The sequence below is a fragment of the Anomaloglossus baeobatrachus genome, chromosome 5 (assembly GCF_048569485.1).
Source record: "Anomaloglossus baeobatrachus isolate aAnoBae1 chromosome 5, aAnoBae1.hap1, whole genome shotgun sequence".
In the NCBI taxonomy this organism is placed as follows: domain Eukaryota; kingdom Metazoa; phylum Chordata; class Amphibia; order Anura; family Aromobatidae; genus Anomaloglossus; species Anomaloglossus baeobatrachus.
This window is the reverse complement of record NC_134357.1, coordinates 105,738,950-105,811,038: the sequence shown is the minus strand read 5'-3', so window position 1 is coordinate 105,811,038 and position 72,089 is coordinate 105,738,950. Positions and strand designations below refer to the sequence as shown.

At 49.2% G+C, this 72,089-nt stretch overlaps 1 protein-coding gene across 1 annotated transcript; it reads right to left on the bottom strand.

Annotated features, from left to right (window-relative positions):
* Nucleotides 1-29,803: 29,803 nt before the first annotated feature.
* Nucleotides 29,804-63,894, bottom strand: LOC142313350 (interferon-induced protein with tetratricopeptide repeats 5-like). The gene is made up of 2 exons (XM_075352361.1): nt 63,803-63,894; nt 29,804-31,927 (listed from the first exon to the last, which is right to left on the bottom strand). Exons 1-2 carry the CDS (start codon nt 63,805-63,807, stop codon nt 30,481-30,483), a joined length of 1,452 nt encoding a protein of 483 aa, XP_075208476.1. The 5' UTR covers nt 63,808-63,894; the 3' UTR covers nt 29,804-30,480.
* Between the last annotated feature and the right edge of the window lie 8,195 nt (nt 63,895-72,089).

Genomic DNA, 72,089 nt, shown 5'->3' with positions numbered 1-72,089 from the left:
TGGCAAAGCCAGGTTGTCACAGAAAGAGTTAATCCTCCTTGGTAATCTGATCTCACACCGGTGCAGCAGGACAAACCACAGCCCCCAGTGTAAGAGAAAAGCAGAGCGTAGGGGAGGGGCTGGAGCAGAGTGTTTGGAGAGGCAGACAGAAGAGGAGCCTGGAGTTGTAGCTCCCAGGCTGATGGTGAAGCATGCTCCGAGAGGGCCAGGACAGGCTGTGAGTGAGGAAGGGGACAGAGGTAGCCGGGCAGGGTAGTGGCCCCCCGGTACCTGGGTGACCCGGATCACTGCAGGGGAGTGTATTCCCCGTTCCCGGCTGAGGAGAAGGAGGAAGAGAGTGGAGAGAAAGGCACCTGACTGCAGGGAAAGAACAGGAGCTGCTGCACCGTGTGTGGGACACTAACACCCCGTACCGAAGGCTGCGGACACCGGCAATTCCTAGTTACCAGTGACTCTGTGTGGAATACTTGTGAGTATGGCCGTGCCCTCGGGCACCACACCGCAGCACTGCGCCCTGCTCCCTGCTTACCCCATCACCGGGCCCCGGGACAACCAACCCCCTACCCACAGAGGGGCGAAATAACATCTAGCTGCTCCATATCATCACTCCCGGGATCCCCGTCCAGAGCAGCGGTGGTGTCCACAATCACCACAACCGTGGGTGGCGTCACGGACAATATAAATCTCCCTTACCAAATCCCCTTTTACTGTGGAGCCTGGGATCACAGACCGGGTCACGCTACCGTGATACCCACAGAAGTGACCTCGTGGCCCGGATCTGAGTACCCCCTGGCCCTTGTCAGATCTCAGTTTCTAAGCAGTTGGAGGCTGGGCAAGTGCTGTCATGGGAGACAGGTTGATAATCCTTCTTCACCACATAAGATAGTGGTGGTTTTGTTTCATTGATGGATAATCGTTTTTTCTAAATAATGCTATTAGTGACATTTTACAACTTGACATAATAATCCTGATCACAGGATAAAGATGAGGTAATGTCCCTTTTGTTAAGGTGGAGGTTGTCTGCTATATAGGTTTTTAATCAAGCCCTATGGTGATGTGTATTTGATTTGAAATTAAATATTGAAATATATTTTGGGTTCATGATGGTTGAGAAGTAGGTGGTGGAGTCAGTACCGCTATTGTGATGATACAATTAGGGCAGTAAAAACCAGAAAGGCCTGTGTTTATTAAACTGTCTATATGTATACAGGGATTATGTCCAGCTTCATATCGATGACCGGCTAATTATGGCTGCTTTAGGGAAACTAAGTTGCTGGCTGATTTGATGGATTGGCCAAGTGGAATGCTTGCTATGCTTTCCACAGACCCAGAAGTGAAGGGGCGGTCACATGAGTCACATGACCGGGCCCGGTAGGCCAGTGTCGAGAGGGGGGAGGACGCCGCCGCTGCTGCTGGTCGCTCGCTAACGCTCAGGTCCGGCGCTGCTGCGGCTCGAACGGTGGGCCAGATCCGGGGACTAGAGCGGCGCTCCTCGTCCGTGAGTGAAAGGGGTGGTTGGTTTGGGGGATTTAGTCCGTGACGCCACCCACGGGTTGTGGTGAAGATGGGCACCACCGCTGCTGGTGACGGGGATCCTGGGAGCGATGGCAGGGAGCAGCTGGGATGTTGTTTTCCCCCTCCGTGGGTAGTGGTCGGTGGTCCCGGGGCCCGGTGGTGTGACAGGGAGGCAGGGTTGGTGAGGTGCAGGGTTGCAGGGACAGCGCGGCGCGGTGCCAGATGGCACGGGTGTACTCACTCAGCAAGAGATGCACAAAGTCCTCGGTAAACCAAACGGCTGGATGGACGGGTCCCGCAGCTGGCTGCAGTGTCTCTCCCCGGACAGATGATGGCGGCTGTCTTTCCCTGCACCTTGATGTACTTGTTTGACTACGATGGATCCCCAACGGTAGTCCGCTCCCCGGTGTATGGATGCCAAAGGAGCCCGTTTGACCGCAGGTGCTGGCCCTTGGGTCTCTAGCCTTAGGCGGTAGCTGTATACCCTCACGGTGTGGGCGGTTGCCTTCTATCAGGTCTTTGGCTGTTAGGGAACCCCTGGGGTTTCGGTCACACTCGGATTTGACTATTGTCGGCGGCTCCAAGCCTGGTCGGGGTCCGATGGCCCTGCCTGTGTGTGCTGGCTTCACTTCACTCCCCGGTCGGTACCGGCGGGCCAACGCCCAACCCCGGTCCTGCGGTTCCGCGTTGCTTCACCACTCCTGCAGACGGCCACCACCATCTGCCAACCTTGTTGTCAGTGCCTGGGCCACAAACCCAGACACCCAAGTCTTTATTCCTCACACTTCAACCTCCAAAACTACTCTCCCACTTTTCCCGCCTCCAGGCCTGTGAACTCCTCGGTGGGTGGGGCCAACCTCTTGGTTCCGCCCCACCTGGTGTGGACATCAGACCCTGGAGGGAGGCAACATTGGTTTTATGTTTGGCTAATGTTACTGTCTAATGGGGGTGGGGGTGTTTGTGTGTTACCTGTGATGACCTGGCTAGCCCAGGGCGCCACACTGGCTATGTGATCTCCCTGTGAAACTGGGATGTACTGAGCATGCCCAGTGGGTATAAAATGGCGGCGCCCATGGCTACTTGTGCGGCGCATGTGAATTGAGAGAGGCTACTGACACAGTGGTGAGTGGTTCTTTGGAATTTTGGAAAGACCGGACAGTTCACTTGTGGACTTTGAGGTGATTTATAATGCAGACATTGTTGTGAATTCTTGCAGTCCGGAATGGGCATTTTATTCTTGTGAAGACGGTGACAATGATGATGATAAGGATGGCTATTTAAGCTGGCAGATTTCCATGAGCACGGGCTCCCCTGATGATTTCTATGTGGGGATGAAACACGTAGGAAGTGACCAGAGGCTGCTAACATTTTTTGAGAGATAAACATGAAGAAGGTTTATCAGTGAATATCCTGTCCATGAGAATTTTGAAGCCCGCAAGTCCTTGGTGAGACCGTTCCAACTATTATAACCATATTATTTAAAGAAATGATATATGTTTAATGGCGGTCGTTTACACCAGTTATCTACACACTAGAAGGTGGCCCGATTCTACGCATCGGGTATTCTAGAATTTACGTATTGTGTAGTTCATGTATGATTTTTGTTATATATATATATAGATTTTGTTGTGTGTAGTTACTAAGTGTTTGTGTAGGGCGCTGTACATGTTCTGAGTGTTGTCTGGGTGTGGCGGGGGGGTGAGAGCGATGTTGTATGTGTGTTGCGTGTGTTGCGTTGTTTGTGGAGCGCTGTGTGTCTGTAGCGTTGTGTGTGTGTGTGTGTGTTGCGCGGTTTGTGTGGGTGTGGAGTGCGTGTGTGTGTTTTGGGGGGAGGTATGTTTTGTGCAATGTGTTTGTTGTGCGGTATGTGCGTATATTTGTGTATGCCGCGGTGTTTGTGTGTTGGGTGTTGTGTGTGTGCAGCGTTGTCTGTGTGTGTGGGTGTCTGTGTAGGGCGGTGTTTGTGGTTCCCAGTGTGTGTGTGTGGTGTGTTGTGCAGTGCGCGCGTGTGTGTGTGTGTGTGTGTTGGGGGGAGGTGGGCACCTCCCATCGTGCTCCATCCCCCATGCTGCGCACCCCCCATCGTGCTCCATCCCCCATGCTGCGCACTCCCCATCGTGCTCCATCCCTTATGCTGCGCATTCCCCATCGTGCTCCATGTCCCATGCTGCGCACTCCCCATTGTGCTCCATCCCCCATGCTGCGCATTCCCCATCGTGCTCCATCCGCCATGCTGCGCACTCCCCATCGTGCTCCATCCCCCATGCTGCGCACTCCCCATCGTGCTCCATCCCCCATGCTGCGCACTCCCAAACGTGCTCCATCCCCCATGCTGCGCACTCCCCATCGTGCTCCATCCCCCATGCTGCGCACTCCCAAACGTGCTCCATCCCCCATTCTGCGCACTCCCAAACGTGCTCCATCCCCCATGCTGCGCACTCCCCATCGTGCTCCATCCCCCATGCTGCGCAATCCCAAACATACTCCATCCCCCATGCTGCACACTCCCCATCGTGCTCCATCCCCCATTCTGCGCACTCCCCATCGTGATCCATCCCCCATGCTGCGCACTCCCCATCGTGCTGTATCCCCCAAGCTGTGCATTCCCAAACGTGCTCCATCCCCTAAGCTGTGCACTCCCAAACATGCTCCATCCCCCATGCTGCGCAACCCCCATCGTGCTCCATCCCCCATGCTGCGCACCCCCCATCGTGCTTCATCCCCCATGCTGCGCACCCCCCATCGTGCTCCATCCCCCATGCTGCGCACCCCCCATCGTGCTCCATCCCCCATGCTGCGCACTTCCCATTGTGCTCCATCCCCCATGCTGCGCATTCCCCATCGTGCTCCATCCCCCATGCTGCGCACTCCCAAATGTGCTCCATCCCCCATGCTGCGCACTCCCCATCGTGCTCCCTCCCCCATGCTGCACACCCCCCCATCGTGCTCCATCCCCCATGCTGCACCAGCATCAGCCTCTCTGCCCCCAGCATCAGCCTCTCTGCCCCCAGCATCAGCCTCTCTACTCCCAGCATCAGCCTCTCTCCTCCCAGCATCAGCCTCTCCTCTCTGTCCCCAGCATCAGCCTCTCTGTCCCCATCATCAGCCTCTCTCCTCCCAGCCTACCCCAGCCTCAGCCTCCCCCAGCATCAGCCTCTCTTCTCTCAGCCTCCCTCCTCCCAGCCTCCCCCAGCATCAGCCTCCCCTCCCAGCCTCCCCCAGCATCAGCCTCCCCCTCCCAGCCTCCCCTAGCATCAGCCTCCGCCTCCCAGCCTCCCCCAGCATCAGCCTCCCTCTTCCCACCCTCCCCCAGCATTAGCCTCTCTCCTCCCAGCCTCCTCCAGCATCAGCCTCTTTCCTCCCAGTCTCCCTCAGCATCAGCCTCCCCCTCCCAGCCTTCCCCAGGATCAGCCTCCCCCAGCATCAGCCTCTCTCCTCCCAGCCTCCCCCAGCATCAGTCTCCCCCAGCATTAGCCTCTCTCCTCCCAGCCTCCTCCAGCATCAGCCTCTTTCCTCCCAGTCTCCCTCAGCATCAGCCTCCCCCTCCCAGCCTTCCCCAGGATCAGCCTCTCTCCTCCCAGCCTCCCTCCTAACAGCCTCCCCCAGCATCAGCCTCCCCCTCCCAGCCTCCCCCAGCCTCAGCCTCCCCCAGCATCAGCCTCTCTCCTCCCAGCCTCCCCCAGCATCAGTCTCCCCCAGCATCAGCCACTCTCCTCCCAGCCTCCCCCAGCATCAGCCTCCCCCAGCATCAGCCTACACCCTCCCAGCCTCCCCCAGCATCAGCCTCCCCCAGCATCAGCCTCACCCAGCATCAGCCTCTCTCCTCCCAGCCTCCCCCAGCATCAGCCTTCCCCAGGATCAGCCTCTCTCCTCCCAGCCTCCTCCAGCACGCCATGCTCCTCTGCCGACACTCACAGATCCGATCGCATACACATATACACACACACACACACACACCCGATCGCAGACACTCACACACACCCGATCGCATACACTCACACACACCCGATCGCATACACTCACACACACTCGATCGCATACACTCACACACACACACACACACTGACGATATTGCACATATGCGCTCACACTCACAACATCCGGAGATACCACATGCTTCTGGCCATGTGATCCTCCGGCAGGTCCTGGAAGCTCACTGCACAGTATTGCTGCCGAGAAGCAAGCGATATCCCAGGATGTTGTGAGTGTGTGGATGCGATGTGATGTGTGTGTGAGAGTGTGAGAGGGAGTGTGATCTGATGTGTGTGTGTGTGTGTGTGCGTGTGTGTATGTTCCGCCGCTGCAGGACCTTGATGCGCTGGTAACTATGCTACCATGGTTACCAGCGTATCCCGTCCCCCGGTCGCACAGGAGCCCACACCAGCATACGGCGGGAACCCCAGCAATGCGAGGGTATGTGTCGGCTGGGTTAGCGGCGTATGCTGATGTGGGCTCCCGGGGGTACAGTACTCACCTGGGAGTCGTGGCTCCGTGTCGCTTCGGGGAATGCGTGTGGGGGGGGCGGGGCGTGGCCGAGTTGCCAATACAAGCAGGGTGCCGGGGCGAGAGGCCAATCCGAGTGGGGGGCGGAGCCTGGGCGAGCGGCCGGCCAATCCGTGTGGGGGCAGAGCCTGGGCGAGCGGCCAATCGGTGCGGGGGGCGGGGCCATGGCGAGCCCAGCGGCCAATCCGTTTTGTGTCACCGTAAGGACACAATTTTGGAGCAAGACAGACAGACAGACAGACAGAATAAGGCAATTATATATATAGATTAGATAATATTGGAGGTACAGAGTGGAGGGCGGTTCCCTGTACATGTGACCTCTAATATAGTACTGAGGTGACATAATAGTGACCCAGTCTAGATAGTATTTTGTGCGCTGTACCCAAACCAGGGTCCATTTGAGCTTGGTGACCACTGCTTTGGGTATTCTCATTTTATACTCACGTTTTTATGAGGTTTACTCGTTTTAAATGAGCACCATTAAAAGTTATATTTTATGTTTAGTGTGGACTTGTATAGTGGCAAGCACCGTCCACGAAGCCAGTCTGGGGGTGGAGCTTAGTGTGTGAGGTGTCTGAGGTGAGAAGGCAGAGTTGAGGTGACAGTTGACAGTGACAAATTAGAAGTGGGGTGAAGAGGCGACCGGAGCGTAGAGACCCGGGGGTCCTGCTCGATACGGGTGACACAAAAGAAGGGATCCTAGAGACACGGGAGTGCGGGAAGCACCCGGAGGCTTGCTCCACAGAACACCGGGTAGAAGGATTTGGCTGCAAAATGGTGACCCGGTCCCTAGACTACAAGAAAACTAACGTACACTTTTTTAACACTGGGGGCCTGGATGGCTACAAGCATCCAGGGCCGAAAATCAGCACAAGAATCTGCTGTAAGGGGACCACAGGGGATCAGGGGACAAAGCAGGCAGAAAACCCGTTGAAGGTTTGCATACCCTGGCTCAGGGCACTGTGTGCGGAGGTGCGGGACAGGAGGGTGAGAGTCAGCGCAGTAGAGACAACCAGGAAAGGCACATCTGAGGGGTGCACCGGTGTTAACCTCTGAGCTGCCCTGGATCAGCGGGAGCCCATCAAGGTGGATCCCAGCATACCACAGGTGATTGCCAGCTTACTGTACACCCGTGGACCTGGTACTGTAAGTAAAGACTTTGACTTTGACTGCAACCCCCAGTGTCATCTATGTCCTTCTCGCACTCTCTGATGATCCCTGGACCTCAAGCTCCACATGTGGGGAGCAATATCACCTCAGCTGTGCCATCATCATCTGCCCCGGGGAATACACAGCGCAGCGGCGGCCCACATAGCCGCAGTACCACAGGTGGCGTCACAAACTTTTACTTTTAACTACAACTCTCATCGTCATAATCATCATCCCTTTATTATTGAAAGACACGCCAGTGTAACGGAACAGGGCCACACCGCCGCGACATCACCGGACTAGTCCGTCCCAGTAATGAGTACCCCCGGCCCTGGAGCTGGGCGTGTCATATACATACCACAGCAGGTATAGAACCCCCCCAAAAGGTAAGGCGTGAAACAAAACCATACCGCAACTGAACAAAAGAAAAATAACCATTTACCACCAGCAAAAAATAAAAAAAAAATAAAAAAATAAATAAAAATCCAATTGCCAAAGACAGAATATCTGAATGTGGGCCTGATCATAAGACACAGGATGCTAACAGCATATGCCAACACTGCATCTCATACAAAAGCCGGAAATAAAAATAAACAGGGCCAAGTCCAGTCCCACCGGGTATATTATAGGAGGTCAGTATTAATATAAATATAGGAGATCATTTTTTAAATTGAGCCCATTCGGAATCTGGGTATTAAACCTAAAAATTTAAAAGGCTTCTTTTTCAATGAACCGGACCAACCCCCTCCTCTCTGGAAACGTTTAACCCATTCTATATGTGGCGCCCTTGAAGCTTTAGTCACCTCAGAGGTACTGCACCTCAACCAGAGATTTAGTATCCCATTCCCAGGTAAGGAGGAGAGCACAAACCAGTATACACAAAACACAGACACTCTCATTGGCAACACTTCATCAGACCAGGGTTTTGGCGGCCTGCTGGGAGGTGGAGTCTAGTTAGTGGGAGCAGACTGTAGAACGTGAGCCGTCGAGAGGGAGCAGTGGAGGAGTCAAGACCTGTGGTCTGGAGCTGCAGCAGCACAGCAGAGGCACACGACTGAAAGGGTCCTAGAGCCCATGGGAAGCGACCATACTCCCATGGCCTTTTTCCACAAATGGCATACCGGAGTAGAGGGACTTGGCCGCATAAGGTGACCGGCCCCTCACCCAGTGGAGAACTTCATTACAGACTACTACTCCCAACAACCCTGGGGCCCAGCTCTACCTGTGGAGAGCGATTCCAACTCAGCTGCATCACCACCCATCCCAGGGGAACTGCACAGCAGCGGCGGCACCTATCTAGCTGCATACCACAGGTGGGTCACAACATCTTCCCTGTAAATATTCCCCCACCATCATCAGCCATTCATTAAAGCGACACCACCGGGGTCACGGAGCCGGGCCCAGCCTCCACGACGTCCCAAAACAGAACCGAGACCCGGTAACTAGTAGGCCCCAGTGCGGGCATGTCACATCCTCCTTCTACCCAGCCCCCAGTGTGGAGGAAAGGTTAAAGACAGTCCTCAAATGCACACTACAATCCTTTGATCTGCCCTGAGCAGGGCAGATCAAAGTGTGCCTGCGCAGGACCACAATGACAGCTAGTGTGCATGATGTAGGACATGCCATGTACACGAGCCTCAGGAGAAGCAGGACAGAGATCGCTGCAGAGAGGAGGCACCGGACCGCAGAGCAGCAACTCCCATTGGACTGGACCCTCCCCTAGGTGAATATCATGAGTGTTTTTTACATTCTACACAGTGACCTGGGCTCTTATATACAGTATTCTTGAACACTGTATATAAGAGCTCACTGGCGTTAGCCATAGCTTATAGTCGCCAAATCTGGTGACGGTTTCCCTTTAAGAGTTAATCTTAAAGGGGTGGTTCACCCCTTTTCATTATTGGCCACATTGATAGTACATTGAGAAACAAGGTTTCTCTCAAATACCTTGTGTTGGCAATGGTGCCTGTGAACAGCGCTATTGTGCGCCACTCACCCCCTACGTGTGACCCCCGGGGCTCTGTGACCTCTGATATCCGGTGATGTCACGTGAACTGAGGCGGGCCACAGTCTTGCTGAGTGACTGGGCTGTGGGCAGCATTTTACCACTCATCACAGCCCAGCATCTTCTGGCTCCCTCCTCCTTCACTGCAGAGCATGCAAGCAAGAGTGATACTGGGCGGTGATGAGCGGTGAAACTCTGCCCACAGCCCAGTCACTCATGGAGACCGGGGCCAGCTGCAGTGATATCAGATGAACAGGAAGTTGACGTGACATCACTGGACATCAGAGGTCACGAAGCCCGGGAGTCACACGTAGGGGGTGAGTGGAGCACAATAGCGACACTCACAGGTACTTTTGGCAGCACAAGGTATTTGAGAGAAACCTTGCTTCTCAACATAATATCGATGTGGCAAGTAATTAAAAGGGTGAACCACCCCTATAATCCTACCCAGTCCCGTAAGGGTTGAGCGTAGAATGTATGGGGTCCTTCCAGGTTAGTAGGTGTTACCGGCTTGGTTGGTTGGTGTGGTGATATTTCCTCCAATCCACTGCAATCATGCAAGGGGGGTTTCACTCCCCCCCCCTCTCTATCTCTATGGAGATCTTACCCCCAAACCCCAGTTTCTATTATAAGCAACTCCAGGACCACGTGGACTTAGAAAAATAATGTTTGCTCCGGCTAGAAATGTTGGGCTGCATTTAGTGCATTTAAAGGGAATCTGTGAGGTCCAATACGCACCCAGAACAACGAGCAGCTCTGGGTGCATATTGCTAATGTCTGCCTAACCGTCCCTGTATACACTAGTGTAGCACCCACGGGGCAAGGGTTAAATTACTCGTGGCCGGGCCTGGTGATGTCGAGTCTGGGGATGTCACGGGGTGGCCCTTTTGCCCGGTTTCGTGGCCCCGAGGTGTACAGTAAAGGAGGCGGTAGTGGGTAATGATGGTGGAGGATTCATTTTGTGACGCCACCTGCGGTACGCCCCTCTGGGGCTGATGGTAGTAGCAGCTGAGATGTTTCTGCTCCCCACAGGTGGAGCGGGGCCTGGGAAGGATGATGAGGGGAGTAGTAATGACGGGCGCCGAACTGCGGGGCGGCGGTGTCGGCAAGGATAGGCGGACACAGTCTCTGCGGGTTCAAGGTCTCTTTACTTACAGTCCTGGTTTTACTCGGACGTTGCCGGTCACCACAGTGATGGGCCCCAGCCAATCCCGAGTAATTCGAGGTCACCGCCGGTGTTCCTACTGTGAGTGATTTCTGGTCGGGGTTCCTCCAATCCCGGTGTATGTGGAATATGGAATGGGTCAAAGGTGCTTCCTGCACCCTCCACAGACCCTGGAATCCCATGTAGCTGTAGCGAACCCGGGCTGAGCTGGATGCTCCAAGCTACGGGTCTCGTAGTGCTCACAGAAGTGTGAGGTAAAAGAAGATTGGACCAAGGTCCCAGGTGTGTGTCTCCCCCCAAGCTGTGCCCGGGGCCAACTGACTATGTGTAAAGATGCTCCTTCCCTTTTCCCCAAGTGGTGCCCGCCCCCCAGGTGGTTCTCCCAGTGACTGGGAAAGTCCCATGCTTAGTGATGGCCACCCCTCTATCTACCCCAGGCCATCCCCCCAGTGGGAAGGCACCTCACTGTTTATGGTGTGTGAATGTTAAAAACATCAGAGATTAATCTCTCCTTACCCGGGATAAGTACTACATCTTAAGGGATGTGACGCCCCTGTGGCGACTGAAGCCTCAGGGGCGCCACACTAGCATAGATAAAGAGATCTTTAGAAAAAGTATTTCTAAAGATCTTTTATCGTATGCTAATGAGTCAGGGGACTAATCCCCTGGGCGTTAGTTCCCCAGGCTAGTCGGCTCCATTAGCATGTTAGTACTCCCCTGTGGGTTTGCTAACATGCTAATGAATGTGCAGCGTCAGAGGATGATCTCACTCACCTCTTTGCTGCCATCGCCGCTCGAAACTGGATTTCATTTCAGTGCGCATGACCCCGGAGTTTCGGTCATGACTGAATTAACCACATGTGCCCCCTTTTACTCAAATTAGTGAGGGGTTTAGTGATTTTGGAAAAGATTCTAATAACTTTGGTTTGATAATTTGCAAACCCAAAGAAACAATGAAAAGCTTTAAGGGACTTGAGTTGTACTGATCTCTTAATGGGTTGAAGCTTAGAGGGATCCATGCGGAAGCCTTTTGCAGACAAAATATAACCCAGGAAATTAACCTCTGCTTCAAAAAAGGCACATTTCTCAAGTTTAGCAAATAAGGAGTTATCTCCGAGTCTTTGTAGTACAGTGCGTACATGTAGGACATGTGACAGAACATCACTAGTGTAAATCAGGATGTCATCCAGATAGACCACCACATATTGACCACAGATACCCCCGATAGTGATTAGCAAACCCCCCGATGATCGGGAGCCTCGCCCAATCATTTTGTTAATATCAAGATTGGGATCGATATAACGCAAACTTGCATCCGATCACCAAACTCGGGTTTTACAGTTATGGGATGGGGGGCTGTAAAATAAAGAATATAGTTAATAATAAATATTGCCATTATACTTACCGGTGCCGTGACGCGTCCTACAGACTCTGACGGACGCGATCATTGCTGTGCCGCCTGGTAACCAGCACTGCCTAAAGGACTTTCCATGACGTCATAGCCATGTGACCAGTCTGGTGTGAATGTTGTATAGACATTTGCTTACAGACTGGTCACATGACTATGACGTTATCGGAGGTCCTGTTAACTGAACTTTGTCACTGTGCGAGTGTCACATCGGCATCACAAGGTACGGCCGCACACTCTCCTGATAGCTGCATGTATTTCCAGGCAGCTGAGGCACTCCTGTCCGGAGAGCGCAAGGCCGTACCGGCTGATACTGACGCCAGACGCAAGTGCAATCATACTCTCACCGTCAGTCTGCTTCTCGCTCTGTACAGAGCGATGTAGAAGAGCTTACATGGCACTCCCTGCTTCTCTCTCTGTCTTTAAAGAGTGATGAAGCAGAGTTGACAGAGCTCTCCCTGTGGACTACGTCGGACTAAGGATTTTTTTTAATAATAAAGATGGAGTCTCCAAATGTTTTTTTTTTTGTTATGTATGTATGTGTGTGTGTGTGTGTAAATTGCCCTTTTATTCTATAAACTACTGACAACATGTCTCTGAAATCCCAAGCAAGCAATTTTGTATTTATTTTCTGAACATAGTGGTTTATAGAATGAGACAATAATGTACAGTTTACTCAAAAATATACCTATTAAGAGAAAAATCAGAAAAACGGAAAAATTTGCAGTGGTCTCTTAATTTTTGCCAGGGATGTACATATATATATATATATATATATATATATATATATATATGGTACCACATAATCAGAATGATCAGTTACCAGTACCACCAAAAAATGAGTAAAGAACCAGTTGCACTGAACCCCTTGTGTGGACTACCTTCTTCAGACACCCGTCATTATACCTACCCTCTGGGGCCCGGCCCTGCTTGCAGAGGGTCTAACATCCAGGCTGCCATTAACACCAGCCCCAGTAGTGGACATTGTGCAGCGGCGGCTCCATCTACATAGCCACAAACCGCAAGTGGCATCACGTGTGAACACTATTCTAATCCCCTGTAAATATTCACCTTTACAAAAAGGGCCCAGGGCACGGAACCGGGCAGTGGCCACCAAAGTGACATTCCTCCGATATACTGTACACTGCCTGGGACCGAATACCCCATAACCCTGGGCGTCACATTTGCGCAGCCATGGCATGCCCATACCGTTGCTGACGTCAGGTTCTCAAGAACAAAAAATGACACACATTCTAAAAGCCCCAATAAACAGGGACATTTCCTCAGCAACAAATTTGGCTTGCAGCTGCATGGATTTAGGTGAGACAAAGAAACAGGGTGCAACAATTTTACAGGGTCAGCAGGGAATACCTGTGCGCCTGTATGAGTATAATTGGGCTCACTCAGGCACTGAGATTGCTTTGTGAGCGACGGTCTTGGGCAGGAAGTTTACCGATGTCCAGGCTCCCCTCGATAGGACACCAAAATATAACTTGCCCCCTTAAAGTCGATAGGGTCCTGGACAAAATGGGGAAGATGCTGCAGGGGCTTGAATCTGGCTTGATGCAAGTTATTGCACCTGCTCTGCAAGTCCTAGGACAAGGCACCTGATCCACCGTTGTCCATTTTTTTTTGTGTGTGTGTTTATTTAAACAGCCAGATATAATGTGACCACTGTCCGGGACCCCAGCCACAGGTATGCTGCTCGACTCTACCAGCAGATGGGGCCAAAGCAGCAGCCTTTATCTCTCTTGCAGTACTAACATTCACAAATCGTCCAGCAGATGGCGCTGAAACCTCACTCCTGCCAATGCCTACAGCTCGAGTCTGATCTTCGGGAGACTCAGCCTCTATGTGACATCTGTCCGGGACTGCAGGCACAGAGTGACTGTCACAGACAGACTAGAGGGAAGCCACCCACTCAACAGGACCCCAAGACCCCCAAAACCCTTTAACCCCTAAATTATTATTATGGCCATGTGGAGCCCATTATAATATTTGGAGGGCTATGTGGGGTCCTGAGTCTATTTCTGATTTTTTTGTGTACAAATTCTTTGGTTATGCAAACTGATCCTTACAAATGCTGTCTGGAAGGCTGGTCTCAGACGATCTTAGGCAGATGCTGGATGTGGAGGTTCTGGGCTGGTGTGGTTACACGTGATCTGCTGTTGTGAGGCCAGATGCATGTACTGTCAAGTTTTCTGAAACTCATATGGAGATGGCTTATGGTAAAGAAATGGAACATTAAACTCAATGGGTAACAGCTCTGGTGGACATTCCTGCAGTCATCTGCTTGTTCCTCAAACTTGCAACAGCTGTGGCATTGTGCTGTGTGATAAAACTGGCCTTGTAATGTGGCCAGCCTAAGGGTACCGTCTCACTAAACGACGTACCAGTGATTCCGACCATGATATGACCTGGTCAGGATCGCTGGTGCATCGTTACATGGTTGCTGGTGAGCTGTCAATCAGGCAGATCTCACCAGCGACCAGTGACCAGCCAACAGCCCCCAGCGACGCGTGGAAGCGATGCTGCGCTTGGTAACTAAGTTAAATATCGGGTAACCAAGCAAAATGCTTTGTTTCGTTACCCGATATTTACCTTGGTTACCAGCGCACACCGCTTAGCGCTGGCTCCCTGCACTCGTAGCCAGAGTACACATCGGGTTAATAAGCAAACCGCTTTGCTTATGTACCCGATGTGTACTCTGGCTACGTGTGCAGGGAGCAGGGAGCCGGCACTTGTAGCCTGAGAGCGGCGTACGCTAGTAACCAAGGTAAATATCGGGTAACCAAGCAAAGTGCTTCTCTTAGTTACCCGATGTTTACCATGGTTACTAGTGTCCGCAGCTTCCAGACGCCGGCTCCCTGCACATTCAGATCGTTGCTCTCTCGCTGTCAAACACAGTGATGTGTGCTTTACAGCGGGAGAGCAACGTCCAAAAAATGAACCAGCACTGTGTGTAACGAGCAGCGATTTCACAGCAGGGGCCAGATCGCTGCTCAGTGTCACACACAGCGAGATCGCTAATGAGGTCACTGGTGCGTCATAAAAACCATGACTCAGCAGCGATCTCGCTAGTGATCTCGCTATGTGAGAAGTACCCTCAGGCACACCTGTGCAATTATCATGCGGTCTAATCAGATTCTTGATATCCCCCACCTGTGAGATGGATGGATTATCTCAGCAAATTAAAAGTGCTCACTAACTGAATTAGACAAATTTGTGAACAATATTTGAGAGATAAAGACCTTTGTATGCGTAGAAATGGTCGTAGATCTTTAAGTTCAGATCATGAAAAATGGGAGCAATAACAGAAGTTTTGTGTTTATATTTTTGTTCAGTATATTTAGTGCCATAATCTAAACTATTTTCTAACATACCATATTTTTCAGATAATAAGATGCACTTTTCCTCCCAAAAATTTGGGAGGAAAGTGAGGGGTGCGTCTTATAATCTGAATATAGTTTATCAGGGTGGTGGAGAGGAGTCGCAAGAGGCCGGGGAATGCTGAGGCAGCTGTGCAGGGGCTGCGGCGGCTGTGCAGTGTCTGCAGCTGCTGTGCAGGGTCTCCGGTAACTGCTGCTGGGGTGGCTGTGCGGTGTCTGCAGTGGCTGTGTGGTGTCTGCGCGGGGTCTTCGGCAGCTGTAGCGGTTGTGCAGTGTCTGCAGGGGGTCCCCATTGGCTGGATTGGCGCTGCGGTTCTAGCGGTGACTTCAAATAATGCCGCACGGAGTCGACGCATGTGCAGATGGAGTTCTCGGCTCACGCTCTCATCTGTGCAAGTACCGCCTCCGGCCCATTGATCTCCATCCAGCGGACTTCGCGAAAATATCGCCCGGAGGTGGCGCTTGCGCAGATGAGATCTCGGCTTGCCATTGAGCCTAGAACTCTATCTGTGCTGACTCCGGGCGCCATTTCTTTGAAGCCCTCACCGCGCACAGCCGCAGCCGCAGAAGCTGCCCCGGCACGACAGCCCCAGCCTTCGCCGCGGCCCCAGCACAGCCTACAGTTCTGGGACACCCACCGTCCCTGTCTCCTGTGACTCCTCCACCACCGCTACTGCCCCCTCCGGTAAGACACCACTGGATTACAAGACGGACTCCATTTTTTTTTTCACCTCTTTTTGCTCTGAATTTGGGGTGCGTCTTATAATCCGGTGCGTCTTATAAAACGAAAAATACGGTACTTGCATGAAAAAGTTCCTATTCTTCCCTGACTACATTAACTGGTAATATATTTTTTTTCCCTACTACCTCTATGATAACACTAGAGAATACCAGTGCATTCTGGGATACTAAAACAAAGCAACATCAAGGCGGAGAGGCTGCAGTCACTGGGGTAGTCTCTGCCTTCTCCCTGAAATTAAGCATGATGATTGACCCTGGTTTTAGTAGCCGTGCTAGTCCATGCGCACTGTGCACAGTGACAGCGCTGTTTTGCCAAATTTTTAACACTAAGGTTCAGATAAGACTTTAAAAAAGGCAATTAATTTTATTAGAAAGGTTAGTATGAAATACAAACCTAAAAGAAAAGAATGATATTGCGTACACTTTTGTATATTCAACATACAAAGGTTAAGTACTTACATCAAAAAGGAGCTTTTGAACACCATCTGTCTGGAATATCAGTCAGAGACGCATGACAAAGACAGAGAAACTCCTGGAAATCCCAATACTGACTGGGTGTCCCACGGTGCAGGTACATGAGCTTCTGTCTTTGCTATATTTAATATGATCTTAAATAGAGACTTGCACAAATATTACACAAGTTTTAGAGTTAATGTTTTGTAGTCTTATTGACCTATGCCCTCCAATTGCCAGTTTTTGTGCATAGATGAATCAGAGATACACCTCACATCAGACAATGGGGCAATAAACCCAAACAATTAAAATCTCCCAAGAATACACATCAAATATTTGAGCTAAGTAAATCACAAAGTTTCTGGTAGGCTATGTTCACACAGGATGTTTTTTCTGACCAAAACCTGACCTTGTGGCAAGATGTCTCCTGGTACTCATCTGCGGTTTAGGTGGCATTTTTTGTGGCGTTTTTACAGCGCCTTTTTCTGTGATGTCAAGATCTGCAAGGGTTCAAGAGTACCCGAGTGCTGGGTCAGGCTGGTTATTGACCTGTATGTGGCACTCAGGTAGTAAAAAAAAAAAAAAAAAAGGTAGAAAGAGAAAAAATAGTAAAGCAGGCGCCCTATACTTACCAGTCCTCGGTAGATGCTAGAGTGTATGGGCTCCTTCCAGGTATAATGTCTTTAACAGGCCAATATCACACAGGGGCATGATTGTAGTGGAAGGGAGAAAACATGGCCAAGCTCTTAACCCAGCTGGTCACGCTCACTAACCCAGCTGGTCATGCCCACTAACCTGGAAGGAGCCCCTCCTACTTCCAGTGCCGCTCATTAGTCTCATGCATATTCACTGCTCCCTCCCCCCCACTGGAGTCTGCGGATCTATTGTACAGTAAAAAATAAATTTAAAAAAATGGCGTAGGGTCCCCCATATTTTGATACCCAGCACAGATAAAGCCTACAGCTACAGGATGCAGCCACCAGCTGTGGGCTTTATCTTGGCAGGGTATCAAAATAAGAGGGACCCCATGCGTTTTGTTTTTTTTATTATTTAAATAAATAATTACAAAAAACAGCATGCGGTCCCCCTCAATATTGATACCCTGCTAGGATAAAGCCCACAACTGAGAGCTGGTATTCTCAGGCTGTAGAGACCCAGCATAAAAATATCAGCCTGCAGCCACCCAGGATTGGCGCATGTATTAGATTAGATTACTTGTGCTTTACTCACTGGTTTGGAGTTGCTGCAACTCGGATGGTGCTGGTCTTTGCCAATGTGGTATTCCCTTTGTTCCAGTGCCGGTGTAGTGAACTGGTGAGCTTTGCTTCCATGCACCAGTCTGTAAGTGGTAGGTCCCCGTGGCTTGAAGAGTTTTGAGGTCCCCTCCTGTTGTCTCCATCCTGGCCCGTATGACAGGCAGCTTGAATCTCTCTTGGCTTGGACCTCTGTCCCCATTCCCAGGTTCTGTGCTGTGCACCGTACACTAACGTCGGTAAGGTCCTTGATGGTCCCCTCACTGGGCAGATTGTTATCAGGTAAGCCTGAAGCGTCTTCCTGAACTAGGGCTCTGTGTGACTTTTCACTAACTAAGGGCTCTTCTCCACTTGCGTTAAAAAAAATCACAGCAATACTCGGCTACAAATGTGAGTCGAGTGTCCTGCGTGTGGTCTGCGTACGGTGTTTTTTTTTTTTTTCCCCTCACATAGCATCCGTATGATATGCGAACGTCATGCGAGTGCTATGTGAGTGTTTATGCAAGCATCGTAGGACTGGCTACCGGAGGAATCTCCAGTAATACCAGGCTTGGCCGCGGTTACCTGCACTGAACTCCAGAGCTGTCACCTGAGCTCCAGAGATCAGCCCAGTTTATTTGCAGCTGTGCTGAACAACAATCGCTGGGGAATCAATCACTCGGAGCTCGCTATTCAGTCCAGGCTGCACTCCGGAGCTCAGGTGACAGCTCCGGAGTTCAGTGCATGTAACCCCGGCCAGGACTGGTCTTACTGGAGATTCCTCCGGTAGCCAGTCTGATGCTGTATGCAAGTGTCAAGGATCTGTATGACATGCACATGCCACCCGTATTCTGATTTTTTTTTTTTTTCTCGCTCCCATAGGTTTGCATAGGGGTGCGAGAGCTGAGACTCGATGCAAATCGCAGCATGCTGGGATTTCACCGAGAGCACGAGTCGTATCGTATAAAATTAAGCTAGTGGACAATATCTCATAGCTTAACATTGGTGCGAGTGCGATCCGATTTGTTTTTTATCACTCGCACATGGAAATCGCGAAGTCGCAAGTGGAGAAGAGCCCTAACAAGATGTCCGTCCACTCCACTGATCAGCCCCTCCCACTCCCAGGTTTCTGACTAGTGGATTGAATGCGTCCCAACCTATAGGTGACCACCGGTCAAGTCCATCTCTAGCCTGTTACCCAGTCTGGGAAAATGGGCGTGGTTTTGTGTGTGAGTGTGTGCTGTGGTATTTACCAGCACTGGTCTTCCAGGAATCCGGGATTAGCTGTAGTACCCTGTGGCACCTGACACTTACATCCTTACATCTATCTCAGGTAAGGTGGGGGTTAGTCACCGATGTTCCACATTCACACACTACATACAGCCTAGGAACCTTCACACAGAGTGGGTTGGCTCAAAGTAGGCAGGGGTTGGCTATATGAACATGGACTTCCATATCACTGAAGCCAGCCATCTGGGGAGCGGGTTCCACTTGGAGTATAAATAGGCATTACACACGCACATCATGGCCAGTTAGACCCGTCAGGACCATAGTTAAGGCAACACATCTCTGGAGAACTTGGATTTCACAGGGCACAGGAGCTTGGATCGGGAGCTCAGTCGGGGTACCTAACTGTGGAGGGGGACAACCTAGAAATAGGACTCTCACTCCTTCTCTTTCAAAACACCGGTGGTGACCCCTTTACTGGATCTGGGATTGACCGGAGCCCATGACGGCAGTGACCAGAATGACCGGGCTAGCAGCTGAAGTTGTGAGTAAACTACACCTTGAACCCGCAGAGACTGTGTTGGCTTGTCCTTACCGGTGCTGCCGCCCAGCGCTTAGACGCCAATGGCCATTACTACCCTCTTCAGCCACCCGGGACCTTGGGGAACGGAACTGGGCAAGGCCACCCCGTGACAATGCCTGACCTGACCTGAAACGGCCTGGCGATGAGTAGTTGTAACCGCCTGCCCCGTGGGGGGCTAAATTTGGTGTCACGAATAGGATATCTTGCCCATTAAACCGAGTACTGTGCGCCTACAGAATTGTGTTAAACTGGATAATTTGGTGCTGAAACTGTTCCTTTGCAAAATGAACAGTCACCATTAACAATTCCGCGCGGGAAAAGAAGAGGGAGCGCCATGGGGAGTGGGTCCCTGAAAATCACGTGAAGTAAGGATCTGATGCCGGGGGTGGAGTCTACCACCTCGAATGACCAGTTGAAAGAGGAAGGAAAGAACTTGACACCTGGTACTTTGGGAGTAGATGAAGCTCCGCAGGGAGCAGAAAAATCTCAACCACCGAGTACTGGCAGAGATAGACCCAGCAACCCGACCAGAGGTCACAGTCCAGCTGAGACTTACACACTGACCCGATAAGTCTACTCGAATTCCAGTGGGGTGCAAAGCTGGCATATTCATCGCCCGGAACCTCATGATGGAACTGTGGGTGAGGTAGTAATGATCCTACCTTTAAAGCCAGGGGTTCTGGGAGGTGGCTTGAGTACTGTTTCGGAAGGGGACCCTGTTGCTGATCCCGTCGGTCTACTCATTCCTGTTTACTGTCATTGCAAGCGTGCAGGACATTATGCAAGAGGATGTCCAGTGTTCGTGCCAAGCCATGGGGTCGGGACCGGCCCTCTGGAAACACCAGCAACCAAGCCAGAATAATTCTCGATGTTTTTCTATGTTGAATGTTTTTCTCATTGCTGATATTTTCTGATTTGAAATGTTCTGAAGACCTGTGACTGGTAATGTTGAACATATTTGAAATGTTTGAAGTATTGCTGCTTCCCAAAAGGGGAAAATATGTTTTTCTTGTTAATATGTTACATGCATATATAAAAATACGGTGTTAATTGTGTTTTGTTGCTGCCCGGGGAATTTGGCACCCCTGAGGCTCTGGTCGCCACAGGGTACTACACCCCAATCAGGGTGTGGTATCTATCTCAGGTAAGGAGGGGGTCAGTCACCGGTGTTCCACATTCACACACTACACACAGTCTAGGAACCTTCACACAGAGTGTGTTGGCTCAGGGTAGGCAGGGGGGTGGCCATACGAGCACGGACTTCCCGGTCACTGAAGCCAGCCACCTGGGGGGCAGGTTCCACTTGGAGTATAAATAGGCATTACACACGCACATCAGGGCCAGTCAGACCCGTCAGGACCATAGTTCTGGTGACATATCTCTGGAGAACTTGGACTTCATAGGGCGCAGGAGCTTGGAGCGGGAGCTCAGCTGTGGTACCTAACTGAGGAGGGGGACACCCTATAAATAGGACTCTCACATTCAAAATACCGGTGGTGACCCCTTTACCGGATCTGGGATTGACTGGAGCCCATCACGGCAGTGACCAGCAAGACCTTGCTGGCAGCTGAAGTTCTGAGGAAACTGCACCCTAAACCCACAGAGACTGTGTTGGCTTGTCCTTACCGGCGCCGCCGCCCAGCACTTAGGCGCCAATGGCCATTACTACCCTCTTCAGCCACCCGGGGCCTGCTCCCCCTGTGGAGAGCGACACCATACTGGCTGCCTTAACACCTGCCTCGGAGAGGAACCCGGCAGCTATTCCCTGGCCACATACAACAGGTGGCGTCACGACAAACTCTTTTCCAAATACCCCGCTTCCTTCCCCCACCATTTAACTGTACGCCTCGGGGTAACGGAACCGGGCAAGGTCACCCTGTGACAACGCCTGACCCGACCAGAAATGGCACGGCAACGAGTAGGTTTAACCACCTGCCCCGTAGGGCACTACACAACCAATCACAGATGAAAGCAGTGAATATGGAATTGTGATGCCCTGGCAAAACAAGGTAGTCATAGATAGGCCCTACACAACACCTTCCTTCACTTAGGAAACACACAGCGGACCTGAAAACCTAGTCACCTCCCCTTAGGGAAAGATAGACACACCAGTGGGCATGACCAGGTGGTTGGACACGCCCACCCAGGGGTCCAGACAGTCCGGGGCGGGAAAACAAGCAGATTAAGTTTGGAGTTCGAGTTAAGAGGTGTGTGGGCTGGAGCTAGGTGTAGCTCCAGCAGAGGAAGTTCAAGTTGAGCGGTACCTTGGCTAGGTGGCAGATGGTCTCCGTCAGCAGGAGACAGGAAGACGGCTCGGCAGAACCGAGGTGGACCGGGACAGGGTTGTAGCCCGCCAATACCGACACGGGGAACTGACCCGGAAACCGTAGCACAGAGGGGGTACTCGGACCCTGAAGCCAGGACTGAAACCAGCGGCCTAGCTAATTAACCGATTGAGGCCAGGATTATAGGTCCTGTCCCACCCAAAGTCCCTAATAGAAGACCACAGCCCACCGATAGGGATAGAAGGCCACCGCCAGGGCCCATAGATCCCGCAGGCCAGTATCTGCGGGCACGGCTCCTAAGGCCACATCCAGCCGGGAGCGGACTCCTGAGTTCCAGACCAGGCAGTCCACCATACACAAAACAAGTGCAGAGGAAAGGACAGTGACCACCACCCTGGGTGGGGGACCTGAGTGCAACCGGCCGCGGCCGCCGGCCACCAGCACCTTGGTTTACCAAAAGACTCGTGTGATTAATTTACTGTGAGTAACCAAACATCCCCCTGCTTGCCCAGGCGCGCCGGCCCTTGCCATCGCTATGCCCTGCACAAAGACACTGGGTCCCGGGGCAGCCATCCCTACCCACGGAGGGGTTAACATCCAGCTGCCACTATATCTCCCCCGGGTGCCCACAACAGCAGCGGTGGTGTCCCACTTCACCACACACCGTGGGTGGCGTCACAAACTTAATACGGCCTAGCCCGTACATCTACATTCCCCTTTTATTCGGCGTGTCCGCGAGACCCTCGGGTCCGGAGACCCTCGAGCCACCCCCCAGAAGGTCCGGAACCGAGCAGCGGCGGCTGCTGACATGTGGGAGGCACACCCCAAAACTTGGCATCACGAACAGGATACTTACCTGATGGAAGTGCACCTTGCATTGGACAGTCAGCGATGATCCGTTGAAAAATTTTCAGAAATCGCCATTTTTGGCGCCATTTATAGACGCAAAAACTGCAGCCCAGCGTCTTCTTCCGTGAGAAAAGGGTGCGAAGCTGAAGCGCCGCCCCCTGGGAACACGGCCGGAAGGTGCACCCCAACGTAGGAAAACGAAACTAACTTGCCGAAAAAGAGAGTGCTGGAAAAAGACCAAGGGGGGGCGGGTGAAGAATCTGCAGCATGTGACCTGTGCAGATGAAGGGCAGAGACTCCAGGGCTCCGCCACCCTTTTGTTCCTGGACACCAACAACGCAACATGGCCGACCAGTCTGGCAAGCCTGCAGTGGAGGAGCCCGTGGCCGGAACAGCCAATTGGGTGGAAGCCCAGACCGAGCGCATGTGTCACAGGATCCAGGCTCAGGCTGGCTTCTTGCTGGCTTCTTGCTGAAGCGATGGGCGGCCAAGATGGCGGAGTTAGCTGCAGCCGTTCGAGCTCGTGAAGTGGAGGCAACCTCGGAGGAGCGGGTAAGCGACCCATGCCCCTATGTCCCACTGGGACCGGCCCACCAGGCTGAGGGCCCCGGTCTGCCCCGTCTGCCACGCTGCCTCCCTCGCCGCCCGCACCTGTTGCTGACACCCCGCTCAGTCCGCTACCACCAGTAACAGCAGCAGTACCCGTCCCGTCTGCCCATGAGGACCCGCCAGCAGAAGTCGCCGGCAGTGAGTCCTTCACCGCCCCGACACCCATATCAGCTCCACACCAGATGAAAGCCCGGAAGGTATCCCGTCCGGTCCTGAGCCTGGCAGCAACCCAGATGACATCGATCCCGGTCCCGGAGGAAGCAGCGCCCGCGATGACGACGGCCCCGGCAGTCCGCCCGGCATTAGCGGAGGCAGTTCCCGACCGGAAGTCAGCACCGCCAGAGACGCTGACTGCTCCCAAGCTCCCGGCCTCGGCTGAGGCCCAGCGGGGATGCACCTGCGGGGCAGCAGAGCGGGCCATGTCACAGCGGAGCCTTCCAGTGCCACAAGTGCCGGTCATAGCCGGCACGGAGGGGCTCCGGCTGGGCCCAGCCCCTGCGCAGGTAGAAGCGGAGCATGCAACAGATGCTCCGTACTGGGAGCGGCAGCGGCGTCAGCTAAGTAAGTAGATTGCAGCCTGGGAGAAGAGGAAGGCGGAGGTCCTGTCCTGGACCTACAGTGAAAAAGAACATCTCCAGAACGCCACTTTCTGAATGTGGGGCCTGACATACCAAGGCCAGGTCCGGCACTTCAACCCCCAAAAGGGGTGGGGCTTTATTTATGAGCCGGGCCTGGAGGCCGAGATCTTTGTGTCCCGGAGGGATGTGACCCCCTCATATATCTGTTGCCACTCAGACCGGGACCTGGAAACTGGAGAGCTAGTGTCGTACACCCGGCATTGCGGAGAGGGGGTGGTTCACCCTAGATGTAAAGAGATGGGTGAGTGAAGGAGAAAGGTACTACCTCCGCCCCTCTCCACCACTCTCCAGCCTTGAAGATGATGTTTAGGTAGCGGTTCCCGGCTACCCCAAGTGAAGTCCCCGTTGGGACTGTTAACCATGCAAAGTCCCCGTTGAGACCGTCTGTTAAAAATGTTTTAAAAAAGGACCATGGCTTTGAACTGGCAGGCCAACCCAAGAACTTTTGGGTCTTGTAAATAGTCCCTGACCAACCTTCTCACCCTGCAGCAGTCTCTGGAGAGGCTAATTGGAGGAAGGGCCTGCGGTAGAGTCGGCCAAGGCCCTGTCACCAGCAGCACTGGTGACTACCCTCTGGGTTAGGGGTCCCCTGGATGTGGGACCCTTGAAAAAGGACTGCCGGGTAAGGAACTTTTTACCCGGCTCGTACAGGCAACACCCGGACCTACCCTGGACTTGGGCAAGGGGTGTCAACCTGTGTTTTAGAGGTGGTGTGCCGCCCAGTGCCCCGTTACCTTCAGGTCGTCTCAGGGTTGGCGCGTCCTGGGTCCTTCTGGTCACAGGTAAGGTGACTTCTATAGGATTCGTGACGCCACTCTCGGTATTGCGGTCAGGGTGACCGCCACTGCAGATTAGGGGATGCCTGAGGCTGATGTTGAATGCAATTAGATGTAGTGGCCTCCCGAGAGTGAGGCTGGCCTCAGGGCCCAGTGTGGGTGTGTGGAACCACAGGTCGCAGAATGACTCACATGCACAGCAAGAATGTCTTTCAGGGGTTTTACTCACTTTCAGGTGGCAGGGGTGAGTAACCCGGGCGAAGCTGTGATAAACAGGCGGAACCAGGAATTCCTTCAGGCTGACTTGTGATGGTGGCTACTGACTCGCCTTCCTAGCCCTTGTGTTTATTGTGGTGACCCAGACTTGTAGTCCTATGGGGTCACCCAGGGAAGTTGCTTCTGCCTGTTCTCCCCTCGTTTCGGCCTGTCTGCTTCTAGCCTGGACCAGGTCACTCTGGCTGCTTGCCTCTTGTGAACTATGGGCCCTCTTGTTGCTACGTGGCTCCGGACTCTGTGGTGTTGTGGTGGAGGGTATGAAGTACCCCCACCTGCAGGTTGAGCAGGCCAACTGAATGGGCCCCTGCTCTGGGGACCTGTAACCCCATGCGGGCCTGGTTCTCGCCTGGCAGTCCCCATACTCCGCCACGCCCTCCAGCCTTGGGTGGATTTCGGGCGGCACTACCAGGTGACCGTTCTCCCCCGTCAGTAACCACTGCGCCTGCGGTGTCTGACTAGAGACAGCCTCCAGGTCTCCTCCTTTGCGACTGCTCTCCCTGAGCTTCACTTCAGACTGGCTCACTACTTCATCCCTTCTGTGCCTGCCTCCGCAACTTAGCAACCAGGATCTCTACCACATCCCTTGAGTGGAGATGGAGGCCACGCCCCCTCCTGGATCTCCCAGGGGTCCCTTCAAAGGTCAATGTGGGAGACCTGGTTACTTTGCGCCAGCATGGGTGCAGTACTCAGTGGTGCCTGACCAGGTCAGGGGCACCACAGTGGCATCAGGGCTAGGTTGTTTTTGGTGGGTGAGGTGAGAAGGACCCGGTCCGTCCTGTCCGAGTTTTAAATGTGCAACGTTTAAGCAAAGTACATCCCGTAAGGGAAGAAACCAAATATACTTCGATGTAAATATGTTAGTATACTTGTACTTTGTTTTACCCCCTTTTTCATCTTTTTAGTTCCTGTTTAATAAATGTTGGTGGTCAGACAGCCCGCGGACGGTCTGTATTAAACCAAGGGGGAATGTGACGTCCTGGCAAAACCAGGTAGTCACAGATAGGCCCATACACAACACTTTCCCTCACTTAGGAAACACACAGCCAACCTGAAACCCTAGTCACCTCCCCTTAGGGAAAGATAGACACACCAGTGGGCATGACCAGGCGGTTGGACATGCCCTCCCAGGGGTCCAGACAACCCGGGGCGGGAAAACAAGCAGATTAAGTTTGGAGTTCAAGTGGAGAGGAGTGTGGGCTGGAGCTAGGTGTAGCTCCAGCAGAGGAAGTTCAAGTTGAGCGGTGCCAGGGTCGGAGCCCTGGTACCTTGGCAAGTTGGCAGACAGTGGTCTTTGTCAGCAGGAGACGGGAAGACGGCTCGGCAGAACAGAGGTGGACCGGGACAGGGGTGTAGCCCGCCAATACCGACATGGGGAACTGACCCGGAAACCGTAGCACAGAGGGGGTACTCGGACCCTGAAGCCAGGACCAAAACCAGCGGCCTAGCTAATTAACCGATTGCGGCCAGGATTATAGGTCCTGTCCCACCCAAAGTCCCTAATAGAAGACCACAGCCCACCGATAGGGATAGAAGGCCACCGCCAGGGCCCATAGATCCCACAGACCAGTGTCTGCGGGTACGGCTCCAGCCGGGAGCGGACTCCTGAGTTCCAGACCAGGCAGTCCACCATGCACAAAACAAGTGCAAAGGAAAAGGACAGTGACCACCAGCCCGGGTGGGGGACCTGAATGCAACCGGCCGAGGCGGCCGGCTACCAGAACCTTGGTTTACCAAAAGACTTGTGTGATTAATTTACTGTGAGTAACCAAAAATCCCCCTGCTTGCCCAGGCGTGCCGGCCCTTGCCATCGCTATGCCCTGCACAAAGATACTGGGTCCCGGGGCAACCATCCTTACCCATGGAGGGGTTAGCATACAGCTGCCACTACATCTTCCCCGGGTGCCCACAACAGCAGCGGTGGTGTCCCACTTCACCACACACCGTGGGTGGCGTCACAAACTTAGTACGGCCTAGCCCGTACACCTACGTCCCCCTTTTATTTGGTGTGTCCGCGAGACCCTCGAGTCCGGAGACCCTCGAGCCACCCCCCAGAAGGTCCGGATCCGAGCAGTGGCGGCTGCTGGCATGGGGACGGCACAGAATGAGTGGGAAAGTGGAGGATCCGCGGGAAGATACAGCATCGCTGGTGATTCGGTGATACCACGCCTGCTCTAATTCCCCTATCCCCACGACCATTTAAATGCCGGCCAGATACCCTGGATCAATTCTGGGCCTAACCAGGTTTTTTATTAACCCAGTTAGACCCACTGATCCAGTATCTACGAGTCCACCTGTCACTAGGGTGAAAAACCGTAGCAAAAGCGCTGAAAAGAATTGGCATGTGCATTCTGAAAAGAATGAAGCAAAACCGGAGGTATTTCACAAAACCGTCAGGAAAAAATCCTGACGTGTTTGTGTGTGTGTGTGCACGAGATTTCAGAAATCTCATAGACTTTGCAGGGACTGTAAAAAGCAGCATTTTATTAGCATGGATTTACATAAAACCAAGGTAAATCTGTAGCTAAAAAACGCTGCAAAAACTCCCAGTGTGAACATAGCCTTACAATGGATATATTGTCTGTCTGTGGATATAAAGCAAACACACAAAAACCTTAAGGATGCACAAGGTTTTTGTAACAATGAACTATTGTCTGTCTGAATTAACAGTATGTTTTTAACTTAACATAATGTATGGACTCAAAACTAGCCATTTTTATAGTTACAATACAAGCGCACACTCTGTTTCCGACAGACTAGAAGTAACAAGTCGGCAATAAAGCCTAGTGCTTTGTCTATGTGCAGTAACAGAATACCCAGGTTACCAGAGACATCACTTTTGGGTCTGGCAGCGCTCTCTACTCTGTTGCCAGCTCGTTACTGCTGACCTGAGTCGGCAACAAGTGCGCTGTCATTGTGCACATCGCACAGTGCAGAGCAAGCAGGGACTAGCCCATCCCCAAAAACAAGAGTCACTGATAATGCTTCATTTCAGGGAGGGGATAAAGGCCACTCCTGTAATCCTTGGCAACATGTGACATATAATTCAACAGAAAGTGTATGGACATAGAGAGTTTCCCCGAAAATAAGACACTGTCCTTATTTTTTTTTTTGCCCTAAAAAAAGCACTAGGTCTTATTTTCAGGGGGTGTCTTATTCTTGAGGAGACATTGTTGGGGGTAAGTTTACCTTCCACAAAAAGCAGACCGCCCCCGTCCCAGGATCGTCATACTTACCAGCCCTGGGCATCTGTGTGGCTCCCAGATCTCCCTGTGATCTCCCAGCAGGTGTGCTGCACGCTGTCCTCCCTTGCTTCTGGCTGACACTCGCATAGATCACATCACACTCATACTCATACAGACACACACACATCAGATTCCACATCATCCCTCCCTGTGATCTCCCAGCAGCTGTGCTCCCCTGTATCTGGCTGACACTCGCATGCATCAGTGTTGTGAACACGTTTTCCAGTTTGTGGCTCCCTCTTGTGGTCAGTGCTGGTGGTGCAGTTGATTTGTGGAATGAACGCCACACACCTGTGGAGGACTGGCAATCAGGCATTTCAGATTGGACTATATAACTGAGCAGTTTCCTCCTGTTACTTGCCGGTGCTCAATGGATATCCTGTGTGTTAAGGACATTTTAAAACCAGCCCTGCTCACTACCAGAACTCCTCTCAGCTAACTGGTCTTGTGCTTCTGCTTATTCATTCCACTTTCTTGTTGTTTTTTCTGCTTTGATACTATGCTTGATTCCTATTTTGTCTGTGTGGAGTTCTTGGTAGAATTGGATGATTCCCTGCTGGGAGTGTCTGTATATTTAGCTCCATGATTCTGCAATGTGTTTTGTCATGCTTGATATTAATTCAGTCCCTCATTTATATTAGTGTTTTTGGATCCCAGTAACATCTGAGTGCTGATCTAGTAGGGGAGAGGCCGTTTGTCCTCAGGGGTTTTCCATATCAGGCGTGCTGGAATTTATTAGGGTCGGCGTCTGGTGAGTATGACTTCGGGGTCTTTAATCTTCTTTCTTCTGTCCTTTGGGGGTGCCCGCTGTCTATAATGAAGTGTCCTGCAGTGTCTTTACTTTTTTATTGCTGCACAGACACTTCATTATTAACCGCGGCTAGGTCTTATTTTCGGGGGATGTCTTAGGCTACTTTTACACATCCGGTTTGAGTACTGCGGCTCAATCCGGCTGTGAAACCTATACAACGGATGCGGCGAAAACACCGCAGCTTTTGCATACGTTTTTACATGCGGCCCGTCCATTTTTTCCTGTTGCGGCACGCTACTGAGCATGTGCAGTGGTAGAAACCGCATACGGCGGCCGGATGCGGTTTTTGCCGCATCTGGCATCCATAGGCATGCATTGAAAATGCGCCACAGCGGCCAGATGCGGCGCGAAGCGGTATTTTTGCCGGAGCAAAAACGTGCCAGGGAACGTTCCATCCGGCCGCCGCATTGGCTAAATCTGCCGAATGCGGCAAAAAACGGACGGAACGCAAGCCCGTGCGGCACAATGCGGCGCCAATGCAAGTCAATGCTGGAAAAAACTAAACCGGCGGCAAAAAAAAAAACGGATGTGTGAAAGTAGCCTTATATTTAAGCCTTCCTGAAAACTCCTGCAAGGTCTTATTTTCGCGGGAGGTCTTATTTTCGGAGAAACACGGTACATGCATGTTGGGTGCCAGCTGTGTTATGCAGCTGATACCTGCTTGCTACTACCATAATTGAAAAAAATCTTTTACATTGGCAGTTTGATATCTTAGATGTTGCAATTCATAGTGACTTTCTAATGGGTTGATATGGAAGCTGGGACCTAAAGAAGGCCACTAGGTGTGCAAAAACTCTACAGTATGATTCCTTCCAATGTGTTTACATCCAGTCGCCACTGGAGCTAGTAAGAACTGATCGGTAGTGTCAGATGCTCACCAATGTAATATTGATAACCTATTTTATGGAAAGTCATCAATATATCCTGACCAGAGAGACCCTTCAATATATATTTACATATAACTTTATTTTCATAAATCAATAGTATTAGTTTTAAAGAGTTTAATACAAAATTGAATCAGAGGACTACAAACATGGCCATTCCACCAGGGTTTTACACATCAGTTCAGCATCCTCTATTTTAAACATATACATATAAATTATGCATTTCTGCAAATCACAGTGTTAAAGTGCTCTCATTATATATTAATTATGCACTAATAATGTAGTAAAGTTGACTGTTACCAGTTTGCTTATATATTTTTTTTTTCTGTTTGTGTTTCCTTATATAAAGTGGAGTCCAATGCAAATGTCAACGTTGTGTGAAATATAAGGATACATGTTTTTCAAAAGTTTAACTATTATTTGACAACTTAATGGATTTATCTGCTATATAATGAACAAACTAAACAAATATAGAAGTAAATATAATTCCAAAAGCAGCTAAAAAAATTAGATGAAGCTCAGCCATGTGGGTCCTAAATAATTTAAACCCCTCTTTCGTTCCTTTATATGTTTTACAGGAACATTGAATGAGACACTGCAGCCGCATCCCCCTAATTTCCCCCATGCAGGTTTAGTATTTACTTATTAGTAGATAAATTACTAGAAGATTTATATATTGATAAAGGGAAACAAAAGGTAAGTTTAATCATCCAAGATCTCCATTCTAGTTCACTTGTTCTTCATATCATCAGTTTCAGCTCACACAGCTCACTCACATATTCCTCATTGTAACAGTCGTATTTCAAGGCTTTTTCATAGCAATCAATTGCATCATTTCTTTCCCCATTAGTCTTATGGACAAAGCCAAGCAAAGCGTAACCCTCAGCATCATGAATATCGTTCTTAATCTTCTTCATAGAAATCCTTCTTAGGGCCTTTTCACTCCATTCTCTCTCTTGATTGGGCACAGTGATCTGCAAACTCTTTTTATAGTAGTCGATGGCTTCTGATTCAGACCTTGCACAATATTCTTTAAACCGCCCATAATTGTAATAGATCTGCTGCTTCTCCTCATCTATAAGATCGGGAAGTGACATAACAACTTGAAAGCTCTCTTCGGCTTTTTGATACTTCTTTGCTTCACTATACATATTTGCTAAATCTACATGGGCATACACAAATGTTTTCTTGTGCTCCACCGTCTTCTCAAAATGAAAGAGGGCATTTTGGAGGAGGTCATCTGATTCCTCCGAGTGCACTTGTCTGCCATAATAGTTCCCATTTCCAAGCGACTTTTTGATATTTAAGTACTTTCTTTTGTAACATAATCCAGTTTGGTGATGCAGAAATCCAGAAGTTGGGATGAGATCTAATGCAGATTTTAGGGCATGCAAGGAATCTTCCAGCATCCCAGCTCTTCTGTAAAACTTTGCAACATAACGGAGTAAATATGGAAGGCTTGGGGCTTGTTCTAAGGCTTCTTCTATATACTTTTTTCCTTCACCAGTTCTTTTAAGGTCTTGCAGCTTTAATGCAAGAAGTGCCTTCACCACAGGATCTTTTGGATTCTTCTCTATTGCATTTCTCAATAACTCTGGTGATTTGCAATCTGGAGCAGTGCATGTTCTCACACTGAAACCCTCCAGTCTATAGACCACTGTTGCATATCCCGTGATCCACTCAGGATCTTCTGGCTCTAGCTCTAAAGCCTTCTGAAAACATTGTTTTGCTTCTTCATAATATTGTCCACCACATTTTAGCAGTGACCAGCCTTTCTCCCCATAGATTTCTGCTATATCCTGTGGACCTTTCAGGTCTTTATAAATCTGCTCCACTTTATCTACATATTTCTGAGAATCTTCATACTGTTTCATGTGGTAGTATATCCATGCATAATTTCCATATGTCACCAAATATTTTTGATCAGTCCCATCCGGATTGTTCTCTTCTATCATTTCTTCTGCTTTCTTTAAATTGGCAATAGCTTTTGTGTAATCTTTTCTCAGATGTATCACATAGGCAAGCAAATTGTACACCATGTATTTGTTCTTGGTGACAAGAAATTCCAATTGGTAATGCAATCTATCCTCTAGTTCATCTGGGTCTTTGTCCTTTATGAGAAGTTTCCAAGTAAAATGACATTTAAGTTGTAGTAAACGCAGCTTTAATTCCTCCTTCGATAACCCACTGTGATAGAAAATAGGAGATTGGATTGGTATTAGTAATTTATTAAAGAGAGATATCATTTATATGCAAACAAATGTAGTTTCCAGCGGGGAGGGAAGGGTCAAAGTGTGCCTGGTCAGATGGCTATGTTGATTAAAGAAAAAAATATTTTAGTCATCTCACCTCACCAAAAAAATAAAATTAAAGCTAATTAAAACCTATATGTACCCTAAAGTTTTTGTCCTGACAAAAACACAGCTTGTTTGGATGGGGCCTCTATCAACAGTAAGAATAAGCAGTAATTAAGTGTAAGATCAACCCACTTAGGGAACAGTCAGTTGCAGAACAGATTGAATCCAGTTTAGATAGTTACTTAGGGACTGATTAGTGAATACATCAGACATGCAGGTTGCTCCATACCTTGAACTGCAGTTAATAGGTGCGAGTTATCCTAAAAAGTAGTCTACAGAAAGCAGGGCCGCCATCAGGGCATTACTACTGTGCCTGGTGTACTGGGCCCGGTAAAGAGGGGGGGGCCCGGCCGAGCCAGGGACAATTACTTAGCTTTATTAGGCCCCGGGCCAGCCGGGCCCTCCCCCCTGTTCACCGGGCCCCAGTCACAGTCACAGCAGAGGGGCCCGGCAGTGCTGCTTTTGCCACTATACACGTGGCTAATTTGCATTGCATGCAAATTAGCTACATGTGCTGGAGAGACCGCTTATGCAGCTGCACTGGGCCCCGACTTTCAGGGGGACTTTTCCTGACCTGTCAGGAATGAGGGCAATCTGACCTGTAGCTGCTCAAAGCTCTGGGGGCTCCTGGCCAGATTGGCCTCATCGAATGCAGCGGGCCTGTACAGTGTAGAGAGCGGAACTCAGGAGTCCTTCCTCTGCTCCGTGCCCTGCACTTTTCTGTGTGACACAGGCGCGCACTCCTTGATGATGTCATCACGCTGCGCGCCTGTGTCATTTGAAAAGTACCCGGGAGCTGGGAGGTGAAGAGACGGCGCAGCGCAGTTCATACAGCCGGTACTGGAGAGGTAAGGGTTAATTTCGTTCTTTTTTTGTTTTTTTCTCTTTGTTTTTTTTTTATAAATAGACTGAGGAGGGGATAATAAGGAGGTGGAGGATTGGGATTAGTAGAGGGGATTGAGGGACCTCCAGCAGCATTCACACATATACACACACACACACACACACACACACACATATATACATATTTTATATATATAGATATATATATATATATATCTATCTATATATATCTATCTATTTTTTTTTTATATATATATATATATATATATATATATATATGATATATTAATATATATAATATATTATATACTGTGTGTATATATATACTAGTTGTTTCCCCAGACTAGTCGGCCTTCTTTCCATTACACAGGGCTGGTAAGGCAGGGAATTTTAACATACAGACGTGAATGCTGCTGGAGGGCATAGAGGACCTGACAGCAGGATTCCTTTAAAATGAGTTGGATGGTGGGTGAGGATGCTAAGTTCCTCATAGATTGCTGCAAAATTTTTTATATGGCCCTGATAACCTCCTACCCAAACTAAAATTCATTATATAGCCCTGGTTGTGTCTTGTCCCCCCCACAATTCATTGTGAAGCTATTATGGACGTATAATAAATTGTGGAGGGAGGTCACATGACAGGGACTAAAGGCCGCTTTACACGCAGTGACCTCGCTAACGCGATGTCGTTGGGGTCACGGAATTCGTGACGCACATCCGGCCTCGTTAGCGACGTCGTTGCGTGTGAAATGAACGAGCGACCGCTAACGAGCAAAAATCGTTGCTCGTTAACACGGTGCTCTATTCCCGATTATCGTTGCTGCTGCAGGTACGATGTTGTTCATCATTCCTGCGGCAGCACACATCGCTATGTGTGACACCGCAGGAGCTAGGAACCTCACCTTACCTGCGGCCGCCCGCAATGAGGAAGGAAGAAGGTGGGCGGGATGGTCGTCCCGCTCATCTCCGCCCCTCCGCTTCTATTGGACGGCTGCTTATTGATGTCGCTGTGGCGCCGAACGAACCACACCCTTAAAAAGGAGGCGGTTCGCTGGCCACAGCGACGTCGCTAGGCAGGCAAATAGTGTGACGGGTCCTAGCGATGTTGTGTGCCACGGGCAGCGATTTGCCCGTGACGCACAACCAATGGGGGCGGGTACGCTCGCTAGTGATCTCGCTAGTGAGATCGCAGCGTGTAAAGCGGCCTTAAGGCTTTGTGCACACATTCAGTATTTGCAGCATAAAATTGTGCTACAAGTGCTAATGTGTTGGCAGGAAGAACACTGCATAAAATATGCGTTTTGCTTGCAACTGTAAAACGCTGCGTATTTTCCGCAACAAAATCGCAATGTGTGCATATAGCCTTCAAATTAATTGGGGGAGTGTCACAGAGACTGATTAGTTTATATTTATTAGGCGACAGATTATAGCTAATGGGGGGCACAGTGCGGCTTATTTATCACCTTATATTCTGAATGGTGTGTGGCTCATTGTATAATGTATAGTCTGGTACATATTTATATTCAGGGGCACAGGGTGGGGTAAATGTATGTATACAATATATGTGACCTTTTTATTTTCAGGGCTGCGGTAATCAATGTGACAAGAAGAGTAGTGGCTGTAAGATGGCGACATGAAGGTCTGACCAGATGGAGAAGAGACAACAGAAAATAACTTGCCAGATGAGACGTCAGCGGTAAGTAACTTTCTGAAAACATTTATTCTGTACTGTATAACTTGGATTATTGCTGTTATTTGATAAATCCGCTAGGCCACATTATCACATTTGTGGGACATTTCCGTGTGTTGCCAGACTTTTTTTTTATCAGATGGCACACAGACCCCTAGAGTTTCATAAATCCATTCACGTATCTGTGAAAATCACAGCTCTGAGAATGATATCTGCGAGACTCGGAGCATGTGCTGTTCTGATCTGATCATGAGGAATAGGACAAACTCCATGGGTCAGTGCGCTGTTCGAGAAAAAAAAAGTCAGGCAGCACACTGACATTGCACATGAATGCAGGATGCAACCTCATTATTTAGTGTACTCACTATGTAAAGCGCCGTCCTTAAGTATATCGTTTCTCCTTTTATTATGTATAATACTGTCCCTTATTAGCATCCTCGCTAGTTATGTATGGTGCTGTCCTTTATTATATAGTGTCCTCTCTTTTTCTGTATAGCACCATCTCCTATATAGCATTTTCTCGTTATTTGTGTTATTCACAGCTCCCTCTCTTTATTATATAATCCTCTCTTGTTAGATATAAAATGACTGCTGATGGAGCAGCATCTGACCAGAAGACCAGTCCATCAGAAAAGAAGTTTTACCATGTTCCATCAGCAGTCATGTCATTTCATATCTAACAAGAAAGGACGCTATGAAATAAAGACAGAGCTCTATAAATAACAAAAATGACAAGAGAATCCAATATGTAAGGAATGGTGCTGTACATAACAAAAGAGGGCACTATGTAATATATATGTATATACATATAAATCTGCAGCTTTGTCACCATAAAAAAGGGAGGCCCAGGCACAATTTCTTTCACAGCTTTCAGTGTCCGCTCCTGTGCTGGAGGCAGGGGCAGAGCAGGGCTTAGCGTGCAGCAGTATGATGAGGTCATCACACTGCTGCAGAAAAGCAGAGCCGTGGAGGTGGCGAGGACTCGGCAACCGGCGGAGACAGGTATTCGCTCTGTTAGGCCTCTTTCACACGTTAGTGATTCTGGTACGTTTGTGCTTTTTTTTAAACGTACAAGAATCACTGACATAAGCAGACCCATTATAATGAATGGGTCTGCTCACACGTCAGTGATTTTTCACTGCACGTGTCTCCGTGCGGCGTACCCGCGTGTGCGTGATTGCCGCACGGAGACATGTCCATTTTTTTCTGGCATCACTGATGTCCCACGGACCACGCAGTGGTGTGGTCCGTGAAACACGTGCCAGAAAAAAATGTGCTTTTAAAATAAAAAACATTTTAACTCACCCGGCGTCCAGCGATGTCCTCTGCAGCCCGTGCAGCTTGCTGCTTCTGAGCCAGCTCATTATTGTCGCGCATATTCATGATGCGCGACACAGCCGACCCGGAAGCAGCTGCTGTGGGGGTCAGCGCCGGCCGGATGCTGCACCGCGGGAGCGATCAGCACCATGGAGAGCGGGAGTGGGCGCAGGTGAGTTGATTACTAAGTGCAATCACGGGCCATGGAGAACGGAGCCAGGATTGCACTTAGACAACCCACGTGTGCCGTGATTCACGGCACACGCAGGGACATGTGCGTGTTTTACACGCCAGTGAAAAACATCAGTGTTTTTCACTGACGTGTGAAACGGGCCTTAGCCGAAGACAGGTGAGGAACGATCGCCGGGGCTGTTGGAGGGGCCCACCGACCCTGGTCCCCGCCTTGCTTCAGCTGGATGTGCGTTGGAGGGCGCATATCCAGCTGAAATGCATCGTGGCTCAGAGAGGACACCGCGCGACTTGGGAGCCGGAGAGGGTGAGTATATATTAAATATATATATAATATATATACTAGCTGTACTACCCGGCTTCGCCCGGGTTAATAACTGTTGTTAACAAAATAGAATGTATTAACAAAAATTAATTCTGCACACAAAAACCACAAAACAAATAGATAGAAGTGTAATTATTAAAAGGCAAAAACTAAGCTAATAGAAGCATTTCACAACATGTATTTCAACACCCCAGATATTCCACACAGATTTAACTAAATTGGCCAATTTATGTGCTCCGTCTGTCTCTTTCCAGGTCTGTCTCTTTCCAGGTCTGTGTCTTTCCAGGTCTGTCTCTTTCCAGGTCTGTCTCTTTCCAGGTCTGTCTCTTTCCAGGTCTGTCTCTGTCTCTTTCCCCGTCTGTCTCTGTCTGTCTCTTTCACCGTTTGTCTCTGTCTGTCTCTTTCACCGTTTGTCTCTGTCTCTCTGTCTGTCTCTCTGTCTCTTTGTCTGTCTCTGTCTATCCGTCTCCCCACCGACATCTTATTACCTCACATATAAGCTTCTTCTACTATGAATGTATTTGTTCCTATAGCAGCCAGTCACAGCTCCTACTAATAACCTGTAGTTCCAGGCTCCATTTACTTTAATGGAGCCATGTTTTTTGGAGAGTAACTGTAAAGCGCGGGGTTAAATTTTCCTGTCAAAACATAGTCTACGACGTTCCCTGAGTCACATGAGGTGTCTGTGCAAAATTTCGTGATTGTAAATGCGACGGTGCGGATACACTTTTCGTTTCACTTTTTCCCCATTATGTAGATAGGGTCAAAATTGATTGGTAAATTGGAACGCGCGGGGTTAAAATTTCGCCTCACAACATAGCCTATGACACTCTTGGGGTTCAGAAGTGTGAGTGTGCAAAATTTTGTGGCTGTAGCTGCGACAGTGCGGATGCCAATCCCGGACACACACACACACACACACACACACACACACCTTTATATATTAGACTAGCTGTACTACCCGGCTTCGCCCGGGTTAATAACTGCTGTTAACAAAATAGAATGTATTAACAAAAATGTATTCTGCACACAAAAAACACAAAACAAATAGATAGAAATGTAATTATTAAATTGTTGCCTATATTAACCAATCAGAGCTCAGATTAATTAACTGTAGCAAAATAGAAGCTAAGCTGTGATTGGTTGCTATTGGCAGCCTTATAAATCTCCAGGCAACAGAAAGCCCTCCCCCCTGACAGTACATATTAGCTCACACATACACGTAATAGACAGGTCATGTGACTGACAGCTGCCGTATTTCCTATATGATACATTAGTTGTTCTTGTAGTTTGGCTGCTTATTAATCAGATTTTTATTTTTGAAGGATAATACCAGACGTGTGTGTTTTAGGGCGATTATGTGGCGAGGTTGGTGTATGTGTGGTGAAATGTGTGCTGAGGGTGGTATATGTGTTCAAGTACGTGGTAGTGTGTGGCGCATTTTGTGTGTGTGTTCATATCCCCGAGTGTGGTGAGTATCCCATGTCGGGGTCCCACCTTAGCAACTGTATGGTATATACTCTTTGTCGCCATCTCTCTCATTCTTTAAGTCCCCCTTGTTCACATCTGGCAGCTGTCAATTTGCCCCCAACATTTTTCGTTTCACTTTTTCGCCATTATGTAGATAGGGGCAAAATTGATTGGTAAATTGGAACGCGCTGAGTTAAAATTTCGCCTCACAACATAGCACCCAGTGCTGCCCGGGATAGTAACTGTCTCTCTGTATCTTTCCCATTCTCTGTCTGTCTCCCCCTCTGTATATATCTCTCTGTCTCTCTCTCTATCTCTTTGTCTGTCTGTCTCTTTCCCTGTCTGTCTGTGACTGTCTCTGTCTATTTCCCTGTCTGTCTATCTATCTCTGTCACTTTCCCTGCCTGTCTCTTTCCCTCTCTTTCCCTGTCTGTCTCTTTCACTGTCTGTCTCTTTCCCTCTCTTTCCCTGTCTGTCTCTTTCCCTGTCAGTCTGTCTCTTTGTCTGTGTCTGTCTCTTTGTGTCTGTCTCTTACCCTGTCTATGTCTGTTTCTTAGCCTGTCTGTGTCTGCCTCTTTCCCTGTCTGTGTCTGTCTCTTTCCCTGGCTGCCTTGTGACACGCCAACATTCCATATAATGGCATGGCCGCGCATTCTTCTGAAGTTCTGGCTGCACTGTGGCTACCAGCTCCATTCGCTTTAATGGAGGCAGGTTTTTTGGTGAATAACTGTAAAGAGCGGGGTTAAAATTTCCCCTCAAAACATAGCCTATGACACTCTCGGGGTCCAGAAGTGTGAGTGTGCAAAATCTTGTGGCTGTAGCTGCGACGGTGCGGATGCCAATACTGGACATACATACACATACACACATACACACATACACACATACACACACACACACACACACACACACATTCAGCTTTTCAGCTTTAGATATATATAATGTTTTTCCAAGAGTAGTGGCAGACTGTGGAAAGTTTGCGGGGTGGAGGCTGGGCGAAGTCTCAAGGGGGCCCCATAATTTTGCCAGTATAGGGCCCTGAAATTCCTAGTGGCGGCCCTGACAGAAAGTGAAACAGCATGAATCCTAGAGGAGCTGCTAGACACAAGAACGGGTGGTGCCAGAAGTTGGTTTGTGGCAGGAACAGGTGATCCATACCACAGAAAGGTCTACTGGAGAACATTTTGCATAGGCCTGGTTAAACTATCCACCATGGTATTAGACGTTAGACGAGCTATATAGACAGTGCACTTCGGTCGAAGGCCGTATCCTCGTGGAGGAGTATGGTCTTATAATATCTGAGAGGCTGTGGCCATAGGGAACAGAGGAGAAGTGCGTGTGTTGTGTCAACATAATGGCCCATCCCAGTAGCTCATCATTACATTCGACACCTTTGGAGGTATCAGTGAATGTAAGTCCCTTCTCCATGACTGTGGGCAACTCTCTATCCCCCTCCTGTCCATATTGACAAGAATTATTGGGGCTTGGACAGGAGAAACTGGATGATGTCCACCGGCATAGTCACTGTATCTCTGGGCGAGCCTCTAGAACCAAGGGACAATTAGGTAGTCAGAGAGGAGTTAAACCTAAGGTCAATGAAGTGCTTTGTAGTGAAACAAGTATAGAAGCCATCATTCCCAGCATGAGAGACTTTGTTGCTGTGAACCTAAAGTGTTTTAGATTGAACTTTGAATACGTACCCATGAACAGTGTCCACAGCATTTGACACCACGTGTTATGCCTGTGTCCAAAATACTACATTGTATAGTATAAGCACAGTAGATGGGATTTATAGAAATCCCATGCCTGCTGTGCTTCTTTTTTCTGCATCATAAACTGACATGTGGCACGGCTTCTTGAGCTGCAGCATGTCAATATATGCTTGCGGAGAAGCAAGTGCTTTCAGCAGGGAGAACAGTCCCAGCACGTCATCCCTGTATGCCCCCGCTCCCAGGCTCCGGCGGGGGCGCCCTCCCTCTCACCTGCTTGATACCAGCGCTGTATCCTTGTATGCTCCCGTGCTCCAGCGGAGGCACCTTCTCTCTCACTAGCCCGGTGGCTCCACTCACTCCTCTCCTGCCCCGGGGTGTGCTGTGGCCTCCTCCTGCTTCAAGGCCACGCGAAGCCTTTCTGTGAGGTGGGACAATACGCCGTCGAATTCTGCACCCTGTCCTCCAAACTTGGATGGGAAGGATTGTCTGGAAGAATCAAGGACGAACTGGCTGGTTGGGATGTACCTTCCACCCTGAAAGACCTGATCTCCCTGGCAAACTGTGTTAAAGTTATGATTCCAGGAGCGTGAGAGATGAACCACGCGTCTGGCACCAACCTTCCAGCGACCCTTGTTGCCTCATCCCACCATCCCAGAAGAGCTCATGGAGGTGGACTGCGTTGAAGAATCCAGACTGCATCGGGAAACTCGGTGAGTGGCAGGAGAATGCTTCTATTGCGGAAGTGTCAAGCACCAGATTCGGGACTGTCCAGTGAAGTTGGAAAACTGCCGAGCCTAGGGTCCATTGGAGAGGCCACCCTAGGTCACACCAAGTCCTCTTCTTTTCTTTATGTCCCTGTATCCCTGTCCTGCGGTTCCACCCAGTTTACAAAGCATGTGTTCCTGGACACAGGCTCCGGCCGGGAACTTTATCCAACAGTCTGTGATGGAGCAACATCAGATTCCTGGCCTTACCAATCTCTATCTCCTTTGTGGATGGGAGGTCTCTGTCTGAGCCAATCCGATTCATCATTGAGGTCCTTGAGATGTGAGTGTGGTCATTGCACTCTGAGAAGATCGCCGTCCACATGCTTCCTGGCATGGCTTAGGGTTACCAAGGCTTCGGTCGCCCAAGCCGGTATTGGACTGGGACTCAGGAAATATACTTTGATGGGGAGTGCGCTGCCACGATAAGTGTACCTTTCACCCGCAAGTCACACCAGCTAATCTTTTGGGTCTGTCTTCCGCCTACTAGGCCTATGCCAATGTCTTTGATAAAAAGGAGGTTGAGACGTTGGCACCACATAATATAGGCTCTATGACTGTTCCATCGACCTTCTCCCTGGGTCGACTTCTCCTTGTGGGCGAATCTATGCCCTGTCACAGGCAGAGACCCAAACCATGTTCAAATACGGACAAAGGAGAACCTGGACCGAGGCTTCATCCAAAAGTCCTCTTCTCCCTCCAGAGTGAACTTCTTCTTTGTCAAGAAACAGGACAGGTCTCTGCAGCCTTGTATTGACTACTGAGGGTTGAATAAGATCACGGTAAAGAATAAATACCATCTTCCCCTTATTCCTGAACTGTTTGACCATCTTTGAGGTTTCAAGATCTACTCTAAGCTCGAGCTCCAGGGAGCGTAGAATCTGGTCCGGATCCGGTTAGGTTATGAATGGAAGACGGCTTTCAACACTCGTGATGGACATTACAAATATCGGGTGCTGTGCTTCGGGCTTAGTAATGCCTCTGGCGTGTTCCAGGAATTTGTGAACGATGTATTCCGAGACCTTCTCTACACCTGTGTAGTAGTGTACCTGGACAACATCCTCATCTTTTCTGCAGATCTGCCCACTCACCAGAGGCATGTTCGGCTGGTCCTTCAGAGGTTGAGGAAGAACTGCCTCTGTGCCAAACTCGAGAAGTTCCTGTTTAAGCAAACCTCGTTGCCTTTCTTAGGCTACATAGTCTCTGATATCAGCCTGAATATGGATCCGGATAAGGTTTCGGCCATATTTAAGTGGCCCCACCCGGATGGGCTGAAGGCTATCCAGTGGTTCCTGGTGTTTGCCAATTATTACAGGCAATTCTTCCTGCATTTTTCATCTCTGGTTCGCCCCATCTCAACTCTGCCCCACAAAGGGGAGAACCCAAAGAGATGGACCTCAGAGGCAGAAGACACCTTCCTGTTGCTCAAACGGGCCTTTGCTTCTGCTTCAGCACTGCACAGACCCGACACCAGCACGCAACTTATCCTGGAAGTGGATGCCTCTTCCTCCGGTGCTGGTGCAGTTCTTACTCAGAAGACAACCGAGGGTAAGACAATAACCTGTGGCTTTTTTTCCAGGGCCTTCTCTCCAGCAGTTCATAACTACTCTATTGGAGACCGAGAGTTGCTGGCAATTAAGTTAACCCTGGAGGAGGAATGGTGATACCTACTGAAAGGGTCGGTGCATCCTGTCATCATCTACACCGATTACAAGAACCTGTCCTATATCCAGTCGGCTCAGATGTTGAACTCATGACAGGCCCGGTGGTCGATGTTTTTTGCGCACTTCAACTGTGTCCTGCACTTCCGTCCAGCTCAGAAGAACGTCAATACCGATACGCTGTCTTGGTCGTTCCTGACGGTGGACCAGGAGGAGGAGCCCCAGCACATCATAGAACCCTTGAAGCTGATGGTGGCCCCAGTCGATGTGCACCAAATTCCCCCCAGTAAGATGTTGATCGCAGAGGCAGATAGGGAATGACTCCTCCGGTGGGGACACTCCTCCAGACTGGCGGGTCATGTCGGTCAAAGGAAGTCTCTACAGCTGATCTCTCGGCATTACTGGTGGCCTAACTGCATCAGGACATTCTGGAGTTTGTCTCATCCTGTTCTTCCTGTGCTCGGAATAAGACTCCGAAGACACTTCCTGCGAGTCCTCTGCTTCCTTTACAGGTACCATCTGCTCTATGGCAACACATCGTTATGGACTTCATCACGGACCTTGCAAGGTCCTCTGGATGCATCTGGATCATGGTGGACAGGTTTTCCAAAATGGCCCACTTTACGCCACTCACTAGGTTATCGTCTGGTCAAGTTGTCACTGAGCAGCTCATCAAGCGCATCTTCCGGTTACACAGTGTGCCTCTCCACATCGTGTCTGACAGTGGGATCCAGTTCACGGCGTGGTTCTGGAGAGCTGTCTGCAAGATGCTGGATGTCGCTTCTGACTTTTCATCAGCCTACCATCCGCAGTCCAATGGCCAAGTAGACAGTGTTAACCAGGTCCTGACAAACTACCTTCGCCATTTTGTCAATGAATACCACAGCGACTGGGTCAAGCTTCTCCCCTGGGCAAAATTCTCCTACAACAATCATGTGAGAGAGTCCTCCGCCAAGTCTCCATTCCAGTTGGTTTATAGGCAGCAACCCAAAGTTCCATGTCCTGTGGTGTGTGCCACTGGCAATCCAGCAGCCAAGCCAATACCCTCGTGAAGCCCTTTTCCGACATCTCGGCAGAGATCAAGTTTGCTCTGGAGCACTCCTCCAGCTGTATGAAGAGACACGCAGACAAGAGACGCCTAGATGGTCCCTCCTTCCAGCCCGGAGACAAGGTATGGCTCTCGTCCAGATACGTCCTCCTGAAGATGCCTTCATACAAATTGAGTCCCCGCTTCATTGGTCCCTTCGAGGTGCTCCAGTGGAACAATGACGTATCAGTTGCAACCTATCCCCAACTCCTTCCCCCTATCCCTCCTCAAGCCTGTTGTCCTAAGTCGGTTTCACCGGGATCCTGGTACCTCACCTCCTCCGGTCAGTGATGAGGACATTTATGAGCTAAAAGCCATCCTTGTGGTGAAGGAGGTGAGAGGTAAAACCTACTAACCTACTACCTGGTATACTGTAGCACCCAGTCCTAATGTGGCTTCGACGGGGGCACCCTCCCTCTCAGCTGCCCAATCCCAGCGTGGTATCACCGCACGCTGCCGCTTCCAGGCTTTGGCGGGGACGCTGTCCTTTTACCGCGGCCTCCTCCAGATTCCAGGCCATGTGCAGCCCTTCTGTGAGCACCTGTAGGGAAAATACGTGGCCACACCCCTTTCTTAAAGGGCCGGTGTCCCATTACCCGGCAGCGATCCCTGAGGACACTTGTTACCTTAAAGGTATTTAATACTGCCCCCACATACAGGAGGCGCCTGAGCAACGTTGCCTACTAGCTAGTGCGTTGCTAGTTCTCAGGTCCCGTTACACTACTGCGTGTAGTTCTGCTATTTGTATCCTAGTACCAGTCTCATGTTCCTAAACTGTGTCTAATCCTACAGCCTGCTCTCTATTACCACCTCAGTGCTGCCAAGTCTGAGTCATCACCTCCATGCTGCCAAGTCTGAGCCATCACCTCCATGCTGCCACATCTGAGTCATCACCTCCATGCTGCCACATCTGAGCTACCACATCCGAGCACGACAGCACCGGACATTAAGAAAATTGACCAGTCCATAAGAGCCGATCACCACCAGTTCCTGGCAGTCATGCATTTAGGCCCCCTGTTGCTGTGCCAGACAGTCCCTGTATAGAGTTTTGCTACTGATTTGCTCCTTCAGGGAAGTCCGTTGTACGGCTCAGTAGGTCCACTACCGGATGCTCACCACCCCTTGACAACAGTAGCAAGAACACAGCAAAAGTCCACAGTGCACAGACTCCTGATTGTGGGCACGGACCATTGCGTTCTCATGCGGAGAACATTAGCATGTCCGCAGGAGGGATGACACTGCACCTAGAATGCAGTGTCATCTGTATTCTGGGCTCATAACCTAAGAGAATGTACTGACTGTCTCAAATGTACAGTAAAGTCGAAAGTGTTGAACTAAAAGTTAACCAGAAAAAGAACTATATGTCTTTGTGCTTGCTTTCACTGCTGGAGGGACCTGAGTAGCCTAAGCTATTGCCGACATGCAGCAGCTCCAAAGGTGTGATCCGTACGACACCACCCCTCGTACCCAGTCACGTCCCCCAAATTGGCGAACACAATAGTTCCCCATGCTCTGTGGGGATGACTGAAGCACGAACTACAGAAGGGATCCCCTCTCCTGCTGTGGCGCCCCTGACCTGGTCAGGCACCACTGAGTACTGCACCCATGCTGGGGACAGTACAATACAGGTAATCCAGAAGGCTGACCGAGGTGTGACTACACAGGCGCATAGTGATCAGGTCTCACACATGTACCTTTGGGAGGACCCCTGGGGATCCCAGGAGGGGGCAAAGCCTTCACCTCCACTGGAATAGTGGAGGGGGTAAAAAGCCTCCATCTCCACTCAAGGGGTGTGGTGGAGAGCCTGGTTGCTAGGTGGCGTAGGCAAGAACAGGAGAGGAGGAGCAGTGAGCCGGTTCAGTGTGCAGTTCAGGGGGAGCAGACGTCAGGAGCAGACCCCTGGGGCTGTTGCAGTCTGACAGCGTCCGCGCAGTGGCTACCGACGGGGGAGAACGGTCACCTAGTAGTGCTACCCGAAATCCATCTTCAGCTAAAGAGAGAGCAACGGAGTGGGAAGTAAGGAGACTGCTAGGGAGTTACCAGGCCTAAACGGGTAGTAGGTCCCAGTGCAGGGATAGATCCACCTTTCCTTGCCAAACCTGCTTGAGGGGGCACTTCACACCCCCAAGAACACACTAAAAAGTCCGCAGCCACGTCGCCACAGTTAGGGCCCATAGTTCACAGGAGGCAAGCAGCCGGAGTGTCCTGGTCCAGGCTACAAGCAAACGGACAAAACGAAGGGGAGAGAGGCTTCAGCAACTTCCCTGGGTGACCCCCATAGGGACTAAAAGTCGGGGTTACCCCAAAACGCAAAGGGCTAAGGAAGGCGAGTCGGTAGTCACCCTCATCAGTCAGCCTGAAGGATACCTGGTTCCAGCCTGGTTCATCCCAGCTACGCCCGGGTTACTCACTCTGCCACCTTCTGTGAGTAAAACCCCTGAAAGACATTCTGCTTGTGTGGAGTTATTCTGCGCCTTGTGGTTCTACACACCTACACAGGGCCCTGGGGCTTGCCTCACTCTCAGGAGGCTATTACAACTGGCTGCACCCACCATCAGCCCCAGGCATCCCTTAATCTGCAGTGGCGGTCCCCACTGACCGCAATTCTGAGAGTGGCGTCACGACAAATAGAAGATTTCCTACCTGTGACAAGATCCAGCTGAGTGGAGTCCCTGAAGGTAATGCACCGACACTGCACTTGTGGGGCTTCACATCTGGCGTCACGAACAGGATAAGGACTAGACCTGTTCAGACAGGTGACCATGTGCCTGGGCGGTCCGCTTGAAAAATTGGAAGCGCCGCCATATTGCCACCATGAAAAGCGCGCTGAAAAACAACAGCAGCCCGCGCTGGGAGAAGTTACCGCCCACGAAGAGGTGTGGCTACCCAGAGATCCCCTGCAGAGTCCTGACCTCGCAAGTGATGAGAACGGAGGCGTTCAGAGACGTCGGGACAGAAAGGGAGCCAGAAGCCTGCTGTTAGAGGAAATGGCGTCTGGATGCAGAGATCCCGAGCCAGGCTCCGCTGCCTGGTGGGCCCGAGAGCTTGCTCAGTGCTGCAACCAACTAGAAACCAGGGTTCTACGGCAGCTCAGCGAGGGACGCAAGGAGCTTCTGGGGATGGCTGCAGCGGTACAGGCCTACGAGGAGAGGGCCACGCGACGAGTGCCAGACCGAGCGGCGACGACTCAGACCCCGATGCTGCTACCGATGGGTGAGTCCAGTGTTGCCCCTGCCAGCACGAGTGCCCCGACCCCTGCTGCCACGCCCGTAGTCCCCGAAGAGGCGCCCGCCGCGGCGACGCTGAACCAGGCCGCAGCCACGCCAGGTGCGGCCCGCCAAGCCCAGGCCGCCGCAGAGATGCCCTGCCCGGCCCGTAAAGATCCGGCTGCCACCGCGACCCTCATCCATGCCGCGGGTGTGACGCTGACCCAGGCCGCCGCCTTGCTAGGCCCGGCCCGCCAAGACCCCACCGCAGCAGCGACGCTCATCCACGCCGCAGGCGAGGTGCTGAACCAGGCCGCAGCCACGCCAGGTGCGGCCCGCCAAGCTCCGGTCGCTGCAGCGACGCCCAGCCCAGCCTGCACAGATCCCATCGCAGCTGCGACGCCAATTCAGGCCGCCGCAGCGATGCCCTGCCCGGCCCGCCAAGAACCGGCTACAGTAGCGATGCCCGCTAAGACTTCAGCTGCAACAGCGACGCTGATCCAAGCCGCCGCCATGCCAGGCGCGGCCCGCCAAGACCAGGCCGCCGCCATGTCAGGCGCGGCCCGCCAAGACAAGGTTGTATCACCATTTACCCTGGCCTGCCAGGCCAGAGCAGACACCGCTCCCCAGTCCAAGGAGGTCCCTGCTAGGAAGTCTACGCTGGGGGAGGACCCCGAATACCAGAAGCTGAAGGCTGACCTAGAGGCCCAGTTCCCAAAGGAGATGGTGGACCGGTATCTGCTCCCTCCACATACCCCTCAGAAGACTCTGGAGATGTCCACGCCAAAAAGTCCACCGCCCGGGCCAGCTGATGAACACTCATCCCCAGCGCTGCCACCAAAGGAGTGCTCAGAAGAACTAAGGGGGAGAGGAGGCCAGGAAGCTGAGGAGCTGACCCCGGAGCCATCAGCAGTGGATCCATACCCAGAGCCAGAGATGTTGCCATATTCTCGCTGGGATGAAGAGGAAGATTTGTCCAGCAACCTCACCTGGGAGCCTGCCAGCAGTGAAGCAGCCACCCAGCAGAATCAAGCCCGCAAAACACGGCGCCGCAGTAGGACCAAGTTTTCCCCTGCACCGCAGTCTCCAGAGAATAAAGATGAAGTCACGGCCAGAGACCTGGAGGAGAAACGGTTTCTGAGGAGAGCCAAATCCCAGGTTAGAGGACCACTTTGTCGTGGTGTAGTCGAAGACTTCAGTTTGAAGAGTGGATATGGTTTTATAGTAGCTCGTGGTATGAAAGAAGGCATATTCGTGAATAGAAGAGACGTTAGAGCCCATTTGCCCAGAGGACATCCGGGAAGGAACTTACAGATGGGAGATACAGTGGAATTCACCATGCACCAAGGAGAAAGAGGCTGGTATGCATTGGATGTTACCCCATGTACCAGAAAGCCTTACAGCAGTCCTGCAAAAGAAACAGACACAGAAGAAGACGGAGATAGAGAAAGGAGAGATAAAGAACCCACTGATGAGACCACCACGGACGATGAAAGAGATCGAGAAACCAACAGGTGCCGCAGCCCTACAGGCCCAAGCCCTGGTATGGAGGAGTAGAGGAAAGTAAAGTAAGAAGTACAACAAGTTACTGTTTGACCAGTTTGAAGTTTTTGCAACGTTCACAAGTTTAAGCAATGTGCCCACATAAACTAATGTGAGAAATGAACCTTAAGGCTATGAACTGGCTATAGCCACAAACTCTCGCAGTGTAAATAGTTACACCAGAGGGTACCACCACCAGGGCCAGCCTGTTTAGGGGCCTGGCTCGCCTGCAACCAGGGAGCACGTCCGTTATGGGGCCTTGGCTTACCTGCAACCAGAGAGCATGCCTGTTTATGGGGCCTGGCTCTCCACCACAAAGAGGGTACCTGGTCAGCACCAACTGTGGAGGCCGCCTCTACATCCTGCCAGAAGAGGCTGAAGGCGCGGATCCACCAGGCCAGGTATACCCTGAAAACCACCAGACCCTGGAAGCCGCCTCTACATCCTGCCAGAAGTGGCTGAAGGCGCGGCCAACGGGAGAGGCAGATTGGAGGAAAGGTCTGGGGAAGTAGATGGCCCAGATCTGGTTACCAAAAGGACCGGTGACCTGCCTCCTGAAAGGGTTTGGGTGGGTTAACGGACTTGTGGGTGGAGGGTGGTGATGTATGGTACCTGGTGGTTTTAAAATGTTTTACCATGTTTTACTGTTTTATGCATTTTAAAATGTTGTCTTGCAGCCCGAGGACGTGCTGGTGATAACTAAGGGGGAATGTGGCGCCCCTGACCTGGTCAGGCACCACTGAGTACTGCACCCATGCTGGGGACAGTACAATACAGGTAATCCAGAAGGCTGACCGAGGTGTGACTACACAGGCGCATAGTGATCAGGTCTCACACATGTACCTTTGGGAGGACCCCTGGGGATCCCAGGAGGGGGCAAAGCCTTCACCTCCACTGGAATAGTGGAGGGGGTAAAAAGCCTCCATCTCCACTCAAGGGGTGTGGTGGAGAGCCTGGTTGCTAGGTGGCGTAGGCAAGAACAGGAGAGGAGGAGCAGTGAGCCGGTTCAGTGTGCAGTTCAGGGGGAGCAGACGTCAGGAGCAGACCCCTGGGGCTGTTGCAGTCTGACAGCGTCCGCGCAGTGGCTACCGACGGGGGAGAACGGTCACCTAGTAGTGCTACCCGAAATCCATCTTCAGCTAAAGAGAGAGCAACGGAGTGGGAAGTAAGGAGACTGCTAGGGAGTTACCAGGCCCAAACGGGTAGTAGGTCCCAGTGCAGGGATAGATCCACCTTTCCTTGCCAAACCTGCTTGAGGGGGCACTTCACACCCCCAAGAACACACTAAAAAGTCCGCAGCCACGTCGCCACAGTTAGGGCCCATAGTTCACAGGAGGCAAGCAGCCGGAGTGTCCTGGTCCAGGCTACAAGCAAACGGACAAAACGAAGGGGAGAGAGGCTTCAGCAACTTCCCTGGGTGACCCCCATAGGGACTAAAAGTCGGGGTTACCCCAAAACGCAAAGGGCTAAGGAAAGCGAGTCGGTAGTCACCCTCATCAGTCAGCCTGAAGGATACCTGGTTCCAGCCTGGTTCATCCCAGCTACGCCCGGGTTACTCACTCTGCCACCTTCTGTGAGTAAAACCCCTGAAAGACATTCTGCTTGTGTGGAGTTATTCTGCGCCTTGTAGTTCTACACACCTACACAGGGCCCTGGGGCTTGCCTCACTCTCAGGAGGCTATTACAACTGGCTGCACCCACCATCAGCCCCAGGCATCCCTTAATCTGCAGTGGCGGTCCCCACTGACCGCAATTCTGAGAGTGGCGTCACGACAAATAGAAGATTTCCTACCTGTGACAAGATCCAGCTGAGTGGAGTCCCTGAAGGTAATGCACCGACACTGCACTTGTGGGGCTTCACACTGCGACTACCGCCCAGAGCTACCCTTTCACAGGGCGGGCTGGTACGGGGGGAAGAGTGGCAATTCCCCTCCGGGCTGGTCCCCCAGCACCAGTTTCAGGCCACCCGGCTATCTGCTGCCAACACTGTACTTTACATGTGTACAAGTGCCGGCCTCGCCTAGTTCCTCACAACCACACAACCACACTTAGTGCTCTGTGGGCTTGTCTGCTGACCTGTCCTCCCCAGCCTGCTGACCATGCTGCTTCCTTGTCAGAGACTGAGAAAAGAGAAGAGGTCAGCAGGGTCCGTGCAGAAGGTCAGGGATGGATCCTGTCTGTCTGTGGAGGCTCTGAGATGTGGTGAGTTATAGCTTCAGCCTCTGCACAGATCAGGTCATGCAGTCAAGCTAACTCAATAACTCACAGTGAGGGACAGCAGACACCAATAAATAGCATCACACACCGACTGCTCTTGTGCCTGGCTCCAGGACATTATATAACATGCACAGTGCCTTACATTATATATGTGATGTCCTGCAGCCAGGTCCAGGTGTCATCAGTAAGTATATATATATATATATATATATATATGTGCCGCCCCTGTGGTTAGGCACTACAGGGGAAGACAGCACCTTAACAGCAAGGTGCAGCGCTCTTTGGTCACAGGTGAAAGAGAGAAGAAATGCAGAGTCTTACAGTATATTAGATTGAGTAACATTGACTCAGCAGCCCCTACCTTCATATTCCTGGGACTGTTTATATAGTAGGTCCATGGGGGGTGGAGCCTAGCTGAGCGTGAGACGCGACATGGTTGCCAGGACGACTGGGTGACAGTTAGTGAGTTAACAGTCAGTCAGTAAAGAGTGACAAGCAGAGACGAGAGTAAAATTGATGACTGAAAAAAGGGCTAGAAATAACATAGGCCCGACTTCCTGAGCGAGGGTACCCTGAAAGAAAAGAAAGGCACAGGAAAAGGGGTAACCCAGACGGAAAGGGGACGCTTTAGGTCTGGCGAGAGCCTGTTGAAGAGTTCAGGTCGACACCGGTATAACGAAACAGAGGAGGTTTGTCAGGTTTATCCCCAAACCATTAACCGTTAACCTGGGATCCTAATTAAGAGGAGTCCCGGTACCCATCAAGAGTCTGACTACTAACCCCAAGCCGAGTCCACGACGCTGTTGCGGGAAAGATAAAGAAATCGTGCAGCATCAGACCCCTGGGAAAACCAGTGACGAGACTAACGAGTGGGTTAAAGAGGGAGTCACAGAGCCTTTAGAGCAGGGACCGAGAAAGAGACAAAGAAAGGTTACCTCAGAGAAAAACTCTGTCATTAAATTTCCTCCAAAATTTGTGACCATTGGTCTTCTGGTAACCGAACTGTTCTGCTGTGTACTGTGCAAAACAAACCAGATTTAAGTAAAAAGGACTTGTTTAAGCTGATGTGGACTCGGTGTGTCATCTCTCCGCCATTCGACAGGACCCTGCGACGTTAGAGAAGAAGGCAGCCATCACTGCTCGGTCGCTTCCCTCCTGGTCAGCGACCCGCCGCCCTGAGGTAAAATAGCTTCACCTGTGGGGAGCTGAGAGATCTTAAGCTGCCATCACCATCGCCTCAGAGGCCGGCCGCGGGCAGCGCTGGTATATCCCGCTTACCAGACACCACAGGTGGCGTCACGTATATCCCCAAACTCATCCCTGTACCCCATTCCACAGCCGCAGAGTGAGCGCCCAGGGCACGAAGCCGGGACCGATCACCTGTGATAACCCCATCAAGAGTAAAGTATCCGTAGTCCCGGCGCCAGGGTACCCCCCTATAGAAAACCCTGATGGTCGACTCATATATATATAAATAACTGCATATATACAGATTAGTGTAAGACTGGTATATCACATACTGTGGTACAGACATCACATATTACACCATAAATTGTTGTATATCATGTCATGTCTATCATATATGTGGCCCTCTAGCTGCTCCAATCTGGCCAAGGCAGTCAAAGGGCTGAATACAGTGGCCCACGGTCCACACTATACCCTACCACACCCACATCACGCTTCCCAATGTCACTGCTATCCGTATCCTCAAGATGAAGATAACAGTAAATACATTGGTGGAGACCAGAGCCAGTCAACCAATCTTTTACCAATCAATGTCTGCGACTGAGACAGCAGATGTGATGACGATACCTCGTCCTTGTCTACTGTTACTGTGCGGAGTTAGTGCACAAGAGACTGAAGCAGAGCGCCATGGAAAGGGAGCGAGGTGAGTATTATTTTTTTTATATGAGGATGGGATGTATGCCTGTATGTAGGAGTGAATGACGGCTCAAAATAAATTTAGGGGGACTGTGTGGGAGTGTGACGCCCTGGCCTATCAGGTCGTCGCAGGGTATTGTGCAGGCTGCCCTTCTGTGCAATATCCACCTCCTCCTTGGTTAAGGGTCCCTAACCTTTGGTGTTGCCAAGAACAGCTAATCAAAATCCTAGGAACACTCTGCACCACACCCACCAGACACACCAGTGGACGGCCTGAGTGGAATAGGGTCGCCCACTTGGAGGGTTGGTTAAGGGGGGGTCAGGAGTGTCAGGAGTCAGTCAGTTGAGCAGTGACTCTCAAGAGGAGAGGTCACAGAGCGGTGAAGTGTTGGAGGAGAGAGAGAGGAGGTCAGGAGCTGGGCTCCTTGAGACTACTAGGTGGCAGTCGTTGGTCTGGGCCTGGTAGGAGCTGGACCCCGATCACAGGCGACCATGACAAGGGGCACGGACTGTCGAGGAGAACAGCCAGCGGCCTTGTGCCATCACCGGGTAGGGCCAGGGCATGACAGGGTACGTGGACCCTAGGTCAGGAAGGAGCTTCAGGCGTCCTGGCAATTTACCCAACGAGGACGGGGTCTTCAAGATCCATTCTACACCCGCTCCAAAATCGGGGTACTAGCGCAACGAGGGGGATAGGACTTTCCACTCAAACGGACCAGAAAATCCCAAGCGTGAACCCTGAGAGCAAGCTCACCCAGTTAGCCATACTGGTGAGTGGGACCCGACTAATTGTACACTAACGGGACCAAATAGAGAAAGAGGTGCCAAGGCAAAGGTCACAGACTAACAGGCAACACCAACGGGCACGGGATCCAGGCGTGCTCCCTTCAAGCGGCAGCGGTGTCCAAAACTTTGGTTTACCACAGTTGTCGGTGTCAGTGTTATTGGACTGAGTGAGTACACAAACGACCCTCTACTGTCCCAATGGCGCCTCCCCGTCGCCCTCATCGAGTTCCAGGGCATTCCCCCTACCCGTGGAGGGGTTAAACATCTGGCTGCCCACACCATCGCCACCGGGTACTTGCAACCGCAGTGGTGGTACTCCACCTTACCACACACGACAGGTGGCGTCACGAATGTCAAACATACCTCCTGTGGAAATATCCCCCTTTTATTCCGGGTGGCCGCGCGACCCCGACCAATGAGTCCGGAGATCCCTCGAGCCGCTGCGGATCCGGATCCGAGCAGCCAGGCGGTTGACACGGGGGCGGCACAGGAGCTCATGCTGTTTATGAGGCTCATCCTGTATATCGGGGCGGTGTCAGCGTACTTAGTTCTGCTCAATATTAAGTGACAATTCATATTCATATAAAATAATAATATGTTAATATTAATATTCAGCTGAATTAATTTCAGCCTATTAGTTCGGCCTCCACGCCAGTCATGGTCCATCATGTGGCCCCTCGGGATAATTAGTTGCCCTCCCCTGTCATATTCTAATCTAGACACTATATGTGGCATGCTATGTGGCAGACATGCGATGTTTTATAATGTAATAGTATAATACCTGATGTTATGTACTTCTAGCATTACATCGGATGTCCATAGTTAATATATCATACCCCAGTCACATACTCTCCTGCATGTGGTATACTATATACAGATACCAGATGATATATGCAGATAATATGTGACTGATGGTGTAGTGTGTGTGTGTGTATATATATGTGTATATATATATATATATATATATATATATATATATATATATATATATATATATATATATATATATACAGTTAGGTCCAGAAATATTTGGACATTGACACAAGTTTTGTTATTTTAGCTGTTTACAAAAACATGTTCAGAAATACAATTATATATATAATATGGGCTGAAAGTGCACACTCCCAGCTGCAATATGGGAGTTTTCACATCCAAATCGGAGAAAGGGTTTAGGAATCATAGCTCTGTAATGCATAGCCTCCTCTTTTTCAAGGGACCAAAAGTAATTGGACAAGGGACTCTAAGGGCTGCAATTAACTCTGAAGGCGTCGCCCTCGTTAACCTGTAATCAATGAAGTAGTTAAAAGGTCTGAGGTTGTTTACAGGTGTGTGGTTTTGCATTTAAAAGCTGTTGCTGTGACCAGACAACATGCGGTCTAAGGAATTCTCAATTGAGGTGAAGCAGAACATCCTGAGGCTGAAAAAAAAGAAAAAATCCATCACAGAGATAGCAGACATGCTTGGAGTAGCAAAATCAACAGTCGGGTACATTCTGAGAAAAAAGGAATTGACTGGTGAGTTTGGGAACTCAAAAAGGCCTGGGCGTCCACGGATGACAACAGTGGTGGATGATCGCCGCATACTTTCTTTGGTGAAGAAGAACCCATTCACAACATCAACTGAAGTCCAGAACACTCTCAGTGAAGTAGGTGTATCTGTCTCTAAGTCAACAGTAAAGAGAAGACTCCCTGAAAGTAAATACAAAGGGTTCACATCTAGATGCAAACCATTCATCAATTCCAAAAATAGACAGGCCAGAGTTAAATTTGCTGAAAAACACCTCATGAAGCCAGCTCAGTTCTGGAAAAGTATTCTATGGACAGATGAGACAAAGATCAACCTGTACCAGAAAGATGGGAAGAAAAAAGTTTGGAGAAGAAAGGGAACAGCACATGATCCAAGGCACACCACATCCTCTGTAAAACATGGTGGAGGCAACGTGATGGCATGGGCATGCATGGCTTTCAATGGCACTGGGTCACTTGTGTTTATTGATGACATAACAGCAGACAAAAGTAGACGGATGAATTCTGAAGTGTACCGGGATATACTTTCAGCCCAGATTCAGCCAAATGCCGCAAAGTTGATCGGACGGCGCTTCATAGTACAGATGGACAATGACCCCAAGCATACAGCCAAAGCTACCCAGGAGTTCATGAGTGCAAAAAAGTGGAACATTCTGCAATGGCCAAGTCAATCACCAGATCTTAACCCAATTGAGCATGCATTTCACTTGCTCAAATCCAGACTTAAGACGGAAAGACCCACAAACAAGCAAGACCTGAAGGCTGCGGCTGTAAAGGCCTGGCAAAGCATTAAGAAGGAGGAAACCCAGCGTTTGGTGATGTCCATGGGTTCCATACTTAAGGCAGTGATTGCCTCCAAAGGATTTGCAACAAAATATTGAAAATAAAAATATTTTGTGTGGGTTTGGTTTATTTGTCCAATTACTTTTGACCTCCTAAAATGTGGAGTGTTTGTAAAGAAATGTGTACAATTCCTACAATTTCTATCAGATATTTTTGTTCAAACCTTCAAATTAAACGTTACAATCTGCACTTGAATTCTGTTGTAGAGGTTTCATTTCAAATCCAATGTGGTGGCATGCAGAGCCCAACTCGCGAAAATTGTGTCACTGTCCAAATATTTCTGGACCTAACTGTATATATATATATATATATATATATATATATATATACACACACCAGTCCTGTATTTCCCTTTTATAGTGGGTGCAATATCATATATACAGACACCAGATGTTATATACAGATACTATGTGACTGGTGTAGTATCTGTTACTCTGTAGTCATAGTATATCAAATATTATCCTATATATGACATCTAATATCTGTAGTCACTGTATATCGTATACTAATCTGTCTCTGAAGGAGTTTGTGGTATCAAGAGATCCGGAGTTTTATACAGGATATATGACTGTTACATATTATGGTGAGTACAGAATATCAGATATTACCAGTGCATATTATTCTGTAGATACCATCTGATGTCTGTGCACATATGGTAGTATATTACATTTAGTACAGGAGAATACATGACTGGTATATGATATATTGTTGCTACAGACATCTTATTTTCTGTGATCATAGTATAGTATATCCCCCCCTTTACATTCTGTGTAAATGTTAGTGTCAGTGGGTTAATACACTGTGTGCAGAATTAGGCAAATGAGTATTTTGATCACATGATACTTTTTATACATGTTGTCCTGCTCCAAGCTGTATAGGCTGAGAGCCAACTACCAATTAAGTAAATCAGGTGATGTGCATCTCTGTAATGAGGAGGGGTGCGGTGTAATGTCATTAACACCCTATATAAGGTGTGCTTAATTATTAGGCAACTTCCTTTCCTTTGGCAAAATGGGTCAGAAGAGAGATTTGACGGGCTCTGAAAAGTCCAAAATTGTGAGATGTCTTGCAGAGGGATGCAGCAGTCTTGAAATTGCCAAACTTTTGAAGCGTGATCACCGAACAATCAAGCGTTTCAAGGCAAATAGCGAACAGGGCCGCAAGAAGCAAAAAAGGCTCAAAATATCAAAATAACTGCCCATGAATTGAGGAAAATCAGGCGTGAAGCTGCCAAGATGCCATTTGCCACCAGTTTGGCCATATTTCAGAGCTGCAACATTACTGGAGTATCAAAAAGCACAAGGTGTCCCATACTCAGGGACATGGCCAAGGTAAGGAAGGCTGAAAAACGACCACCTTTGAACAAGAAACATAAGATAAAACGTCAAGACTAGGCCAAGAAATATCTTAAGACTAATTTTTCAAAGGTTTTATGGACTGATGAAATGAGAGTGACTCTTGATGGGCCAGATGGATGGGCCAGAGGCTGGATCAGTAAAGGGCAGAGAGCTCCACTCCGACTCAGACGCCAGCAAGGTGGAGGTGGGGTACTGGTATGGGCTGGTATCATCAAAGATGAACTTGTGGGACCTTTTCAGGTTCAGGATGGAGTGAAGCTCAACTCCCAGATCTACTGCCAGGTTCTGGAAGACAACTTCTTCAAGCAGTGGTACAGGAAGAAGTCGGTATCGTTCAAGCAAAACATGATTTTCATGCAGGACAATGCTCCATCACATGCATCGAACTACTCTACAGCGTGGCTGGCCAGTAAAGGTCTAAAAGATAAAAAAATAATGACATGGCCCCCTTGTTCACCTGATCTGAACCCCATAGAGAACCTGTGGTCTCTCCATAAAATGTGAGATCTACAGGGAGGGAAAGCAGTACACCTCTCGGAACAGTGTTTGGGAGGCTGTGGTGGCTGCTGCATGCAATGTTGATAGTAAACAGATCAAGCAACTGACAGAATGTATGGATTGTAGGCTGTTGAGTGTCATCATAAAGAAAGGTGGCTATATTGGTTACTAATTATTTTGGGTTTTGTTTTTGCATGTCAGAAATGTTTATTTCTAAATTTTATGTAGTTATATTGGTTTACCTGGTGAAAATAAACAAGTGAGATGGGAATATATTTGGTTTTTATTAGTTGCCTAACAATTCTGCACAGTAAGGCAGGCTTTGCACACTACGACATCGCAGGTGCGATGTCAGTGGGGTCAAATTGAAAGTGACGCACATCCGGCATCGCATGCGACATCGCAGTGTGTAAAGCCTAGATGATACGATTAACGAGCGCAAAATCGTCGTAATCGTATCAGCAGTGCAGCGTCGGCGTAATCCATAATTACGCTGACGCGATGGTCCGATGTTGTTCCTCGCTCCTGCGGCAGCACACATCGCTGTGTGTGAAGCCGCAGGAGCGAGGAACATCTCCTACCGGCGTCACTGCGGCTTCCGTAGGATATGCGGAAGGAAGGAGGTGGGCGGGATGTTTACATCCTGCTCATCTCCGCCCCTCCGCCGCTATTGGCCGCCTGCCGTGTGACGTCGCTATGACGCCGCACGACCCGCCCCCTTAGGAAGGAGGCGGGTCGCCGGCCAGAGCGACGGTCGCAGGGCAGGTGAGTGCATGTGAAGCTGGCGTAGCGTTAATTTTCGCTACGCCAGCTATCACACGATATCGTACCTGCGACGGGGGAGGGGACTATTGCGTGCGACATCGCAGCATCGGCTTGCGATGTCGCAACATGCAAAGCTGCCCTAATAGTTACCTGCACAAACAGATATCCTCCTAAGATAGCGAAATCGAAAAAAAAACCCACTCCAACTTCCAAAAATATTAAGCTTTGATATTTATGAGTCTTTTGGGTTGATTGAGAACATAGTTGTTGATCAATAATAAAAAAAATCCTCTAAAATACAACTTGCCTAATAATTCTGCACACGGTGTATATTCACCTAGTGCCTTCTCTGCTGTCCAGCACCACTGTGCTGCTCTTCTGAGTCATGTGATTACAGTTCAGACTCTGCAGATCACTTTCCTCGGAGTGTGAGTGAAGTCTCTCTCAGCCTTGTTCTGGGCTTCATTCTGACGCTACACAGACTTAGGTCGGTTTCAGACGTCCGTGTTTAATCAGCTAAACACATGCATATGTGGCAGAGGTCACAAGCATGGTTATGGTCCTACGTGTGTCATACATGTGTCATACATGTGCCACACGTACCGAAGAAAACACTGGTCTTTGAAATAAAAAGATTTTCTATATTCACCTGTATCCAGCGCTGTTTTCTTCGGCTCTGCTGCCTTCCGCTTCTGACCGCTGCTTATTATATTTATTGAATATTCACCACAGTGAGGAGCTGGAAGGCGGAGCATCGCGGGGACAGTGCCGGTGACAGCACCGCTAAGGACAACATTGCGGGGACAGGTGCGTATTCACAAAGCAAGCAGTGTGTGTGCAGTGACGTCCAGGAGGTCATTGGAGTTCCCAATGAACTCTGATGACACCCGCGCTACAGCGGGTGTCAGGATGGTGACTTTACGGTTCATTAGAGTTCATTGGGAACTCTGATGTGTCTTCGATACTGTCCCCGTGATGCTCCGGCTTCCAGGTCCTCACCCCACACACATATATAGCACACACATGTATACACTGAGCACATATACACACATAGCAGACACACATGGATACACCGAGCACATACAGACATAGCGCACATGCATGTATCCACTGAACACAGACACACACACAGACAGACAGACAGACACACACCTGGATACTCACCAGTCCCCAGCGATGCGGTCCCCGGCACTAAAGTCCCCAGTGCTTCTCCGGCTTCCAGCTCCTCAGTGGAGTGAATATTCAGTGAGTATAGTGAGCGGTGGTCAGGAGCCTGAGGCAGCAGAGCCAGAGACAGCATCGCTGTATACAGGTGAATATAGAAAATCTTTTTATTTAAAAGACCCGTGCTTTCTCTGGTACATGTCACACTGATGTCACACGGATCATATCAGTGTGCGATCCATGTGACACCAGTGCTGCCGGAGAGAAAAAGGACATGTCACATGGTCTGTGTGAAAACACGGCTGTGTGAATAACAGAATAGAACAACATGGGTACATGTGGCATCCGTGTTAAAAACGGATGTCACACGTACATGAAACACGGACATCTGAAACCGGCCTTACATTGTAAAAACTACTTCTATGTTGTGTAGAGTGCAGAGTGATCCTGAGAGTCTGAAGAGCCATCAGGTGACTCAGAAAAGGACCAAGAGTGGCACTGGACACCAGAGAAGACAGTCATTGGTGAGTATATTAACACAAGGACACTACATTAACATTTACAATGGTTTACAGAAAAAAAAGTTAATGTGCAGCTTCTTTAGGTGGACTGTTTTGTCTCTTTTAGGCCAGAGTCACACTTGCATGAGTCTAGCATTGCATCACCCGGCACGGTCGCACACTCTCCTGACAGGAGCAAGTCGGCTACAGGTATTTTTATGCAGCTGAGATGCTCCTGTCTGGAGATTATCAGGATGTGACGGGGTGATGCCATACAAGACTCACGCCTTACAATGGAGCTGTGTATATCTGAATCAACTCTGAGGAGAACATGCAATTTCCAAGCCACTCATTTTTATTCCAACACTGTTTTCCGAGGTCTAGACAGATTTCTGCATTCACTATGTGACAGCAGACTGATGAATGGTTATAGAGCGCTGTGCACACTGTCAGGATTCCCCTGTATTCCCAGCATAGTGATCGTAAGTATGCAATCTGCCAACTAGAGCCTCAGAAACCTTTCTCGGTAGCACTTATTGAACTGCATGAGAATTTAGTTGGCATTTGACCACAGCTATATCATCATTAGGCCTTGTGCCCACAGGGCGTTTTTACAGCGTTTTTTCTAGCGTTTTTCATTGCTTTTTTTAATCAATAAAAGCAAGGAAAAAGCATCCCAGCAAAGTCTATGAGAATCAGGACTTGCTGTGCCCACGTTGCTTCTTTTTCAGTTGCTTTTTTTCTTGCTGAAAAAAGAAGCAACATGTCAATTGTTTTAGTGGTTTTTCCTGCTTTTTTCCACAATTGACTTCAATGGAGTCAGGGAAAAAGCAAGAAAAAACGCATGTGTAATGCCCACGTTGCTTTATATTTTATGCGTTTGGGCGTTTTTAGGGAGAAAAGAAAGCTATGGCTATGTAGATTCCTTCATAGAAGAAAGCCACATAGCCAGTGTCGGCAGCTGTTATCTTATCTCCCATTGTTTAGCGCGACACCTCTGCAGGGACCCCCCGCTGACGTCACAAGGTAAAGAGTTCATCACAGCGGGGGATCTCCAGGAAATCCCACAGTAATCCCCCTGTATGAATTGTATTCACCTTGTGACATCCCCGAAGTTATACAGCGAGGTGTCGCGGTAAACAATGCATGGACCGCCGCTGATGTCACAATGTAAACAGTTCATCCCAGCAGGGATCTCCAAGAATGTGGGCGGCATTGCTCGGTAATCCCCCTGCATGAATTGTATTCACATTGTGACATCCCGAACTTCTCTGCAGTGACGTGTGGCATTAAACAATGCAGGGACCCCCGCTGACGTCACAAGGTGAATAGTTAATCCCAGCGGGGGATCTCCAGGAAAGCCCCTGGTAATTCTCCAGCATGAATTGTATTCGCCTCCTGACATCCCCGGACTTCCCTGCAAAGAGATGTCGCGGTAAAACACCGCAAGAATACTGAATGCCTGGTGCACAGCCTATGCCACATAAATACAGGCAACCCCCGCTGACGTCAAGGTGAACCCCGAAAAACCCCGGTGATCCTCCTGCATGAACTGTGTTCACCTTGTGCCTTGCACCAGACATTCAGTATTCTTGCAGTGTTTTACCGACACCACTCTACAGGGAGGTCCGGGGATGTCACAAGTTGAATACAGTTCATGTAGGAGATCCGCTGCTGGCATGAACTCTTCACCTTACTCACCTCTCTGCAGTCTCCTGGGTCACGTCCGATGGGCTCCAGGACCTCCCGGTAAGCAGCTGATTGTTTACGTCCAGCGGTGAACAGCTTGCCAGCTTTTTAACAAGCAGATGATGAATCAGCTGATCTTCCCTGGACGTAAACGATCGGATGATGCTATCAGGTGATAGCATCAGCTGCTTACCAGCGGGTCCTGGAGCCCATGGGACTTTTAGACAATCAGCTGATGTGTAATCTGTTTCAGGTCCTTGAACCTGTGTCAGGTTCAAAGACCTGAATCCAATATCATCTGATCAGAAGGCAAACCGATCAGATGATGTGTCATCATCTGATCAGTTTGCCTTTCAATCAGATGATATTGGATTCGGATTGGACATCAAGGGACCCTCAACCCAGGACTACAGCGGAGGGGGGTTCTTTAGTTCAATAAAGATGGAGTCACTAATTGTGTTGTGTTTTATTTCTAATAAAAAATATTTTTCTCTGTGTTGTGTTTTTTTTATCTTTACTAGAAATTCATGGTGGCTATGTCTAATATTGGCGTGACACCATGAATTTATGGCTTAGGGCCAGCTGATAATACAAAGCTGGCCCTAACCCCATTATTACCCAGTGAGCCACCCGATACCAGGGCCGCTGGAAGAGTTGGATACAGCACCAGAAGATGGCGCTTCCTATGAATGCGCCATTTTCTGGGGCAGCTGCGGATTGCAATTCACAGTGGGGGGGCCCAGAAAGCTTGGGCCACCCTGTACTGCGGATTCCAGTCCCCAGCGGCCTAGTTGTACCTGGCTGGACACATAAATTGGGCGAAGCCCATGTGGGTTTTTTTTTAAAATTATTTTATGAAATTCATGAAATAATTAAAAAAAGGGCTTCCCTATATTTTTGGTTCCCAGCTGGGTACAAATAGGCAGCTGGGGGTTGGAGGCCACCCGTACCTGCCTGCTGTACCTGGCTGGCATACAAAAATATGGCGAAGCCCATGTCGATTTTTTTTTTAATTCATTAAAAAAAAACAAAAAAACAAACACATAACCCAAAAGGGTTAGGAGTAAAAAAAAATGCTTAGGCTCTCGCTGTATTTTCTATTGCTAGGGTAACTTAAACAGCTACTGGCTGCTAACCCCTCCTGCTTGGTGTTACCTTCACTGGCAATGAAAAATCCAGTTAAGCCCTTTTTTCTTGAGTTTTTTTGCCAAAAAATTAAAAAAAAATTCCATGGGCTTAGCCCAATTTTTGTGTCCAGCCAGGTACAACCAGACAGCTGGGGACTGGAAACCGCAACGCTGAGTGGCCCAAGCTTTCTGGGCCACCCGCTGTGTATTGCAGTCCGCAGCTGCCCCAGAAAATGGTGGTTTCATAGAAGCGCCATCTTTTGGCGCTGTATCCAACTCTTCCAGTGGACATGGTGCCAGGTGGCACGCTGGGTAATAAGGGGTTAATACCAGCTTTGTTTTACCAGCTGGTATTAAGCCCGAGATTCTTAATGTGAAGCCAAGTTTGACCCGGATATTAAGAATCTCCAATAAAGGGTTAAAAAAAGACACCACACAAAAATACTTTATTAAAAATAAATACACAGACACACTTAGGGACTCCATTTTTTTACTCCCTCTCACCCTCCTCAATCCTGGTCTTCTGTCACCGATCTAGCTCTGCTATATCAGAAAGCACGGGGGAGGAAGAACGCTTCAAATCCCCGTGCTGTCTAATCACTCAATGAGTTAGCAGAGACTGCAGGTTGGTAAGCGGTGACATCACCGCTACCACCGTTGCCATAGTAACCTAATGAGCAGGTTGCTATAGCAACGGTGATCTCCGAGCACCTGATTCCCGGCACCGCTATTCACCTGCATGAGCCGGTAAATAGCGGTGCTGGTAAACGATCTAATAGATCATCATTTTCCTGTCACTTTTATTCCAAAATGGAGATTGAAAAAAATGGGCTGAACAAGGAAATGATATCAGAACACCTTTTTTTCACATCCAACTTTAATGAGCTGAAACAAGCATTCAATAGTAACAAAAAAGCATGAAAAGAAGCATGAAAAAAAGCAGGAAAAAAAGCATGAAAGCATGAAAAAAGCAGGAAAAAAAGCATTAAAAGAAGCATGAAAAGAAGCATGAAGAAAAGCAAGAAAAAAAGCATGAAAAGAAGCAAGAAAAAAAGCATGAAAGCATGAAAAGAAGCATGAAAAAAAGCATGAAAGCATGAAAAGAAGCACAGAAAAAAGCAGCTTTTTTTGTGCTGAAAAAAAGCACCGTGGGCACAAGGCCTTACTCTGGTTTTATCTTCTTAAAGCTTTGTAACCTCTACTCCTTATATGAAGAGCCAGAGGTAAATACAGTAAGGATGGGCCATTGCTGTGTGATTGCCCCCAAGCCAAAATTTGCCAGCCAGCCCCTGCCTTACACTATTATTTCTTAATATAATGTAATTCTAAGTGAGCCTCTGTCCCATAAGAAATCTTTTTACCACTAATCTGAATCCGTATTCTACAATTATGCAATGAGACCGAATAGTCATTCTTCTAAATACATCACAGCTGAAAGTTAGCATTAAATTGAATTAAGTATTTAGCACAACCCTATAAACTCTGCCATTACATAATGTATTTTGGGGGTTAATGATAAACAAAACTTTCAGCAATAATATTTACCTCATTGTGTTCCTGTCCCTCTGTCTCTCTGTCAATGAAAGATGAAGCTTTCCATGCACAGCAGATGAGCCTGTCTGGCTGCTTTTATAGCCAGACAATCCTTAGAGGAGGAGAGAAGGGAGAAACGATACTGCTCAGTGTGAGAAGAAACCGCAAAGAATAAAGAATGGAAAGTGAAACCAGTTATGTGAAGCAGCAATGTAGCCGGTATTCATTCTTGTATAAAAAGATTATAATTTTATTCCTCTCGCTGAGAACATTCAATAATGCATAAAAAGGAAACGGTCGTGAAAATACGCTACAAACCTACAGGCATACTGACCTACTACAGTATCTCCTCCGCATTATCCCTTAGGCTTCCTTCACACATCCGTGTCTCCGATACATGTGACGGACGTTTTCATGTGTACGAGACTTGAGCACACGCACGTGGACCCATTAAAATCAATAGGTTTGCCGCACGTGCGTGTTTTGCCATGGACCGTGTGTCCGTTTGGAGCATACGTGTGTCCATGTGCTCTACGTGTTGAGATGTCTGTTTTTTTTTCTCCGGCAGCACGGGTGTCACACGGACCGCACGGATGTAATCCATGTGACATCAGTGTGACACGTACCAGAAAAAACACATGTGACTGTGAAAATAAAATTAATTTCTATACTCCCCTTCTCCAGCTCTGCTGTCTCTGCCGCTGCTGTCACTTGCTTCCGACCCCGCTAATTATGCTCATCGCATATGTACCACCCCTAGCAGCAGTCGAACCGCTCAGATCCGGGTGTCGCTACTCGTGGCTCTGGGTTCCACTGCCCTCCTGGAGCAGCTCGTTCGGGTCCCGTTCCCCTGCAGCACTGCCTGATAGTCCGGATACTGCCTCCGTGCACATTAATTTAGTAGTGCCCAAGTGTCCCGTAAGCTTGCAGCTGTCCGGGCCCCACTCCCCGCTATGGGTAGCAGAGGAGCTTGCTCTCAGGGTCTCACGCTTGGGATTTCAGAGGGCTGCTTTGCTTGGAAAGCCCTATCCCCCTCGTTGCGCTAGTGCCCCCGATCTCTGAGCTTCGTGGGGACAGTCCATAAAGGCCCTATCCTCCTCAAGTTAATTGCCGGGTTGCTTGAAGCCTCTCCCCGACCTAGGGTCCAGTACCCCGACGTGCATTCAGCCCCAGCCCGGCAATTGTACTGCAGCTGGTGACTGTCCTCCTAGACTCAGCCAGACACCCAGTCCCAATATCCCGCCGACTCCTCCGGGTCCAGACCACCATCTGCAATCTAGTCCACTGCTCCCCTGGGAGCTCCAACTCCCAGCTTCCTCGAGCTCCTCACAGCTCTAGGGCTACCACAGACTGACTTGTCACCTCCCACCTTCCTGCCTGACCCCTAGGTGGGCGACCCTATTCCAGCTTAGCAGCCCACTGGTGTGCCTGACAGGGTGTGGTGCGAGGTGTAACTAGGATTTGTGTATGCTGATGGAGGCAGTACTGCAAGGTGGGACCCAGAACCATGGGGGGTTGAGTCCTGCACTGGGAGATAAAGAGCGTGCAGTACCCTGTGACGACCTGACTAGTCCAGGGATGTCACACATATGCATGACACAGAGGATCGGAAGCAGCAGCAGGGAGGAGTCGGTAGGGCCGGAGACCGTAGATCAGCACCACAGACAGCATAGCCAGGGACAGGTGAGCAGAAAGTTCCTGTTCTCCATGTGTTATCATGGATAGCACATGGAGAACACACGTGTGCCGAAATCATGGCACTCGGAGTGTTATACGCACCTTTTACATGTCCGTGCAAAATGTGCGTGGTTTTTACAGACGTGTGAAAAAGGCCTTAGAGCGTAAGCAGGGCTGGCATCAGGGCATAACAACCAGGGCGGCCGTCAGGGCATTACAACCATGGTGTATGGGGCCTGGTGAAAGGGGGGCCCACCCAAGACCCGGGGTTATTACTTAGCCTTATTAAAACCCGGCCAGCCTGGCACCCCTCTTTATCAAGCCCCAGTCACAGCCACAGCAGAAGGGCCCAGCAGTGTTGCTTGAGCTACTATACATGGCTAATTTGCATGCAAAGGGGCGGAACATGCAAATTAGCCACATGCTGGACTGGAGTCAGATTCAGTGGGGCAGAGCAGGGTGCTAGCGGGTCATCGCTGAGCCGTGCAGCAGCAAGATGAAGTCATCACTCTGCGACCTCATCACACTGCTACGGGCAATACGGAGGTGGCAGTCAGCGGAAAGAGGTAAGCGCTCGGTGAACTCAAGACAGTCGCCAGGGGTGGGGGGGGGGCGCTGTTCCCAGTCCCTGCCTTGGTTCAGCTGGATGCACGTCAAAGGGTGCACATCCAGCTGAAATGCATCGCGGCTCAGAAAGGACGCCGTGCAATGTGGGAGCCATGGAGGGGTGAGTAAAATGTTTTTCTTTTCTTTTTACAGCACACAAATATGTCAGGAGGTACAGTATACAAGGAAAAGGATATATATACCAGGAATGGGACAGAAACCAGGCTGGGGACATATGTACCAGAATGTGCATAAGAGAGGTATATATATATACCAGGAGGCTCCCAGAATGGGACATATATACCAGGAGGAGGACATAGACACCAGGAAGGGGGCAGAAACCAGGATGGGGACACAAATACCAGAATATGCCCAGGAGGGGGATATATATACGATGAGGGCCCCAGAATGAGACATATGTACCAGAAGGAGGATATATAAACCATAAAGGGGGCAAAAATCAGGATAATAATCAGGATGGGGACATATACAGTCATGGCCAAACGTTTTGAGAATGCTACAAATATTAATTTTTACAAAGTCTATTGCTTATGTTTTTCTAATGTCAATTTGCATATACTCCAGAATGTCATAAAGAGTGATCAGCTTAACAGCAATTACTTGAAAAGTTAATATTGGCTAAGAAATTTAACTTTAACCCCCAAAACACATTTCAACAGCATTGCATTCCTGCCTTAAAAGGAGCAGCTAACGTTGTTTTAGTGATTGTTCCATTAACACAGGTGTGGGTGTTGATGAGGACAGGGCTGGCGATCAGTCAGTCATGATTAAGTAAGAATGACACCACTTGACACTTTAAAAGGAGGCTGGTGCTTGGTATCATTGTTTCTCTTCAGTTAACCATGGTTATCTCTAAAGAAACACGTGCAGCCATCATTGCTCTGCACAAAAATGGCCTAACAGGGAAGAGTATCACAGCTACAAAGATTGCACCTCAGTCAACAATCTATCGCATCATCAAGAACTTCAAGGAGAGAGCTTCCATTGTTGCCAAAAAGGATCCAGGGCGCCCAAGAAGGACCAGCAAACACCAGGACTGTATCTTAAAGCTGTTTCAGCTGCGGGATCGGACTACCAGCAGTGCTGAGCTAGCTCAGCAATGGCAGCAGGCTGGTGTGAGTGCTTCTGCACGCACTGTGAGGCGGAGACTCTTTGAGCAAGGCCTGGTTTCAAGGAGGGCAGCAAAGAAGCCACTTCTCTCCAGAAAAAACATCAGGGACCGACTGATATTCTGCAAAAGGAACAGGGAGTGGACTGCTGAGGACTGGGGTAAAGTCATTTTCTCAGATGAATCCCCTTTTCGATTGTTTGGGACATCTGGAAAACAGCTTATTAGGAGAAGAAGAGGTGAGCGCTACCACCAGTCTTGTCTCATGCCAACTGTTAAGCATCCTGAAATGATTCATGTGTGGGGTTGCTTCTCAGCCAAGGGAATCGGCTCACTCACAGTCTTGCCTAAAAACACAGCCATGAATAAAGAATGGTACCAGAATGTCCTCCAAGAGCAAATTCTCCCAACTGTCCAAGAGCAGTTTGGCGCCCAACAATGCCTTTTCCAGCTTGATGGAGCACCTTGCCATAAAGCAAAGGTGATCACTAAATGGCTCATGGAACAAAACATAGAGATTTTGGGTCCATGGCCTGGAAACTCCCCAGATCTTAATCCCGTTGAGAACTTGTGGGCAATCATCGAGAGATGGGTGGACAAACAAAAACCCACAAATTCTGGCAAAATGCAAGCATTGCTTATGCAAGAATGGACAGCTATCAGTCAGGATTTGGTCCAGAAGTTGATTGGAGAATTGCAGAGGTCCTGAAGAAGGGTCAACACTGCAAATATTGACTTGCTGCATTAACTCATTCTAACTGTCAATATAACCTTTTTGTACTCCTAATATGATTGCAGTTATATTTCTGCATGTGATGTTAACATCAGACAAACACAATTAAAAACCAGAGGGCAACAGATCATGTGAAAAAATAATTTTGGTTTCCTTCTCAAAACATATCAGAATGTGTTCAGGAGAAGGATGGATATATATATATATATATATATATATATATATATCTTGTCTGCTGTTATGTCATCAATAAACACAAGTGACCCAGTGCCATTGAAAGCCATGCATGCCCATGCCATCACGTTGCCTCCACCATGTTTTACAGAGGATGTGGTGTGCCTTGGATCATGTGCTGTTCCCTTTCTTCTCCAAACTTTTTTCTTCCCATCTTTCTGGTACAGGTTGATCTTTGTCTCATCTGTCCATAGAATACTTTTCCAGAACTGAGCTGGCTTCATGAGGTGTTTTTCAGCAAATTTAACTCTGGCCTGTCTATTTTTGGAATTGATGAATGGTTTGCATCTAGATGTGAACCCTTTGTATTTACTTTCAGGGAGTCTTCTCTTTACTGTTGACTTAGAGACAGATACACCTACTTCACTGAGAGTGTTCTGGACTTCAGTTGATGTTGTGAATGGGTTCTTCTTCACCAAAGAAAGTATGCGGCGATCATCCACCACTGTTGTCATCCGTGGACGCCCAGGCCTTTTTGAGTTCCCAAACTCACCAGTCAATTCCTTTTTTCTCAGAATGTACCCGACTGTTGATTTTGCTACTCCAAGCATGTCTGCTATCTCTCTGATGGATTTTTTCTTTTTTTTCAGCCTCAGGATGTTCTGCTTCACCTCAATTGAGAATTCCTTAGACCGCATGTTGTCTGGTCACAGCAACAGCTTTTAAATGCAAAACCACACACCTGTAAACAACCTCAGACCTTTTAACTACTTCATTGATTACAGGTTAACGAGGGCGACGCCTTCAGAGTTAATTGCAGCCCTTAGAGTCCCTTGTCCAATTACTTTTGGTCCCTTGAAAAAGAGGAGGCTATGCATTACAGAGCTATGATTCCTAAACCCTTTCTCCGATTTGGATGTGAAAACTCCCATATTGCAGCTGGGAGTGTGCACTTTCAGCCCATATTATATATATAATTGTATTTCTGAACATGTTTTTGTAAACAGCTAAAATAACAAAACTTGTGTCAATGTCCAAATATTTCTGGACCTAACTGTATATATATATATATATATATATATATATATATATATATATATATATATATATACATACACACAGTGCCTACAAGTAGTATTCAACCCCCTGCAGATTTAGCAGGTTTACACATTCGGAATTAACTTGGCATTGTGACATTTGGACTGTAGATCAGCCTGGAAGTGTGAAATGCACTGCAGCAAAAAAGAATGTTATTTCTTTTTTTATTTTTTTTTAAATTGTGAAAAGTTTATTCAGAGGGTCATTTATTATTCAACCCCTCAAACCACAAGAATTCTGTTTGGTTCCCCTAAAGTATTAAGAAGTATTTCAGGCACAAAGAACAATGAGCTTCACATGTTTGGATTAATTATCTCTTTTTCCAGCCTTTTCTGACTAATTAAGACCCTCCCCAAACTTGTGAACAGCACTCATACTTGGTCAACATGGGAAAGACAAAGGAGCATTCCAAGGTCATCAGAGGTAAGATCGTGGAGGGTCACAAGGCTGGCAAGGGGTACAAAACCCTTTCCAAGGAGTTGGGCCTACCTGTCTCCACTGTTGGGAGCATCATCCGGAAGTGGAAGGCTTATGGAACTACTGTTAGCCTTCCACGGCCTGGACAGCCTTTGAAAGTTTCACCCGTGTCGAGGCCAGGCTTGTCCGAAGAGTCAAGGCTAACCCAAGGACAACAAGGAAGGAGCTCCGGGAAGATCTCATGGCAGTGGGGACATTGGTTTCAGTCAATACCATAAGTAACGTACTCCACCGCAATGGTCTCCGTTCCAGACAAGCCCGTAAGGTACCTTTACTTTCAAAGCGTCATGTCAAGGCTCATCTACAGTTTGCTCATGATCACTTGGAGGACTCTGAGACAGACTGGTTCAAGGTTCTCTGGTCTGATGAGACCAAGATCGAGATCTTTGGTGCCAACCACACACGTAACGTTTGTAGACTGGATGGCACTGCATACGACCCACACTTTTATGTTGAAAATGTATTAAAATTTAACTGAGCAACATAAATTGTTGGTTTGTAAGATTTATGCATCTGTTAATAAATCCTGCTCTTGTTTGAAGTTTGCAGGCTCTAACTTATTTGCATCTTATCAAACCTGCTAAATCTGCAGGGGGTTGAAGACTACTTGTAGGCACTGTATATAATGTATGTATGTATGTATGTATGTATGTATATGTGTTGCGGACGGGGGCCAGACCACTGCCGGGGGGGCTGCTCGGATCCGGGTTCGTTGCCGTGGCTCGAGTGGTAGCCGGACCCGGGCTCGTGCGGCCGTCCGTCCTCACAACCATAGGAAGGGTGTATTTACAGGGGAAACATTTGTCAGTGACGTCACCCTTGGGTTGCAGTGAGGCTTGGTATCTCTGTGGATTCTGACGGCCATCCTATCCCCCGCATTGTCCTTTTGTTTCGCTCTCTGGGCTTGCTGGTGGGACAAGACGTGGAATCTTGTCACCGGCTGGCTAATTGACAGGGAGCATAAAGCAGCTCTAGCCCAAGGGTCCAGGCACCCCGACTATGCATGGCCTCCGGACCGGATTCCCGCTGTCGGCACCGGTGGGCTACAACCCTGCACCGGTCCACTTAAGGACTCCCGCGACCGGATCTTTGTCTCTTGTGGCCCTGTCTGCTGACTGCCACCTAGTCTGTAGTCCGGTAGTCCAGGGGCTCCATCCCCTGACTCCGCTGTCACTGCACACTCCTCTCACTTCAACTGTCAGTACTCAACTCTCTTGTTCCCTCCCAGAACACTTCAGGACCCCTAGGTGGGTGCTCCCATCCGCCTAGTCCCGCCCACTGGTGTGTCCCTATTGCCCTGGGTGGTGACTAGGCTTTGCTGGCTGGTGTTATGTACCTGGGTGTGGGTTTGTGTTGGTGTGCCAAGGAGGATGGAGCCCTGCACCTGGAAGATTTGTGCAGTCTCTGTGACAACCTGGTTTGATCAGGGCGTCACATATACAGTACAGACCAAACGTTTAGACACACCTTCTCATTCAAAGAGTTTTTTTTATTTTCATGACTCTGAAAATTGTAGATTCACATTGAAGGCATCAAAACTATGAATTAACACATGTGGAATGAAATACTTAACAAAAAAGTGTGAAACAACTGAAAATATTTCTTATATCTAGGTTCTCAAAGAAGAAGAAAAAAGCCACGGTATAAAGGGCGCTGCTCACAAGGGAGATAGGAGATAATAGTGAAGATTTATTTGAGCTACAACGCGTTTCAGGGATACAATAAAACAATAATAGTTTCCCCCTTCCTCAGGTAGCATAAAGATAAAAGTGTAGCAGACACATATATATACAATGAAAGGATAAGATAATGCACAGACCCTCCCTCAGTGTTGGTCCCAATTAAGAATTGATTACCCCATATGTAATTAACCCTCAGATCTCCAAAAAACAATCTGGGGTGTCAGAGCTGGATTATCATGGGATGAATCATTGGGGTCGGGGGTTATATTAATTCAATTAGAATAAATGTGCATAAGAGTTATGACATAAAAATTAAAATAAGATTAAGGATGATGTTGGTATTTCCAAATTATTAATATTATCTAGAGCTATACCCTGGGAGTGTAAATTATGTTTTGAAAGAACCAGGAAATAGCAAACTGCAAAGTAATAAAATATATATAGTATAAGTACATACAGGAAATGTATGGATAATTAGAGATAAATCAATCTTAAAAGAGTAGTTGATTTTTTTTTTTTTTTTTTCCTCCTATTATAAAATTGTGTGATGAAACTTTGATATGAAAGAACATACATTACTGATAAAAATTATGAAAAACCTTATAGATTTACATAAATATTACATAGAAATTACATATAAAACAGATTAAATTAATTGGACTAGATTATGGTTGAGCTCTCGATTGGTAAGAATTATAAGGCTAAAAAATTGCAGTGAAATTA